The sequence below is a fragment of the Lampetra fluviatilis genome, chromosome 31, assembly GCF_964198595.1.
Source record: "Lampetra fluviatilis chromosome 31, kcLamFluv1.1, whole genome shotgun sequence".
Taxonomy (NCBI): Eukaryota; Metazoa; Chordata; class Hyperoartia; order Petromyzontiformes; family Petromyzontidae; genus Lampetra; species Lampetra fluviatilis.
The window spans coordinates 6,457,955-6,514,975 of record NC_136305.1 but is presented as its reverse complement, the minus strand read 5'-3'; the positions used below and the strand labels follow the sequence as shown (position 1 = coordinate 6,514,975).

At 48.7% G+C, this 57,021-nt stretch overlaps 1 protein-coding gene across 1 annotated transcript; it reads right to left on the bottom strand.

The window, feature by feature from the left end:
• Window positions 1-25,210: 25,210 nt before the first annotated feature.
• Window positions 25,211-46,654, bottom strand: LOC144943588 (semaphorin-5A-like). Its single transcript, XM_078871192.1, has 21 exons — window positions 46,495-46,654; window positions 45,643-45,742; window positions 45,288-45,333; window positions 43,771-43,833; window positions 42,862-42,960; window positions 42,448-42,661; window positions 41,768-42,128; window positions 41,120-41,255; window positions 40,054-40,366; window positions 38,441-38,753; window positions 37,485-37,602; window positions 36,133-36,317; window positions 34,864-35,007; window positions 32,453-32,600; window positions 31,951-32,221; window positions 30,731-30,940; window positions 29,533-29,682; window positions 28,601-28,762; window positions 27,448-27,492; window positions 26,113-26,384; window positions 25,211-25,336 (listed from the first exon to the last, which is right to left on the bottom strand). Exons 1-21 carry the CDS (start codon window positions 46,652-46,654, stop codon window positions 25,211-25,213), a joined length of 3,636 nt encoding a protein of 1,211 aa, XP_078727318.1.
• Between the last annotated feature and the right edge of the window lie 10,367 nt (window positions 46,655-57,021).

Below are 57,021 nucleotides of genomic sequence, written 5' to 3'. Positions count from 1 at the left end.
GAACCCGGCGACCCGAGTTCGATTCCCGCTCACGGCAACCAACACCAATGACTATTATCTGAACCGGTCCTGGGCCTCCCCTGGTCAACTCAGCCTCAATTGAGTACCTGGTGCGGTGTGTAAACATCGCCACTTTGGAGACAAAGGCGGCCGGGCGTGGTGCTGGCCACACACCCCCTCGTGTGCCGTGCCGGCCTTCATAGGTGCTCGCTTACAGCCCTTGCCCCAACAGTCTGCGAAGGCTATACCGGGGGCTTTTGTCTTTGTGAATATCTCACACCATGGACAACATAGTAACACTCCTGCGTGATTGACACTTCAACGGCAGCACTGCAGAAATTCATGAGGCTACTCCCTACTCACCAACCTCACCATACGAAAAGAGAGTCATCTATTTTGGTCTGAGGGTCTCTGTGCGAGTCCATGGTTCTCTTTGTAAGTCTTAGATTCTCTGTGTGAGTCTACGGGTCCCTCTAGATGTTTACGAGCCTCCAGTGAGTCTCTATAGGTCTCTATGTAAGTGTATGGGTCTGAATGTGAAGTCCCTGGGTCTCTATGCGAGTCTATAAATCTCTATGATATACACTAGGCTACTCCAGAAGCTGCCCAATGACTCACTCACCAACATCGACATGAATGGATAAGTGTTGCTGATGAACTCCACATCATACAAAATAAGTATAACAAGTAAATAATATGCAAAGTTTGTGGGGAATAATAGCCATTTTCTATACTTTTGAGGCATAAGCAATTCTAAAATAACACTTACTACCCAGGAACAAAAATCGTGTTACATAGTGCGCGTGACGGGGACGTCCGTGCCACCGCTAGCTTGTGGCCGCGTCGCAGCGTCGATCGCCGCTGCACCGGAGGAGGCATCGTGCCCAACGACTCATCCAGACACCTGCTCGTCGACTGCGACGAAGGAAGGATAGCGGACTGCTCTTAAAGTCCATTCATCAATTAGTATCACAATTACGTACTGCTGAACTTCTTTCGCACCGTACGTAGCCAACCGCGCTAATCGGAGGTGCCGGGGGAAGGACAACTTTGCGGTCTGTGGAATCGAGTCGTCGTTAATTTTGAGTTGTGTGTCGACATCGAGATACGTTTGATGTTGGATTGGTTTATGTTGATGGCTTTTTGCACACAGAGCATTGCCCGATTTGCTTGTTGGTTAACAACCAACACCCTGGCAACAGTATTATGAAGTTGTACCGAACACCGGTTGCATATTAATGACCGGTATTCTGGCTTTTAATAAATACATAAAACACTCGCTTGCATTAAAGTCCTGTTTCCGTGTGCGTGGTTTACCAGTGTGTTCAATCATTCCGTTAAATCTGGTTTCCAAAGGTTACTCTCAGTGTATTAAAAAAAAATAAGAATAGGTTTTACCCTTTCTGGCAATAAAACAGGAGTTGTGCTAAAATGTCTAAACACCAAATAGAAACCTTTCGCAAGGAATCAAGTCTGCATTAATCACACGCAGTCCTTGTGGTGGACATGCAAACAAACATGCTCTGATAAATAATGATGTTATAATATCTGCATTGTCTTTGAAACTGGTTGTTTGCATGATCACCACAGGTACGTGTAGTTAATGCAGACTTGATTCTTTGCAAAAGGTATCTTATTTGGTGTTTGAACATCTTAACACCTGTTTCGTTGGCAGAAAGGGTAAAACCTATTTTTATTTTTCATACTTTGATACTGGGAAAAAAAGGTCCCATGATATGATTAGTCATTATCCAACTATACCCTAGACAATGAGAACACTCCAATAATTTACAGATGCCAATCGGAGCGCGCCACGTGCCCTGATCAAGGCTAAAAAAAACCAAACCCCTGAGTTTTCTGAGTTGCGACGAGATCCCGGGTGCATTTCGGGTGATTTGCTCATATGCCCAGCGGTTGGACTGTAACCTAATTGCGAATGCACGAAGAGGGTTGTGCAAAAGCGTCAAGTAGAAAAGCCAGACGAAGTGTGGGGGGGGGAGAAGGGGGGTTAGGGGGTGCACCTCCATTTTGGAGTGAAGCCCACTTGGCAGGCGATGTATGTTACTATAGACCGGCTGGAAATTAAGCCACTTTTGAAAAAGGCTTCGCGGGAGATGAGTGAACATAATTACTGTGCCTCATGCGTATCGGGTGGTTGTGGGAAGCACCGATGCAGCGGGGTTTGCACGCTGAAATACAGCTGGCCTAGGTTCGATTCCAGGGCCCGCACATTCAATTAAATGCGATTTGTATTGTGCAGCAACTCAGTGCGTTTTTAAGCAGCGTCCGAGTGGCGCCGAGGTGTTGTGAGATGTTAACTCCCTCGCCTGGTGGGCAGAAAGTCGTGTGGGTTCGATCCCGTCTACTGAGCTATATTTTTCAGAAGCGACCTGGCCACAAATGATAGCTCAACGAAGTGGTGTATCATCACGTGGAAATGTATCGTCACTCATATGCCATCACCTCGGTGTCACGTGACATCGAGTGATGTCACTTTTGTGAGTTCGAGGACATACAATTACATAACATTATGTAAACGATGAGAACCTCCTCCCGCCCACGAAATAACAAATTAGCAATTTTTCTTAAAAGTATGAATACTTTTTTTTAAAATCTGAAACTTATCCCTAGCATAGTCGTTTAAAACATCCACAACCACCCATCGAGCCAAAAAACTGAACGTGGCGCAACAAGGCCGCATGGGGAAAGTTTAACCTTTCCAACCAGTAAACACTTGCAGCAGCAGAAAGCCGTTTCTCATAAATAAGTAAAAAAACCGGTCAAGTTTCTTATTGGAAGCTGAAAGCAGTGTGGGTTACATTGGCAGTTCTTTAACTGGAAATGTGTGTTTAATCGCCCAAGAGGGCCACAAAATTTGGCACAATAATGTATGAATCTGTAAAACCTGACTGAAAAATGAAATATGATTTTAATATGTTTTCTATATATATCTATAAACCCTGTGTGTATAGGTTTGTTCCGAAAGTTTGCCCAAACACATGGGTTTTTAGAGTCACAACTTTTGACTCGAAGAGTTAGAGTTAAAATCGTTTTTATACAGTTTGTAAATTACACACATTTTATATTTGTGAACCGCACTCTCAGAAAAAAATGGTTCAAGATCAAGAGTTCAGAAATGAAATACTATAGTTATAAAATGTTAAAAGAAAATTTAAACAAAGTCACAGATACATTTAACTCTCACTACCTTGACAGTTCTTTAATATGCCAATTTTCTTGTTATAATATGAGACAGATGCATGGTTCAATGGTGACGGTTCCCACCATTAAGACCATTTGCATGATGTTAACAGTTCAATTCCTGTAAGCACCCAGTAATTTCTCTTGTTACACATCAGCCTATGCATTGCCAACTGCCGTGAAAGTGGAGGTGAAGGATTATGGGCGTCGTGACGCAACACCCTCGTCATTCAGGGTTGCGATCTGACTCAAGAATGAAATAGGTTCTCAACATCGTGGTGGTAAATGCAGCGGCTGCTAGTGGCCTACAGCAGGGCCGAATTATCTAATAGGCGCAATGGGCATTGTGCCTAAGGCCGACGAAAACTAAAGGGCCCTAAAAAAAGAAAATGTTTACCATTTTTTGTTTGTATGATTAACAATTTTTTTTAACCAAGATATCTTCTTGAACGAATATATTTATATAGCAAGGGATAGGCACATAGTTTTTCAAAGAGGCAAAGACATGTCAACGTTGTCTGCGGGTACACGGCGTGCTCCCATCGAATTCGGGCACAGACTAATTAATGAACGTATCAATGACGACATCTGTGACAGCGGCTCGACGAAGTACCGCGTGAAACAAGCGGAGTGACAGCGGCGGAAGTAGCGACATGGGGCAGCAGTAGCAGCAACTGTAGAAAGTTATCACTGAAGGCCAACGATACAGAAGTGCCAAGGGCCTACAAGAAGAACCTTAATCCGGCCCTGGGCTGGAGGGGCTAGGTCAACCCGTTACGTACAATGTATACGAATACAAAATATATTCTTACACTGCTCATTTGTCGAAATCGATCAATGAGTCGATGTATCATAAACACCCATATTAAAGATTCTACAACTTCAGCATTTACTGGAATATAATACAGATTTCGCACTCGTGTCATCGCCCACGTTGTACAGGTGTACTATATTTGAACATTTAAAAACGTACCCGCAGTTGTAAAGCATCCGCAGCCGGCCTAGTTATCCTCATGTTGCTCAGAAATTCCCCACAAAGGAGCTAATGAATCACATCGCGTGCTTCGCGAGAGTCCAGTTTAACTTGAGAGAATGCATTTCATTCCGCAGTAGTTCTATACTTTAATGGTGACGATTACATGAAGCCATCGAATTTCAAGACTTATCCTTTGGAGGGTCCTGCATTTTGGATATTTGGCCAAGTCCATTCATGGCTGTTTGGCACGTTGGAGGGAGCCACAAATATACTCAAGAGAAGACCCACCGCGTATGTAAAGTGGCGACGCTCAGCACTACCATAGCCTGGTTACACCTCGCAGTTACTCACATATAACACCTGGCAAGCCCTGCTTGGTGGTCCACCATTGAAATACTAACCAGGCTCATGGCTGCGAAGCTTCAAGATCTGTGACAAGATTGGGCAACGTTTGCGGTTATTTACTTTGCTTTGCAGACACAGCTCCGGAGAGACGGGCCCGGTGCGATTTTGTCAATCGTGCCAAAAAGAGTTAAACGTTTCAAAAATACACAACAGTTCCATTAATGGGTTGCTGTTTGCCACGAGCGAGCGCGGTGTTTATAGCGATGAGGCCACAGCATCCAGCGGGGCCGCGACCAGAGCGGCTTTAGTAAACAAAAGCCCACCTCTGTTTTGCTTATGCCGACAGGGCAGCTGCTGATGTCAAGGAAAAATGAAACCATGAAGAGAAAGGGTAAACCAATCTCCAGACCCCTTATAAGGTCAAGGGTTGTCCCTTGGGTGCACAGCTGACTACATGAAGGTGGAACAGACTTTTTTTGTGCTTCAGAAATTTGGGATTTTTGTAAGCAATTATGTTTTTCTACTCGGTCTGTTGTGGTATCTGACAAAATAATTGAACAGTTTATACATGTATGTATGTTAACACGAGGTGGTCCATACTCCACTAAATTAACACATTGTTTGGTGATGCTGCTGCTGGCAGTGGTGTACAAGCACAATTTAAATTAACAACAATAAATAAACTCAACACAACAATGTCTTGAGAAAACATAAAAGGCCCTGGTTCATGGGTGCCATGAAGGAGGGCTATGAATTATCATTATCCTAAACGTCGCAAATGTTTTTTTATTTCTTTTAAAATAGTTTTATTGACAATTGTGTTGAGTTTTTTGTTCACTAAAATATTAGAGAAGAATTATGGAGAAAATGTCATTTTTATTTAAAGCCTCTACGTTGTCCCCGCTAATCTCAATATGTTCACATTTGTACTATAAATAAGGGCTATTGCCCAAAACGTCACCTATTATAGTTTGTATTTTAAGGCCAGAGAGTTATTGAGGAATGTGTTGAGGTTCTCAATGTTCATGAACACGTTTACCAGTCTCCTGATACACGTTGTACAACTAAGCCGGTCTATGTTGGACAAAGTGTTGATAAGAGAGTTCAGGCTGAAGGCTCAGGCTCCTCCTGAATGGCAGTCACATTGAGGAGTGACCTAAATTAGACACTTCCGGCTACATAAGTCTGATGTCCTTTAAAGGCCGATCTTACACACCACCACTAGACTCTGCTAACTAACATCAGGTGTGTTTTTGAGTAAGAAGTTCGCTGTTCTTATCGTCTGCACGGGCACACCTCAATCAAACATATCTAACCACTGTCTTAATTAGAACTTCTTTAACCATTCCAATGAATATGGGTTCGATTTTAAACTGCATCTGGTCACCTACAAATATTATTGAGGAAGGCAAGGGCAGGCCACTTCGACTGTCCTTCCATAGTTGTGACTTGAAACAGGCATCTTCTTGGTTCTTTCGATAAAGTCACGTAGAAGGGAAAAAATAAAATTATTAAAATAAAACATAATAAAATAATAATATAACATAATAATATATTATTTTATTATTTCCCTTCTACGTGACTTTACCGAAAGAACCAAGAAGATGAATCCCTGCAGTCACGAAAGCTTTAAATCGAAATTGAAACAGGCGGTTTGCTGAAATAAAAATGGATAATGACCTACTACACGAGGACCACAATGCAGTTCTTCAGGAACTGCTGGTTGTTGTTTTTTTGCATCATATTCTCAATGGATGTGTGTGCTGGATACACATGTTTTGCTTCTTGCTTGAAACTCTAAACATTTTTCAAGTAAAATCTTTACTCGTAGGTAAAGCAAATGCTGTCACTGACAGACTAGTTGACAATGTAACGCTGATAATTACCATGTTATCACAATCTTCATCACCCTTGGGCTGATATAATTATCACCATCTGTTCATGTCATCATTCACAGCAGCAGTCGTACTGTAGTTTCATCGTCATGATCACTATAATCAACCAGCAGCATCGTCATCATGACATCATCGTCATCAGCAACGTACCGACATCGTTAATAACGCCAACATTAGCTCAATCATTGTCATCATCATCACAATCCTCAACAGCAGCATCATTTTGTAACATCAGTGCCATTGACACACCATTATCACCATCATCTCAATCTCCATCATAACCATGATCATCGGCATTATTAATATCACCATCATCGCCTTTCAATTAAACATCGTCCCTCCGAGGCTGGTAAAGCGAACACCTCCCCACCCCCCAGTCTCTTTGTTGGAAGTCAAGAGTCGAATGTTCAATTTGAGACACTGGATTTGGCTGCCGGTCTGTTCACGGAGTGACTGTCGCGTACAGTTGTGTTATTACTGCTGTTGCTTTCCCACTGAATAATGGATAAAGGCCAACACTGTGAACCTTTTTTAAGCTCGTGACTACAGCAAGCTGCTGTCTAAAAAAGCGTGCACTGTACACGACACACGTACACCACACGCCTGATCTCGCCTTATCTCAGAAAGTGAGCATGGGATGGGCCTGGATGTTGTTTGGACTGGTGACCGCCCCGTGCGTTAACCCTGGAACCGCAGGTTGCTGTGGAGCGACGTTGCACTCTCGTGCCGCTCTACGCTCCAAACACGAATGCTTCCCCACATTCACTAACCCCCACTGCAATCGTCATGGTGAAGTATGGCTTTAAAAAAAAAACAACCCCACGTGGTCCGCAAAGCGTGGGGAGGAACTCATCCAGCAGTGGCTCGACAGAAGCACTGTGCATTTCAGCGCAGTGTATGTGTGCGTTAATGTATGGTTCACATGGCATGCGTGTATGTATGTTGAACTTCTTTCGCACCGTACGTAACCAACCGTGCTAATCGGAGGTCCAGTGTTTGATCTGTGGGCAATGTTGAGTCTATGGGTAGTGTTAGTCTATGTGCAGTATACATGTTGAACTTCTTTCGCATCGTACTTGAGCCAACTGCGCTAATCGGGGGTGCATTGTGGCAGTGGGTGGAGTAGTGGAGTTGGCATGGGCCATGCTCCCTGTCTGTCTGCCCCCCCCTCCCCTCCTTCGTAGCCTGGCGCCTGTGACAGCCCCCCCCCCACCCCCTGGACTGTGGGCCCGCTGGGCAGTTGCACCGCCTGCGCACTCGAAAGCCGACGCGTTAGAGTGGTGGTGGGGAACGTCCGGCCCGCGGGCCGGACAAGGCCCGCGAAATCATTTGGTGTGGCCCTGCCAAGGCAACCGCAGGCGGGACTCGAAAATCAATAAATCTAGGAGCAAACCTGGAAAAGCAGTTGCGAGTAGCAACACCATCAATACGAGCTAACATCACACGCCTTGCCAAAGAGAAGCAGTTCCAGCCATCGCATTAGGGGCGAGTTAATTAAATGTTTGACCAAATATAACAGGCTAATTTTAAGTTGATAATTTTGTATTGCCCGCGAATGATGTTATAAATATCCAAATGGCCCTTGGCAGAAAACATATTCCTGCGGAGGGAGCTGGTAGGAACGTTGGGTTGCTCGGTCAAAGGCCAGGTTCAACGGCGGCGTGGTGTATTCCGCAAATATGCCCGACTGTGAGGGCGGGCACAAGCCGGCGTGAGTAGGTTAAACGTTGAGTTTTATAAGGGCACCACGGGGTGACCAGTCCCTTCCCACCCAGCCCCACCCCTCCCACCCCCCGCCCAGCCCCACCCTCCCCACCCAGCCCCTCCTCACCCAGCCCCTCCCCACCCTCCCCTCCCCACCCAGCCCCACCCTCCCCACCCAGCCCCTCCCCACCCAGCCCCTCCCCATCCTCCCCTCCCCACCCAGCCCCACCTTCCCCACCCAGCCCCTCCCCACCCTCCCCACCCAGCCCCTCCCCACCCTCCCCTCCCCACCCAGCCCCACCTTCCCCACCCAGCCCCTCCCCACCCTCCCCACCCAGCCCCTCCCCACCCTCCCCTCCCCACCCAGCCCCACCCTCCTCACCCAGCCCCTCCCCACCCAGCCCCTCCCCATCCTCCCCTCCCCACCCAGCCCCACCTTCCCCACCCAGCCCCTCCCCACCCTCCCCACCCAGCCCCTCCCCACCCTCCCCACTCCACCCACCCCTCCCATTTTTGGATTCACGACGGACGGACGGACACAATAATCCCCTGTGGGCTGGTGTAACCAAGAGGTTCCTACCAGTAAAAGGTTCCCCACCTACCTCTGCGTTAGTCTGCCACTCGACAGGGCCCGCCCAATTGCACGCCGCGTGAATTCCCACGATGTCAAACCGCCCGCAACTCTTATCGCCCCTGTCGAGGCTTTATCTGGCAAATTGTCCACGAGCCTCGTGAGCGAACATCTATTTCTAGATTTGAAGCTTTCGTGACTGCAAGGATTCATACTCTTAGTTTTTTCGGTAAAGTCACGTAGGTAAAAAAATGAAATTAAAATTAATAAAAAATAAAATAATAAAAATCACGACGTTTCGGATACAGCAAATCTGGCTGTGACGGTCCCACCTGATGACGGAGACTTGTGTTGCCTCCGAAACGTCGTGATTTTAATTATTTTATTTTTATTAATTTCATTTCATTTTTTTACCTACGTGACTTTACCGAAAAAACTAAGAGTAGCGAATATCTAGGAGAGTTCTGGGATGTCGACTGTGCCCCTCCCCCCTTGTGAACCGTGCGTCTAAAGGCTGTCAAACTGGGCCGTTAATTCCCCCATAAGAGGTTTTAGGGCCGGAGCGCACCGTTGGGGTTTTTTTTAAAGAGAATCACTCGCAGCGACAGCCTAAGTGGCCTCCGTCAACACGCCACGGACTCGCTCCCGCGAGAGTCGTGGCGATCGCTCGCGTGCCATGATTTCAATTGGAGCCGTTCAACTCGACAGTTTTCGAAGTTGTGTAAGTCCCGCGGGTGTGTTGTCGCGTGATCGCGTCGCATTTAAATACAACATTTAGTCTTTTTTTTGTGTGTGACACCATCATCGTGCTATCGGGGGACACACGCCCACGAAGACGAGGCGTCATCATTGCCTGCAAATGTCTCGGAACGGCGGTGCGACCCTCTGCGTGTTCGCGGAACACATTCCTGCCGAGGGAGCTGGTAGGAACGTTGGGTTGCTCGGTCAATGGCCAGGGTCAACGGCGGCGTGGTGTATACCGCAAATATGGCCGACTGTGAGGGTGGGCACAAGCCGGCGTGAGTAGGTTAAACGTTGAGTTTTATAAGGGCACCACGGGGTGACCAGCTCCTCCTCAACCCAGCCCCACCCCTCCCACCCCCCACCCAGCCCCACCCTCCCCACTCAGCCCCTCCCCACCCTCCCCTCCCCTCCCCACCCAGCCCCACCCCTCCCATTTTTGGATGCACGACGGACGGACGGACACAATAATCCCCTGTGGGCTGGTGGAACCAGGTGGTTACTACCAGTATAACGATCCACACAGAAGTGGATGTCGTCTAAACTACCCTCCTGGAATCCCACGGATTATTGCGGAGCAAAGCGGTGACATTGCGCGGCTTCGCGCAATTACCCGCACGGGGCTGTAACAGGCAAATCCACAACATTTAGATTGTAAATGTTGTGGATTTGGCATGTTTCTGTTGACGTGACAAACCTTACTAATTGGCTGTGTCGGGTGGTGGCAGGTTTAACGACACATTTACGTGATCTAACCCGCCCACCCCCCCAAAACAACTGTATTATGAACAGCCGAGAAGTGAAACTGAATTAGGCACGCAAACACACACCGACACAGGCAGAGTTTGACTTCTATATTTGAAGGGGGGGGGGCAGAGGTTCGCTTTGTCCCTTCACATTAGGAAAAGCGGGTGGATATAATTAATTAAATCATTTTTTGTAAACTACTGAAACAATTTAATGAAGGTGCCCAGTTTGGGGAGGGGGGGGTCAACTTCAGCTTTAACACAAAGACAAAGATCCCCCGTATAGCCTTAAGAGACTGTTGGGGCAAGTGCTGTTAGCGAGCACCTATGAAGGCCAAAATGGCACATGAGGGGGTGGGTGGGCCAGCACCACGCCCGGGCCGCCTTTGTCTTCCCCGTGGCAATGTTTACACACCGCACCAGGCTGAGTCAACCTAGGGGGAGGCCCAGGACTGGTTCAGATAATCGTCACCGGTGTTGGCCATGAGCGGGAATCGAACTCGGGTCGCCTGTTGCATCGGGCAGCGCGCTAGCCGCTACACTACCGCCCATGCACGCACAGGCACAAACAAATGCGCGTTGTGAAACGTACGATGCATCAACAAGGCGTTGCATGTGCGCTCAAGTAAAGAAGAATAAGAACAACAGCAACATTGTCACTGATGCTGAGCGAGTGTAACCACCGCCGCAGTGAAGTCATACAGTCACGTGGCGACACCGCAATCCCGGCCCCCCCTCTCTCTGTGCCTTTCAACATCTCCGTTGCCATTATTTGGGTGGTGGGGGCACAAAAGTTCGCCTTGTTCACAACGCTGATCCCTTCAACACTTCACAGATCCGTAAGGGCTCCAATTTAACTGTCAACAAAGGCGCCGTTGAGTTTTTTCCTCTCTCTCTCTTTCTCTCTCTCTCTTTCTCTCTCTCAGCCTCCTAAAAAAAAACTTGAAACAAACCGGGCTTTTTTTTGTTGGGTAAAACAAGCCAAGAAAACTGCCATACGACGCAAAAACACAATCAGATAGGGTGACTCACTCGGGGGGTACACCATGTGGATGTATGATCCCAGCGGCGGCCGGTTGGTGTATTATTATTATGATGATGACGTACCCATGTTGGAGAACCACGAATTCCCGCAGGAGTGTTTGGGGGGGGGAGGCGGGGAGTGTGGGTGGGTGTGTATCTGATTTAGTTAATTGTTAATGAAGTAATTGTTCCCAGCCACATGCCCAGCAAGGCACACAGCGGGCAAAGAGGGGCAGAGGGCTGCTGGTACAATGTAGCCCTTTATTGTCCAGAAGGAGAGCAACAACAACAACAACAATTAAAAGGACATGTAGGAGAGGTGACCGGCCTGGTGAATTCGAGGTCAGAGGTCAGAGCGCTGAGCTGGCAACGCTGAGACCCTGGGTTCTGATCCAGGCAGCCCGTGAGCGATTAAACCGGGTTCTCAAGTGCAGCGAGTTGATGGTCACCAATGACAGCACAACAACAACAACAGCAGCAGCAACAACAACAACAACAACAAAACCCCATCACTTGTTCTGCACTTCATTTTCGATGAATTCCTTCTCTGAGATGTTAAGCATCGCATTGACTGCCATGCGACAAACATTGCTATCACATGCAGAGTGGGTGCGAGAGTGCTGTTCCTCTGCTGCGTGGGTCAGAGGTCACTTGAAGGGATCTTGGAGGTAGATTGGCCGCGTCGCTTTTATTAAATAGCTATCTAGCTTTAATGGGAAAAACCTCTCCCAAAAATTGTTTAGTTTATCTCTGACATCTGCTTCTCTGAGCCGTTGTTCTCCAGCACGAAGAGTTGCCCACGAGTGCCAACATTTCTGGCGTTTCATGAGCAAATCTGTTTCAGATTTTCCCGGGGAAGATTGACGTCTGTGCAAGGGCAGCCCGCCTCAAAAGAGAGGCCGGGTCATGGGAGCGCCAAGAGAGGTGGCAACACCAGTGGCCTACCCGGGCGTGGCTACCTCTCTGTGCTGTGTGTGCGTGTCCGCTGTTTATTCAGTTGGTTGACCCTGCAGTCGTGCACGCGACACGAGGTGACGACGCCGTCAAGGCACACTCAGCCCAACGCACGCGTACACAACCGCCGTGAAACGTAACTCCCCCGACACGCCACACGCGCCGTCCCCTTTCCGCCCCCCGCAAACTCCCCCCCCCCTCCATGACAAACAGTCCAAAATACATGCGAACATTAGGTAACACGACGGCCGTACAGTGTTTGCATCCGGAACCGTGTTTACTTGCTGAAGCTGCAAGGAGAGATTTTCAGCAGGATCGGTACACGTGACTTCCAAACCGACTGGGCTGCGAGGTGGCCACGAGATGGCAGTACAGAACATGGGTTAGAATCCATGTGTGTGGAGCTTTCAGGGCAGGACACTGGCTGACAAAGAGTTTTAGGGCTCGGTGAAGATTTTTTGACTTAAAACTTTCGTGACTGCGGGAATTCATATTCTTTGGTTCTTTCGGTGAAGTCGCGTAGATAGCAAAAGAATAATAAAGTGAATAAAAATAAAAATAATATAAAATAAACTTTAAAACCACGACGTTTCGAGCGGTCGTCATCAGGAAAAAGGGGTTAGCCTCTAAAGGCAAACTGTTTATAAAGGTCGATTTAAAGCTTTCGTGACTGCAGGGATTCATCTTCTTGGTTCTTTCGGTAAAGTCACGTAGAATGGAAATAATAAAATAATAAAAATAAAACATAATAAAATGTTATTGTTTTATTTGTATTATTTTTATTATTATAAAATAAAACAATAAAATGTTATTATGTTTTATTTTTATTATTTTATTATTTCCATTCTACGTGACTTTACCGAAAGAACCAAGAAGATGTTTATAAAGGTTTAAAATGGGCGTAGCCCAAGTGTCAGCAGCATGGGCGAGGCAGCTAATGTTAATGTAAGTGATGGGCACCGACGGCGCTGGTGGTGGGTTTCCACCAATTAAAGGGCTGCCAGGTCTAAAATTGAAACATTACAGCCAGTTATGACTTGAACTGGTTTATAACGTCCTTCCAGTGATTGCTGAGTTTGTACCCATCTTCTCGGTGGAAATTGTGTCTATGTCTGTATATATGGATGGCTTCATGAACGAATCTTTGTTGATAGCCAGTGGGTTTGCAAAGTACCTTCGTCTTAGAGAAGCTTTCCTGGATACACAAGGGCATTACAATACTGCCAACACCCCTGGGCTGTAAGGTTGACGGTGAGCGATGAGGCGGGCAGTACAATAAGGTTACTGAATTTGCTGCACTTTTTATGTTTTGTTTTTGTCACTCTTGTGACCCAGTTCACTCTCAGAGAATGAGGCTATCCTGGGCTTCAGAGTGTTCACCTGGTTCAACAAAATAAACTTGACACTTGAATCTTTGAATGTGGGTTTCTTTCTCCAGCTACTTTAGATTCCTCCCACAAGCCAAACACTCAGTAATGGAATTCACAGAATGTCCCAATGCAGATACCCCCCCTCCCCCCCCCGCTTTAAATAGAGTCTTCAACCTCAGTGAGGTTTTCCTGCATGGGTGAATAAAGGGCATTACCAGACTAGGTCACAATAATGAGAACGGAGCTGTTAAATGAAATAGCAGTTTCCCACCTTTTTGCAAGTCAATTAATATTGGAGAGATTTAAATAGCTGACCCTTTAAAATTGTTCGTGCTAAGATTGTTATTTCATGGGAAGCATACATATACGTGATGCCACCTTTTAACAGCAGATACATTTGTGGAGTCTATAGACATGCAGATAAATTAATACCGTGACAAGCAAATAAACCAAGATGTACCCAATAACGTCAGAGCTTGAAAAATAAGCGGGTTTGAGCCTGGTGAGTTGTCATACCGCGAATAAGAACTAGTTAATTTGGTATTCAAACCATTCGTATAAGACGAATATAGTCTGCCAATCAGGGGCGAGTTTACAATTTGGTTTTTACCCAATCGACTAATTAGCTGATCATTTTTCAAATTTGGCCAAATTTGAAAAATGACATTGCCACACATGGCCTACTCGTTTTTGAATGACTTCGTGGGCCCTTTAACGTCCACGGTGGAAGAGACAGGGCTTGCTTTTTTTTGTGTTCACATATTCGTCAAACGTGGGTGACGTCGCCTCTTAGATGAGGCTAAAATACCCTCCAGAGTTCCCTCCAGCGGAGGCCCTTCCACCGGCGGTGGCATGAGAAAATAATTGCAGGGCTGCACCTTTACCTCTTACACCCACCGTATTAAAAACCCTTTCCCATTCCGATGACGTACGTGTACACATGCGTACGTCATCTAAACTGAATCGCGAGTAAAAGGCCATGCGGGAGGGCCTGTGGCACAGTTTGGTGCCAGCTGTTATAGAGCGCAGTCGTGTTGCTACAGTTCTCTGCGGCGAGTGCAATGCCTTAAAAAAAACAGTGGCGCTATGCCTCTAAATAATATTAACGCTAACCGCTTGCACGTTCCGAAAATCAGCGGTGAACAAGACCCCCACACTGCAACTTGCAGACATCTCGAAAGGGGAAAGGGTTAACCAGGGTGGGCCTCTGGGCTCGAACCACAATCTTCTGCAACGAGCGGCAAACGTGCTCACGCTCGGGGCACGTCACCGCTCATTTGAATGGGTGACCCGCCAACTCTTTGCCAGGGTTTTGTTTGCTGGCATTGGGCTGTAAGGTGGCCAGGGAGATCTCAGCGCCACGTGGAGCCGTGGAATAAAGGCTCGCTGCGGCACAGAAGCACACGTCCGGATGCAAGTACCGAGGTGGTGGGTTGTGCCCTAATGTTCGGACACCACGAGAGCACGAGGTGAGCGCTGATGGATGGGAGACGCAACAGATGGAAGGCGACCCAAGGCTACAGCTGTTAAACACAGCTCATTTTCACTCTCACCCTGCTCACATGAATGAGGAACACAAAAAAAATGGCTAGGGCTCATCCCATGCAGAAAATATGCGATCGTGTTGGATGCAATGGAAATATAACTGTTCGTGTTGTCCGTTATCGGTTTTGGGTGAGTTTATCCCAAAAGGCAATTAATCAAAGCTTATTTAAGCAGGTAAATGCCTAATGAAATGCATTAACTCATTTGCATAATTGACCTGGAAAAGGGCACCGCCGCATTGCATTTGCAAAGTGCAATTAAAATATTTGGCAACCTTGGCTAATACTGCATTTCAAATGAGCAATTTGGACTATGACCACTTGTGACAGAGTGTATTACACTTTGGAATTATTAATTATTATTGTTATGCACACAGTGTCTACAAGATATCGTGCACACTTTACAAAATATGGTGTGGGAATTATAAGATAATAATGATACATACTGTATCGTAAAAATGATTATTTGTTTACTCCCTTGTTAATCCAGTGCTGGATTAAGGCTTGGTTATGCCATGTCTGTCATAGGGACAGTTTGACCATACTTCACCACGCTGGTCAGTACCGGTTAACGAAATAGTGTACTGTACGTGCCCAGGATAAGTTCAGATATCACTTGCCACAGATGTTCGCCATGGTCGAGAATAAAACTCACGATGGCACAGTGTACCAGAGGTGTGGACTCGAGTCATGTGACTTGGACTCGAGTCAGACTCGAGTCATGAATTTGATGACTTGCGACTCGACTTGGACTTGCATAACAATGACTTTGTCCCACCTATGAGATGTGGACTCGAGTCATGTGACTTGGACTCGAGTCAGACTCGAGTCATGAATTTGATGACTTGCGACTCGACTTGGACTTGCATAACAATGACTTTGTCCCACCTCTGCAGTGTACTAACAACTGTATGTGGCTGTGCTGCAATTAATTTTTTGTTAAATGTTACTATCCCCCCCCCCCCGATAGTTCTAAGATTCTGCCATCGGTGTCATTTGCCATGAGGCAAAGCATCCGTTTCGAACTCTCGCAGAGTGGTGCATCAGCCCTTTGTTTGAGAAGGGACCGCAGAAGGAGGTAACACAGAACTATGTCTGAGATCCCTTCCTGTGGTGAACTCGTATCCACACTCGGGCTACTGAACTTTCCCACGTGACCTGCTTACAGAGATGTTACTCAAATGTAAAGCAAACTAGCAGTTTCCAACGTAAGCAAAACAAAACCATTAGTTGCTTTTTTTGCGTGTGCAATTAATGATGACCAATAACCCACTACATTAGAATACCTTGTTTAATCATGGTCGGTTGCTCATAATTTAATTCAAAAGCAGGATCTTCAGCAGGGCTGCCACTTAGCTCAGACCGCTTTAGGCACCTGGCCGCCACTTGTGGTTGTGATGTAAACATTAACTCTGTTCATACTGGCTCGAGTCGCATGAAAACTAACTACAACGCCGTTCAGTTCACCGAGCAATTATGTATCAACAATGGCTCATTAAAATATTGGAAGCACTGTCATAATAATAAAATTACACAAAATTTACGCGAGTGCTGAGTTGAGAAATAAAAACTTCACGCGTGATTTACTGTTTAATGGTTTGTAAGTGCGTTTATTGGCCTTTGGACAATTCATGTTTACAAGTTACACATTTTTAAACACGTTTTAAATATGGATTCAGGAGGTCAAATCACTCAAGGTGCTACGTTGTGTTGCAGCTGACAATGCAGTGCACAGATAATGAAATGTGTTGAACTTACAAGCTTCGTGTTTATGCAAAACACCGTAACCCTGGGAGCAAAGGTCAGACTTTAAAAAGCGTGTGTAGAATACTCTTTAAAATTAGCTTTTTTTTACTCAAACCTTCTGAAAGCTTTTTATAATATAAATTAGCCGAATCGGGTAGTGCCCCAGAGGATGTTTTTTTCGTTTTCATTGAGCGTATGCCTGTCAAAGGTCATCATGGGCTGAACAGAATGGCGAGTGTGATGTCCCACATTTGCCTGAGAAACATACGCGGGCAGAAAACGGGCAAGTTCGGGCACGTTTAAAGTTGCCCAAAATAGCCTCTTTCATTCCTAGAGGCAGTCCCATTCTCAATTCTGCTGCTAAAGACTAAGGGAATTGGTGTACAATATTACGCGACAACTTGGCACCGAATGCCTTGATTAGATTGGAATTTCAAGATAGGAGTTTCGTTCTACAGAGTACACGTATTCGCTTGCCAAACTCATCTTCGCATTACGTTATGAAAAAAAAACATTTGGAAAGTTTCGAGTCAAAACTGAAAGCTTTCTGGCTGTGTTTTCGGTGTAATTGTAGGAATTGATTCTACCAGTTTCTGAGGCCGAAAACATTTTTAATAAATGTGCTTACTCCGCTACACATTCGCCTGTGGTTTGTTCCATAAATAACAGTAGTGTTGGTGTTTGGTGAGCAGACAAAGACCCCCTCTACACAGCCTTTAAAAGACTGTTGGGGCAAGTCCTGTATGTGAGCACCGATGAAGGACGAGTGCTGATGTTTTACATGCTGCACCAGGTACTCATTTAAGGTTGAGTCGATATCCGTCGACAATGTTGACCGGGCGTGGGAATTGAACTCGGGCCACGTACGTGCATACACTTTCAAGCAGGCACCCACAAAGAGACCCACGCAAACACACGAAGGGAAACGTTCCCTCGTTTAGTCACACAGGGGCAGGCGCTGTTAGCGAGCACCTGTGAAGGTCGGCAGAATACACGCCTTGTGGCCAGCATCGTGCCCATTGGGATCGGTGGGGTCTTGCATTGTTTTGTTGTCGTTGTTGTTTTGCGGCCTTGAACAAACTTGCGTTCGGTCTTGATAAATCCGCAAGGAATTCATGTAGGAGGACAATGTGTACATCGATGCTTTATTTGTGTATTTGTTTTCAATGACTTGCTTAACTTTTCTCTATATTATTATTGTGCACTATCCATGATTGTATTTTCTGTTGATGTAACTTGCTGACCCGCCCCCCTCCTTGATATCTGTGATAAAGACCTTCAAAGCTTATAAGATTCCTCCAGGATAAAAAAACCGATTCTGATTCCGGTACTGTTGGGTGGATTTTTTCGGGAGGTAGTTAATAAACTTGCTCCATTGTTTCAACCGCCGACTACCCTGCGAGAGTGAACCAACTTGTAACCCGTGACCTCTGGGTTGCAAGTGCGGTGCGCTAAAAAAAGCCGTGAGTTAATATGTATAGACAAGAAACAATGATTGCCATGGTTGAAGGCTGGCGCCCACCACAGCAATATGGAATTTCTAACAGTGGCTCAAAGGTCTCTCCAGAAGGGATGTACACCACCCACTCAATTCAACGTGACCAAGGAAAGAGGGCACTGCACCACAGGTAACCTGCCGATCGCACCGGAATTCATCTCACATAACGTCGTTGCCCACACACCACAATCACAACGTTTCGAACAGGACAGGCGGAAAAACCCCGCTTGGAATCTACTGTCCTTGAGCTTCAATCAATCAACCTGTCCCTCACAACCTCCAGCTCATCTCTTCAAACTCACTCGTCCTCTCTTGTCCACCCTTCCTGCTACCCTCGCTGTCCTCCCACTCGTACTCACGCCGCCTTCCCTGTCCCCATCTCACCCATGGTCACCCATCATCAATCCACTCATCTCATTTCAATTCTCGTGTATTCTACGCATCGTCACCACCCACCACATTTTACATAAATCCCCATCCGCTCATCTCGTTTCACCTCGCCAACCATATTGAACCACAGTTCACTGTGCAGCGCCTTGCTTAAGGCGCTATATGAATGTGTGAGATGATAAGATGAGACAAAAGCTCCACTGGACTCACGGAGAACCAAAGGCTTAAAGGGGAACCTCACGGCCACGTTACATCATCCGCGATTCATTTACAACTGGTGGCCCCTACACGTGATCTCACGTGACCTGACAAGACCATTCACGGCATTCATGTCACACACCCGGTCATAGTCGGAAAACTATCCCAGTGCATCAATGGATCTAGCTGGACTGCCCCTTTGTTGACAAAAATAGGCCAGCAGCCAGCCTACGACGTCCCGTTGCTACATGCACGTTGGTTCTACCCCTTTTCCCCTAAATACTCTCCGGGCTCAATCCCTTGGCTTAGCGTCTGAGATCTGACAATATCTGGCACATCCCGGGATGCTTTGCTCCGTCGGTCTTGTGTTCAAGTTTCAAGTTTTCAAGTTTCATTTATTAGGTTTAGCCCTGTGAGCCATTCGGCTCTTGAATCGGGTGCAACCGCAACAAACAGAAAACAAAAACATGAACAAGGAAACATCTTAAAGTGACTATGTGCAAACAGAAAATCCAAGAACAGACAGTAAAATATTGCAGAAAAAGCACCGTACACCAACACTGTGTGCAAAAATCCCAGTGGGATGCAAGTCAAACAACAACAACAACCACAAGACAACTTAGATTAAGGCCATCAGTCTAACTCTGTACTACAACAAACAAACATGGCCAAACTAAAAAACTTTTCGAAAATCACCTAAATAAAGCCATAAAAGCAATGCAACAGTGATCATAGGAACTGTGACCGAATTTTCACAATAAACGGCGTAAACAACATGTACTACCAAACTCTGCAGCCATAGCTGGCTGCATGAGTGGGAATACCTTCCCCGGATTGTGCAGGGAACGACCAATGTGTCTGCGCCACGGTCGTGGGATTTCCCTTCCCGTTGGAAATTCGTTCATCTGATAATTTTGTATATTTTTAAGTCTCGTTCTTTAAACAGCAACATCTTACTAAGTCAGCTACTCTCTCTTTCCATCTCCTTATTCTTACAAGGCGCCTTGAGACATTCGTTTGAAGGTGCCGTACAAAGAAATGTCATATATTATTTGACATGTTATTGACATATTATTATTAAATGTTTCTACCTACGTGACTTTACCGAAAGAACCAAAGGGTAAAGAAATGTAAATTATTATTTTATTTACTGGTTGTCGATCGCTTTCGTGCCCTCGCCCCCTGGTGGTCATATTCTAGATTTGAAGCTTTTGTGACTGCAAGGATTCATATTCATGGGTTTTTTCGGTAAAGTCACGTAGGTAAAAAAATTAAAATTAATAAAAGTTAAATAAAAATAAAATAAAAATTAATAAAAACGTCGTGATTTTTATTTTATAAAAATGTTTTACCTACGTGGCTTTACCGACAAAACCCAAGAATATGGTGGCCACATCTCTCACTACACACACTCGGCAGGGTGGCATTGTGGTTGACAGATGGAATATACGCAAATTAAGTTTTTGGGTTAAATCCCGTAAATATATAAATGTGTCGTTAAACCCATAGTCATTTATACCCCCCTCTCCCACATCGTGCAAGAAAGAGCGCACGAGAGTTGCCACCACATCTACGTCTCTATTCAAGGAACGAAACAGAAACAGGTGGACTTCTCCACAAATCTGTCTGTCGCCTGATGAAGCTAGTTGTACTTACTGGCGAAACGTCGTACTCAGATTGTAAATGCTGTGGCTTGGCTCTCCAACACACCGGTTAGTGCTGTACTAGTATACTACACTATACACTACATTATACACTAAACACTACACTTTACACTACTAGTGCTGTCCTAGTGACGAATTGGCACGTTCTGTTTACGTGACAACCCTTACTAGTTGGCTGTGTCGAATGGTGGCGGGTTTAACGACACATTTATATATTTACGCGGTCTAACAAAAAACGTATATTGTAGATTTAATATAGCAGCAGCAACAACAAAAAGGCATGGAGAGATGTGAACGTGGTATTACATTGACGTACGCTAAGAGGAGCCTACGGAATAGAGAACGCACTGCGGATTAAAGAAATACAATATTGTCAACGTAAAGCCACGTCGGTTATGAAAAGCAAGGGGCTATAGATATGGGGGAACGGGGGCTAGCTGCCCCAAAGCAGACGGGGTCCCAGGTCCCACCGAAAGGGAAAAAGGGGAAATTATTTTGTTTAAGTAAGGGATGGCAGGATGGGGGGAGAAGGTATATAATTGAAACACACCTGACATAAAGAAAATAAAAACACCCCTCGGAATCCGGCTGCCATCCAATTTGCAGTGGTATATGCCTCTCATCTTCGGTCCCTAAATACATCTTTTTTTTTACTTCTAAGAAAAATACATGGCCTTGGAGTAGGACATGCCACTAAAATCAATTGTGGCCGATAGTCAGTCAAGCTCTGACGTTATTGGGTGCATTGAGGTTCATTTGATTGTCACGGTATTAATTAATCTGCATGTCTATAGCGAATATCGGTGGAATGGAAGCCAATGGAGGAGACGCACCAGAGAGGGCATTCCCCCTGGAGATGGAACAATACAAGTCAGCACGTGTTCGGTGCCAGGTGTGTTGTTGTTGTTGTCACATCGGCGAATCGGCGAGCGATGGTAACAACAGCTCGGGGAGAGAGAGGCCTCCATTCAGCGGTGAATCGATCATGGGTGACGATGACAGATATATATTTACCATATTCATTGGGGTAGGTCAGCAGGTATCGGTTTAAAAATACTCTTGCCAGCTGTCAGCTGCTCTCAAATCCTCTTGCACTCTGCCCTCAGCCCGGTGCTTACAATGGCACACCGTGGCAGTCTGCACTCCGCAGCTCGATCATGATAACTTTGCCCTCTGCTAACGACACTATCCTGCATTCTGTTGTGTTTAATTACGTGCTGTTGTTCTTCAATATTGCCCACTGCATTTGCTGATTTAAAATGTATTTGTTAATTTCGTTGCTTCCTTATACGTTTTCTCAATGGGCTTCAGCGGTGTGCGCTCGATTACATCGCTTTAAATTATTATATGCAGTCATTATCGATTACCTCGTTCCTCGATATCTCTTCTCCTTACATAAGCCCGTGATAGAATGGAAAGCATTCTTCGCAATGATGCTTTGGCCGCGGCTTTAACCAGTACAACCCGCACTGACGAAATGCACCGACTTGATCAACCAACACGAGCGTGAGCTCCCCTTGCGAGTCCATGAGACTCTCAGCCTTCTGCCTAATTTGTTTGGGGACTCTACGTTGGCAGCGGTGCGCAAGCACAGCTAACAAACATTTACACCATTGGAACCTAATTTGTCAGTAACAAAATATGATAATTGGTTTTTTACCCTTTTATCTGGCAACAAAACTGACACCTTTTTTTTAGAGACTAGGCTCTAAAGAAAGCTGTCTCGGGTGTGGACCAATCAATTTCAAGGACAGTGCATACATTATCAGAGTTATGTTTTTTGTTTGCATTCCGACTGCAGGTATTGTGGTCAATGCAAACATGACTCCTTGTAAAACACGGTGTCAGTTTTGTTGCCAGATAAAAGGGTAAAAAACCAATTATCAACTAACAAACATTCACATGTGGACTTAAAAGTAAAACAAATATATAGAATCTTCTTCTTCGTGTCTCTCGTTCAACCTATTCAGTCTCTTACCAATATTCTACACAGGCGACCGCTTCTGGTGTTGGCATTGCCAGGTCGTGAGGAGTGCACTGTGGTGCCGCTGGGCATCTCAGGAGATGATCCGTGGTTTGCTTCGCCTGACGAGCACATTGTTCGGGTGCGCAGAAGCCCCAATGATTTCACGAGAGAGTTGCATCAATATATAGAATGGGCGACCTTTTGGGGCAAAGGTCCTTCTTCATAACACGTAATTTATTAAGAAAAAAAAACACTTTATAGCGCCATTTTTTGTATGTATTTTACATGCTATATAATTGATGAATGTGCCACGTTTTATCGACTACGCACAGCACTGTGGCCGAGCGTAGTGGCCGAAGCTTTGATCCAAAACATTGGAGGGAAGGGTTGGTGGGTCCATGTAGATTTGTGAAACTGGCAAGTCCGCTGGACAGTGAGGTGCCCAGGGTATGGCAGTACATCAAGTGGATCATGAGCCCATCTGTGCGAACCTGTGAGTGTTTTCGCGTCGTATGTGTGGATCTTCTCCAGGAACTCTGGGGTTCCTTCTACGTGTAAAATACTCCTTTAAAGAGGTGTCGGACAAACATCCAGTTTGCAAGACCCTCCTGTAAAAAAACTGAGCAATACTTTCTTGGATAAATTATATTATGGTTTCACTCGTAATTATCCTAAGTACGTTGTTGTTGTTATTGAAAGGAACCAACTGAACATCCCATCAGGGTATTGTAATTTGTTTTGGTGTTAAATATTAATTGAAACCTTTTATAGGAATGTGGAATTAACACCATTGTGTGTGTGCAAACAAAGTGTGTTAAGAGCTTGAGACGCACAGTCGAATTGAAGCCCTGATGACAAAATAACAGACGTTGTACAATAATGCACCGGACACTTTAATGATGCATTCTTTACACAGAAAACACAAAAACGAATCGTACTTGTAAAAACGTGATCGACAATAACAGCGGATATTTTTTACTGCCTTGTTATAACCTTGCACGGAAAATGCAACGATTTAATGTAAATGATCGGTAAACAAATGTCGACAATAAAAAAATACACAATTATATTATATACAGTGAATCATCGCTGCGGTGTTGTACTCTGACAGGTTTCATCATTTCACACACAACATTTGAAACTTTCATTATGCACGGCCTAGACGCGAGGAGTGGAATGATGATGAATCGACTGATTTGATTCTTAAGCTCACGAAGCGTCCATTGAATCACACGAACAAAATATTTAAAGAAAATCGATTCGTATCTATTTATTGCACTGTGAATCCAACAACCAGAGTTTGGTTCCCGCCCACGGCTAACATCAGATATATCAACGCAATAATGACCAGAGGTGGGACAAAGTCATTGTTATGCAAGTCCAAGTCGAGTCGCAAGTCATCAAATTCATGACTCGAGTCTGACTCGAGTCCAAGTCACATGACTCGAGTCCACACCTCTGATAATGACTCTCCCACCTGCACCAACTCAGCGTGGTAAAGTTTGGCCAAACAACCGCCATGACCAACACGGCATTGGAAGGCCTTCATCCAGCACCTGGTGCCACGGTAGCGAGCTGTTAACTACCTCACCAGGTTTACAGGAGGTCGTCGGTTCGATCCCAACCCCGACGCATGTATATTTGGAGTTTGCATTGTGGTCGTGTGGATTTTCATCCGGGTCCTCCGGTTTTTCCCATTTAGAATCAACACGCGTTTAGATTATTTGGCTGCTATAACTTTGCATGTGATAAGCCACTTCGTTGAGCTATAATTTGTGGCCAGGTCGCTACTGAAAAATAGCTACATAGCTCAGTGGGGCTTACATTGTAAAATAAAAAATAGTTTAAATAACAAAAAATTGTATTGACATAGGGCTTTAAATTATATATATTTTTTACATATTATGTATTCATGTCTCCCAACATTCACCACAGTGTAATAAAAAAACAATAGTATTTTGAGTTTAAAGCAAATTCATAAAATCGCCAGGGTTGGGGGTGGGATGGGGTGGCAGTGAATCTTTTCCCCTCCAACAGTTGTGTAAAAAAAAAACACAAACACGAAAATGCCACAATTTGTAAGTTTTCCTATTTACAAAAAAAAAGGTAAAAGAGAAGATAGATTATTTACAATATTTTTTAATATATATACATTTTTTATGACCACAATTCCAGTAGTGAGGTTTAAGAAAGAAAAACAAAGTCCCTCTGGAGCTCCGATCGTCAGAAAAAAAAACCTCATGCCAGGCAACGTCCATGGGGGGAGGGGCCTACTTTTAAATAGTGACATTTCATCGACGCGCTTCCGTCAGTTTGATTTCCCAGGAGGAACAAGTGTACACGTTATTAGCTGCCTTTTTTGTTTCCACATTCAGAACTGCTTGCCTCTCAGTCATAGCAGGTGACTAGGATCCAGACACCCGTCTAGATATCAAACATAACCAGCGCGAATACACCGCTTTATGGACTGTTTTTTTTTCTTCCTCCCAAATTGGCCATTGACACAGGCTAATCACAGTGGCAACTGGGGATCTGCCCCTACTGCCAGTTATCCAAATAGCCAGCCAGTCATCCATATAGGACGTCAGCCTGTCAACTATCCATCACGCAAGCCAGCCACTCGTCTAGACTGGACAGGCAGTCAGCAAGTCTGTTGTTGATACAGTTGGTGTATTGCTTCAGCTTTGCTGGTAGAGGCTCGTGCAGGAGTGGTAGTCGTCTGTGAAGGCTTGCATGGTGTGATGACGCTCCACGTATGATGCTCTCTCCTTCTCGTCCGCTTCCGCGTTTAACTTGTTGAGAGCCTGAGTGCAAACGGTCACAAAGATTCCTCCTTATAGCCATACGGAGAGCTGGAGCAAGTGCCGTTCGAGAGATGGAGTGGCTCGTACCGTGCCCGGCCGCCTTTGTGTTTGCGGTGCTGATGTTTGCAAACTGCACTCGGTACTCACATTTGGCCGAGTTAATTTACGAGAAGCTTTGAACAAGTTCTGATACCACCCGCCGCCGACATTATCAGTAGGGTTCGTAGCGCAGTGCACAAAGCACCGTGACCACTAACCTTGAATGCGCATTCATATACAACAACTTGCACATTTACGCACTGACGAAGACACACACGTGCACACACGTTCACGTGAGAACACCAGCACACATGCATGCGCACAATGATTTCCTGTTTAATTTTATTCCCGTGAACTTCTTTAAGCCAGTTTTAAAAATTCGTTTATTTTGGGTTAGATCGTTGTGTAGGTATAATGTTGAAACGCTGAAAGTCAAGTTTATTCCACAATTTTCCGCGATATTTCGCTGGAGACTACAACCAGGCGTTAACAAAGCTCACTTCTCGCGAGTTTGATCAGATTGTTCTCTGTCGGGTGGTAGAGGTTTACAGCTAAGAATTGTCATTATATCTACACGATCTAGCACGCCTGGGCACCACGCTCAAAACCAACTCGCGTCAAGCACGGCTTTGAGCCGGCTCGCTTAGAGCCGGAGCCAAGCCTGAGCCGAGCCGTAGCTAAGAACAGGGGCCTAAGCCTCACGTCGCCCACAGCGATCGCCGCGCGACCCCACGCACCTTGAGCACTTCGGCCGAGCGGCAGGAGGTGGACGACGTGGACGACGAGGAGGAGGGCGACGCTGTGGAGGAGCCCCGCGCCGTCCTGCCCCCGCGCGACATCGTCCGCATCAGCGCCGGGTTCTTCTGTGGGTGCGCGCCCGCCGGCTCGGAGCGGCCGCCCCGGCACCCCGGGCGGAGAGCGGACCAGACGGCGTGAGCCGCGAGCGTGAGCAGCGCCGAGGCCAAGCCGCAGCCGGCGCCGACGGCGAGCAGCTCCACGGTGCCGAAGCCTGCCGCAGCGGTGGCACGGAGCGCACCGGGCACGCGACGTGAAACAACGGCGCGTGCGAGCCTCTCCGGGTTGTCAACGCTGTGTGTGGGTTTTCCCTCCTGCACACCGGTCAGCTGATGCAGGAACTAATCGGCACCTGTTGGTTTACGTGACGAACTCTTGCTGCTTGCGTTGTGGCCGAAACGTCGATGAGAATAATTTTATGATGTTTTATTTTATCATTTTATTATTTCCATTCTACGTGACTTTAACGAATAAACCAAAAAGATGAATCCCTGCAGTCACGAAAGCTTTAAATCGAAATTTAAACTCTTGCTAATCGGCTGTGTTGGGCTAGTGGCGGATTTATCGACACACTTTTGTATTTACGCGATCTGACCCAAAGCGAAACTTTTCATTATGGAAATGTTGGAAAACATTACTCAATTGGGATCACACGTTAACAACTTCGGCCCCACTCCTGCGAAAAATTGGTTGGACCCTCTGGGAAAAAAAGAGCCTTAAGACTCCTTGGGTAAACAAGTGTAATGTTCATCCACAAATGTATGCTGATGTTACGTTTAGGCTAGTAGAGCGAACAAAGCTGTATAAACGAGACAGCAAACGACGAACAATACAAACGAGACACGGCAAAAATAAGACAAGGAATTCTCTTCTTGAATCGAATTGTGGCACTGAAATGCACGAATGCATTGAACCGTCACACACAAACAAACACTGCATTTTGCATCAATGCCGATGCAGTCCCCAGCTATTTAATTACACTGCAGCGCAGAGTTTCCCTGTAGGACAAAAAAAAAATATCCAAATGCGTCTGAGAGGTTATCCTTGAAAACGTTGAGAGCCTACGTAAGTATACGTTAATATAACCCCCTGCTAGCTTCACAGGAACAATCTACAATAGATGGCTGCACGATGAACGTAACGACGAGCTTTTCTCATGCATCTTAATCCACCTTGGTCTCAACGACGGACCTCGTTTGTGGACAGCGAGCTTTTGTGGGGTTGCCAACGTTTTTTTCCACAGCGATTCCGCTCATTTTGCGGGACTGTTCTCTTACCTCCGCCACACTGGGCATCATTCACCGCTGCGTCAAATTCTGTGGCTGAAAAACAACAGCAACAAGAATAATACAAATGAATGACACGCCAGAGAGGGCTGATGGGGACAGATGGGGGGGGGGCTTATGTTCATGGCATGGTCCAATTTTGAAAACAATTATCGTTTATCGCCTAACTGGAGTGGGTGGGTGGGTGTGCTGTTGTTGTGACGCGCAGTGCGGCGATGGATGAACTCAGTGTGGGTGAGACGCAACAGTCAGTGCGGCGGATCGAGTCTTCAGCATCGGTGGAGACGTGAATGGGTGAAGTTCATGGGAAGAGTGACTACGGCAGTAGCGGTAGAAGAGTGACTACGGCAGTAGAAGGGTGACTACGGCAGTAGAAGGGTGACTACGGCAGTAGAAGGGTGACTACGGCAGTAGAAGGGTGACTACGGCAGTAGAAGGGTGACTACGGCAGTAGCGGTAGAAGGGTGACTACGGCAGTAGAAGGGTGACTACGGCAGTAGAAGGGTGACTATGGTGGTAGCGGTAGAAGGGTGACTACGGTAGTAGAAGAGTGACTACGGCAGTAGAAGGGTGACTACGGCAGTAGCAGTAGAAGGGTGACTACGGCAGTAAAACGGTGACTACGGCAGTAGAAGGGTGACTATGGCAGTAGCAGGGTGACTACGGCAGTAGAAGGGTGACTATGGTGGTAGTGGTAGAAGGGTGACTACGGCAGTAGAAGAGTGACTACGGCAGTAGAAGGGTGACTACGGCAGTAGCAGTAGAAGGGTGACTACGGCAGTAGCAGTAGAACGGTGACTACGGAAGTAAAAGGGTGACTATGGCAGTAGAAGGGTGACTACGGCAGTAGCAAGAGAAGAGGTGACAAGGAGGCGACTGAACCGCCAGTGAGCGAGTGATTGGAATGAATCTGTGAGTTGCTGGAACATCAATCAACGCGACTTGGAACTGGGTGCTGCACCTCGGATAGTGACAACCGGATCCCGACTCTGGCGGGATCCGTGCTCCGTATCGTACAGGTGACAATTACCGTTCGGGGCTGAACGTCAACGAAGGTCAACGAACGACTTTGGCACTGCAAAGAAACCCCATTACCGGCAAAAAAAAACAAAAATTGTGTCTGCGCCCAACGACGATGTCCCACCTGAAGGTGGGACAGCGGTGGCCCCACAGGCCCTCGTCTCGGTGGCGTTCCCCGCGCAGCGAGTCCCCGAAAGGCGCTCGCCCGGGCAGCTCCTCGCACGAGCCTGGCGGCGGCGCACCATGTCGCACGCTCCCCACGGGCCCCACTGAGACCAGCTCGCCTCTGGGAGCCCGCGAGCACGTCAAGTTCACCGGAGGAGGAGGAGAGGAGAGGAGGGGGACGGAACGGGGCCTTGAAAGAAAGTAACGTGGACTGGGCCCCTAGGTGCTGTGAGCAATGCTGACGGAAAATGGGAAGGGGGTTCCAGACAGCTGAGCGGCGCTCCTGGTTAGGATGAGCGTGACACGGCTGGGTTAAACGAAGCTAAACTATTTTTATGTTACCAGGTAAGGCCCAATGAGTGATGTAGCTCTTTATTAGAAGCGACCTGGCCACAAATGATAGCTCAATCGAAGTGGCTTATCACGTGGTTTGATGGTTTGGGCTTTGCCACAGTGGCAGTTTGGCGACTTTTGATTTTCCATTCATGGAACGTGTACGACGCGCACCTCCCGTCCTGCATCCGAGCGCGGTTCAGCGCGGTCCACAGCCGTCATGAGACAGAGAGAGAGAATTCCGGTAACTAACCACGGTCGGTCGGGTCCTCGATGATAATAATGATGATGATGTTTTTGTTCGTGGCTGCTCACCGTGGCCGGAATGCTTTAAAAATCAACAGAGGACATTGGGACCCCCCCCTGCTATGCGTGGTCCCCACTTGGTTAGGGCAGAGTCCAACTTCCCCCCCTCATATGTACGGTCCCGTCGCACTGAATTCCGGAGTTTCAGTTCCCCTCCAATGTCGAGCGGCGCATTGTGCTCGCGTTTTTGTCGCAACAAACGGAGGGCATTTGGCCGTGCAAGCCCCGAGAGGCCTTCTCACCTGAACTCACCTGGACAAGTGTGGTTGTTGCAATCCTCGCGCTGCACCCTCTCGCCAACGCAGTGGTCTCCCTCGCACGTCCGCGAGCGCTCGCGCCGGCCCGCTCCGCACGACGGCGAGCACGGAGACCACGGGCCCCATGAGCACCAGAAGCTGCGCCCTGGCAAGCCGAGGCGGCGAAAAACAGCGGAGACTTTCCACTCAGAGCCGGGACGACTCGTCCATCAGGGTACATGGGGTGCAGCCCTGCCATTGCTTGCTCACACCGCTGCTCTCGCAGATTGGCCTCCACTAGAGAAAACCCTCCCGAGGGTATTTGGCCTACTCTTCCATGCTGGCCAGGCATGTTGGAAGAGGTGGGAGCACCCACACTTTACCCAACCACACTGCCGATCGACTTAACTGTGGTGCGCCCATTTATACTGCTTAAGTTGAGCAGTGGCTAAATATTGCGATCGACGACTTTTTTAGTTATCGATCACTCGGGGCATCTTGCTTCCTTGAAGGCGGGCAACCCCCTACAAGCCACGCCCAGCGCGACACAGCTGCTGATGCCGATGACTTTACCCAGCCCCGCCCACGATCTTGCTCCTCCCTGGTTTTTCTGGTCCAACATTCAGAACCGAAAGCCAATGTATGCACGTATGTAGAACTTCTTTCGCGTTAATCCGAGTTGCTCTTATTAATGCCTGATACACTTTCCCCTTCAACCCGGCCGGAATCTCCCTGTCACACATCGCTCCATCACTCCACTCAATGCCCATCCGGCGATCCCATCAGCAAATATCTCCATCAGCATGATCAACTTTGCAAGCGATATTGAGCAATGACAATAACCTCAATAAATTCCCTGTGTCTACATAAATCTCAAGGTTATTTGCGTGTGTGAGTAGAGTGCGGGGAATGGTGGTTGTTAGCACGCTGCGCTGCGAACCTGGCGACCCGAGTTCGAATCCCGCTCACGATTATCTGAACCAGTCCTGGGCTTCCCCTAGGTCGACTCAGCATCAAATAAGTACCTGGCGCCATTGGTAAACATTACCAACCGGGGGGACAAAGGCGGCTGGGCGTGGTGCCGGCCACCCACCCCCACCTGTGCCTTGTTGCCCTTCATAGGTGCTGCTCGCTAGCAGCCCTTGCCCCACAAGCATGTGAAGGCTATACGTGGGGGAAGCTTTGTCTGTGAGCGCGCACGGTGCACCCCTCACCCTGGCACGGCTTCTCCTCGCACTCCTCGTACTCCTCCGGTGACCCCGCGCACGCCGCCTGACCCTTGACCCACGAGTCAGGCTGCAGGCAGGCGCGGCGGTGCACGCGGAAGCCCCGGCCGCACGACACGGAGCAGGGCGACCACGCGGCCCACGGGGCCCACGGGGCCGTGGCGGGGCCCTGGGGAGGGGACCTCGAGTCCGTGGCGCCTGCACGGGGACAACGATTCGGTTTTTGCGTGGGATGTGCGCGCGCGTGTGGGTTGAACTTCTTTCGCCTCGTACGTAGCCAACCGTGCTCATTCGGAGGTGTGGGAAGGAGTTAAGACAACAAATGAAACACTAAAAGCAGTTCTAAAGAAATTACTTTTGAATTTAGTATAGTAGTAAACAGCACAAAAACCACAATGGTCGTCCACATTGATCCAAAACCGCTCATCTCACGGCAGATCGGTCGGCGATGCGACCACATCAAGAGAGCGTGAATGAGAATAACGTCCCGGCGTGCGACTGTGGAACCGCCGACCGCGCCGCGGAACAGACGGAGAACCACTTGAAGCAATCCGCAGCACCATCGACTGGAGCAATTTCCTGGCTAAGTAATCTGGACAGAGACTCATAAGGCGGAAATTCATCCGGCCAGCCAGCCAGCCAGAGCGAGCGAGATAGAGAGAGAGCACAATTGGTATTCAAAACGTCAGCGCGAGCGATATTGAAAGTGACAGAGTATTTGTTCGTATAACAATTTGAGAACTAATCTCCATTGACGGTGCTCAGCCAATGATGTAAATTCAACACTCCAATGGCAATGAATGACGACTTTCTCCTTAGGACAATCACCGTTGTTGATGTCCCAAAAAAATGTGCCGCTAACAAGCCCCACAATGCAGCAGAGTTTAGATAAAGCAGGAAGAGCCCTTTGAATTGTAGACATAAATAACCATGAGAGACAATATAGTACCCGGCCGGGTACGGGTACGGGTAGCCGTTTGCGACCCTGGTGCGACCGGGTACGGGTACGGGTAGACCGTGAGTCACTGGTGAGTAACTGTTTGTCACTCATTTCGGGTAGGGTACGGGTACGGGTAGGGAACGGGTACCCGTACCCGGCCGGGTACGGGTACGGGTACCCGTTTGCGACCCTGGTGCGGCCGGGTACCGGTAAGGAATTAAAACCCGTTTGCGACCTCTGCTATGCCAGTTCTACCACTCGCCCTCACCGTGATCGGGCGGGCAGGCGTCGGGCAGCCCGGCGGGGCAGTAGCGCGTCTCGGAGCGCGCGTGCCCCACGTGGACACCGTCAGGCGTCGGCACCCCCCGCGCGCGGCACGTGAAGCGGAAGCGCCGCTCCCAGCGCGCTCCGACGGGGCCCACGCCGCCGCCGCCGCGGTCGCCGCCGCCATCGCCGCTCGCGTTGTAGGTGGCCCACGGCGTCCAGGGCGTGTGGGCGCGCGCCTCCCCGCACGGCTCCTCGTTGCACGCGCGGTGCGACTGGCGGCGACGGGGGTCGACGGGGTCGAAGCGACAAAAAAAGGTCGAGAGTCACACGTTCGTGCAATCCGTGTGCGGTTAAATGTTGAGTCATTCGGGGGGAGGCCCTGGGTGAACGGAGAGACGGAGAGTGCCTAGGTGGGTGGGGAGAAGTGGCAGGGAGTGCGCGGTTCGCTGCACGCGCAATGAGTGTGCTGTAGGAGCACGTGGGATTTTTCTGCCGGAGCGTACCACGTCACAGCCGGGGCAGTGGCTCCCGTGCAGGCAGATCCGACGTCGCACCTGGAACCCCCCATCGCACGGTTTGGTGCAGTCTGACCAGATCCCCCAGTGTGACCAGGAGACAACAGGTGGGCAAGGTGTCCTCTCATTACAAAGTCTGGAGCACACACAGACACACAAATATCTATGGACGCGCACGCATGCACGCACACAAATCTTCATTTTCATCATGTGGATGTTCAGTCCTTATGTCAATCCACTGCTAGATGATGGCCTCCCCATGCCGTGTGGGCAGGGCCGGATTAAGGCGCGGGGGCTTTAGAGGCTGCAGCCCAGGGGCCTCCGCCAGCTGGAGGGGCCTCCAGAGATGAAGTGAAAAGTTACTTAATTTGTGATTGCTGAATTTTATTTGTTGTTAATTTTGTAAAAATACATTTTCTTTTTCTTTTACTTTGTTTTCGTTTTGAAAATATTACTGGAGGTCCTACAGTACCTGGGGCGTGCAAAATCTAAATCGGGTCCTGCATGTGGGTCATAATTCACCACTCTGTTCAGAGCAGGTTCATCAAGGCAGGTAGCACAGCCTTCAGAGAATATAATCTCAGTACAATAATGCACGTGCATTTTGCCGTACTGCACCCTGCTACACACAACGTAGCACCACAGCCACCTACAATACCTATTTCATGGATCGTGGTCCACCAGTCCAAGCACTATCCCACGCAGCCTAGCTTTTGGGTTACAAACGAAAGCTATTTTTTTATTTTACCAGGTAAGGCCTACTGAGCTATATAGCTCTTTTTCAGAAGCGACCTGGTCACAAATGATAGCTCAACAAAGTGGCTTATCACGTGGAAAATTAAATCAGCTGAGAACTTTAAATGCGTCTTTCTAAATGTGGAGGGGAAAACTGGAGGGCCCGGAGAAAAATCCAAATATCCACGGGGAGGACATGCAAAAATCCTCAAACATAATCAGACATCAGGGTCGAAATCCAATCCGCGACCTCCTATATACCAGGCGAGATAGTTAACACCACGCCACCGTGACGAGATCGGGTGAATTCTGGAGATCAGGTGTGAGTTGGTCGTACGCATGACCTGTCGGAGCTTCCCAATACGAATTGCACAAACTGAACGAGTCTTCCATTTGTAAAAGATGCCCCCATCACACCGATCTCATCTGAGCTCCGCCTGTTCCAGCTTTCCCCACGATTCCATAAAGAGGCATGTCATAGGTCACAAGGCCGCAGGACCACAGTCGCATGCCATCCTCTGCAACGTTATTCCACGTTGTCGTTTTGAATTTGGCGGAAACGCGCGAGACGCGATGCACACATTTCAGCGCGGAAATTGTGTCGTTAGCAGATAAGGCGCACTGGCGCATTATTTCGGTAGATAAGTGGGGAAGAAAAAATAATAATCCGTGTGTATAACGATGTATTCCTGGCCACAAAGGGCTCGGGGATGTTGCTTGTGAGGGCTGATGAATTCAATGCATTTTAAATGAGATTCGTTTTGATCGGTGGATGCTTTGCGAAGGAGGGGGGGGGGGGAGCGGGAAGCTGTCATTCCGCGAGCGGGTCAGGTCCCATTGTGAGCACGTGCGTGTGTGTGCCCGTGTGTGTGCGTGTGTGTGTAGTGTAGCGGGTAGCGCGCTACACTGCGAACCCGGTAAACCCGGTTCAATTCCCGCTCACAGCCACAGCCAGTGACGATTATTTGAACCGGTCCTGGGCGTCACCTAGGTAAACTTCGCCACTTAGGATACAAAGACGGCGTTGGCCACCGCCCCCCTCATTTGCCGTGTTGGTCTTTTTAGGTGCTCGCAAACAGCACTTGCCCCAACAGTATGTTGAGGCTATACGGGTGATCTTTGTCTTTGTGTGTGCGGCAGTGTGGGAAGCGGTAGTGGAGTGGTAAAAGCAAGGTGCTACAAACTCGGTGAACCGAGTTACGTGCCCAGCTTTGCACAAATCATCGGCAATTGGTGTCTCAACACGGTCTATGCCCTCTCTAGGCTGACAAAGGAATATTGTATGCGAGTGTGCCTCTGTACGTGTGTTTGAGGGGAGCGTAGCGGTTAGCGCTGCTTCCCTCGGAGAACCCAACAACCTGAGTTAAATTCCCGCTCACGGCCGGCACCAGTGACGATTACCTGAACCGGTCCTGGGCCTCTCCTAGGTCGACTCAGCCTCAATATGTAACTTTCTGACCCGACCCTACTGGACATCTGTTAAAAAAAGAGCTTCATAGCTCATCGGATTCCTCCTGAGTTCTAAACAAAGATTCCGATTCGAGCGAGTACCCAGCGCGCTGTTTGTAAACATCGCTCGCCACTGGGGAGACAAAGGCGGCTGGCGCGTGATGCCCCAACAGTCTGTCGTTCGAGGCTATACGGGGGAGGGGGATCTTTGTGACCTCTCCTCGTAGCTCTGTCCCTCGCAGGCCCTGCCACCGTGTCGGGGAGTGGGGTTGCTGCAGGCGCGCGTTCGCCTCTGAGCGCCGCCCCCGCAGGTGGCGCTACACTCGGACCACGGTGCCCAGGGGCTCCAGCCTCCGCTCCTAGAGCAGACACACACACACGCACGCATCATCAGCCTCCGCTCCTAGAGCAGACACACACACGCATCATCACACGCATGCATCATCAGCCTCCGCTCCTAGAGCAGACACACACACGCATGCATCATCACACACGCACGCATCATCAGCCTCCGCTCCTAGAGCAGACACACACACACACGCATGCATCATCACACACGCATCATCAGCCTCCGCTCCTAGAGCAGACACACACACGCACGCATCATCACACACGCACGCATCATCAGCCTCCGCTCCTAGAGCAGACACACACACGCACGCATCATCACACACGCACGCATCATCAGCCTCCGCTCCTAGAGCAGACACACACACGCATGCATCATCACACACGCACGCATCATCACACACGCACGCATGATCACACACACACATACACATGCTTGCGCGCAAGCGTGCACAAACATCCAGGATCAAAGACAAAGATCCCCCGTGTAGCCTGAACAGACTGTTGGGGCAAGTGCTGTGAGCGAGCACCTATGAAGGCCGGCACGGCACACGAGGGGGTGGGTGGCCAGCACCACGCCCGGCCGCCTTTGTCTCCCCAGTGGTGATGTTTACACATCGCACCAGGTACTCATCTGAGGCTGAGTCGATCTAAGAGAGGCCCAGGACCGGTTCAAATAATCGTCACTGGTGTTGGCCGTGAGCGGGAATCGTAACTCGGGTCGCCGGGTTCGTAGCGCAGCTCGCTAACCGCTACACCACCGCCCACCACATAGACACACACACGCATGCACGCACAACAACAGCAACATCTGTCATTCGCCACTAAGTAGCGGTGACATCACCATGGCTCTTGTGCCAGACTATGTGCACTTTAAGGCACACACACACATGCATGAACACACACACACACGTGGTACAGGGGGTCAGAGCACTGAGCCAGAGATGCTGAAACCAATATCACCATCGCCATCAGCGTCGTCGTGAGGCACGATCAATCCACTGCCGGACGAAGGCTTCTCCACAAGCTGTCGCTTTGAGGGGTCGTGTCTTCGGAATAAAGTTGAGGAGCACGAAAAACGAAAAAAACAGATTTTTTTTTTTAAACAAAAAATCAAAACGCGTTGCCTCGCTCACCTGGAGCAGTTGGCCACCTGCGTGCGGGCGCCCTCGCACGCACGACCCCCGCAGCGCGGGGCCGGGCGGTCGCACGCCCGCGTCCGGCACGAGCAGTGGCCCCCCCCGCCCGATCCGTCGGCGTGCTCGCACCCCCGCCACGGCGTCCACGCCCCGAAGCCACCGTCCACGGTTTGATTCCGCGTCTGCGTCGCGCTCCCGACGGTCACCCGGTAAATGGGTGGCGATGGCCACAAACATCGTGGGCCTAGTTTGTACGTGCACGTGTGGAACTTCTTTCGCATTGAACGTAGCGGACCGTGAGTGGGTGAGTGAGTGAGTGGGTGAGTGAGCGGGTGAGTGTACGTGTGTTATGTAGAACTTCTTTCACACCGAACGTATCGGACTGTGAGGGGGTGAGTGAGTGAGTGAGTGGGTGAGCGGGTGAGTGTACGTGTGTTATGTAGAACTTCTTTCACACCGAACGTAGTGGACCATGAGTGGGTTAGTGAGTGAGTGGGTGAGCGGGTGAGTGTACGTGTGTTATGTAGAACTTCTTTCACACCGAACGTATCGGACTGTGAGGGGGTGAGTGAGTGGGTGAGTGAGCGGGTGAGTGTACATGTGTATGTAGAACTTCTTTCGCACCGTACGTAGCCAACCGTGCTATTTGAAATGGTGATACAGAAATACATTTCATAATTGGATCTTGGGCCAGATTGCCACGTGAGCAAAATGTGTCGTACACCCTCCGCCACCTGAGATTGCCAAGTAATAAAGTTGTCACGTGAACAAATGTATCAATTGGGGCGCCTCGGTGGCAAGATGTAAACTACCTCGCCTGGTATGCAGGAGGTCGTGAGTTCGATCCTGACCCTGACGCCTGCTGTATAATTTGGAGTTTGCATGTTCTCCCTGTGGTCGTGTGGATTTTTCTCCAGGTCCTCAGGTTTTTCGCTCCACATTTATAAACGTGTGTTTTAGAGTATTTGGCTGGTATGAATTTCCACGTGATAAGCCACTTCGTTGAGCTATCATTTGTGATAGCCAGGGCGCTTCTGAAAAAGAGCTGTATAGCTCAGTTGGGGCCTTACCCGCTAAATAAAACATTTAGGTTAGTTTTTAGTTGAACGCTCACGACCAAAAACAGCGGCGGAAATTTGAACCTGTCCTGAGCTTCCCCTAGGTTGACTCAGCCTTAAATGTGTGTAAACATGCCCACTCGGGAGAAAAAGACAGCCGGGCGTGGTGCTGACCACCCACCCTCCTCGTGCGCCATGCTGGCGAACAGCCGCTTGTCCCAACAGTTCTATGTGGGCTATACGGGGGACCTGTGCAAGTGCGTGCGTAAACGCGAGTGTGTGTGCACGCACGGGGCAGCGCGAGATGTCCTGCATCCACAGGCTCATGCTGATGCTGCGCTCGATGGTCGTGCAGCGCTGTTGCCGCACGTCCCAGCCGCAGTACGGGTCCCTCGCCGACACACACGCCCTGGGGGGGGGGGCGGGGGGGGCGGAGGGGGCGAGGGGGGGGCGAGGGGGGCATGGCAAGGGCAGGTATTATTACCTTCATGAGTCACGAGGACACCTTCAGTTCAAAAACAATACGTACAGCGCCGTTCGCGTGTGTCGAACCAGGATTTGGCCAAATCGCCTGGACTGTGCCCGGTCTCCTAATCAGATCTCCACTACTGGATGAGGGCCTCTCCATCCCCCATGCAGACCACGGGGGTTATTTAACCGTACTTCACCATGCTGGTCAGTGCCTGTTGGCGAAGGCAGGGAGCATAGACGTAGTACAATGAAAAGTAAAGGAGCAGCCCTGCAATTGCATGCTCATGCCACTGTTTGACGGAGGGTACCTCAACTCGCTTGGGAACTCCTGAGATCTTCTCTTGAGCACAATTTGGCCCTTTTCTTCCACGCTGGCCAGACGTCTGGGAAGAAGCGGCAGTACCCGCACTTTACCCCACCACACGTGACCTGCCCATCGACCAACTGTGGCACAGCCACTAATGCTGCCGGGCGGACACAGGGCGGTGCATTGAAGAAACGTGCAAAATTGTTTCAACCGTCGTGGTTGGATGAAATGCACCTCCAATCAGCACGGCTGGCTATGTACGGTGCGAAAGAAGTTCAACGTACATATATACATCATCATCATCACGGAAATGCTCGTGGGGGCTCCACTGATTCCCGACCGCCAACTCTCTCTCTACGTCTCCACCTCTGCCCTTCGCGGTCTCTCGAAGCGCTGACAAAAAAAAACCAAAAACCACACCGACAGAAGACCAGGGGGGCGGGTGGGGTGGGCGGTTGTCGCGACTAACCCCCGTGTGGCGTGCACATGGCATCTCTCGAGCGGGATGCGGAGGACGCGTGAGCGCAGGCCCACGTACAGCGCGCGCTCCTCCTGCACGATGAGGAGGCTGCGCACGAGCAGCTCCGGCCCGCCGTGCGGCCCGTCCGCCTCGTGCCCCCGGGGACCCTCGTCCCACGCGGCGTCCCAGCTCCCTCCACCGCCGCCGCCCCCGTCGTCGTCGCCGCCGCGAGCGTCCGACGACGACAGACGGAGCTCCTCGAGCACGCAGCCGCGTAGGTCGCCGTGGCCGGACGCCAGGACCTTGCGGATCGTGCCGGTGTCTGCGGGTTGGAGGGGGAAGGTTCGTTTTTTACAGAAGCGGGAGCAGCTCATCGCCTGATGAAGCTGGTTGTAGTCACCGGCGAAATCTCACGGAACTGGTTTAGTCCCCAACACACCATCGGTGTGCTGTGCTGTCACGTTTTGTTTACGGGACAAACCTTACTAATTGGCTGCGTCGGGTGGTGGCGGGTTTAACGACACATTTATATTTACGCGATCTAACCCAAACAAACCCCCTATTTATTATGGATAATATTGGTCGCGAAAGCCCACATGTCAAGCTGAGGTTGGGAGGTGGGAGTTAGAGAGACAGAATTGTCAATACAGCACGTCGACAAAATACGGAATTCATTGGTGGAATACCCAAAAGTTTCCATACAAAACAATTTTAGTCCATTCGGAGCTTGTAATTTAATTCACTGGCACTCAGCAATTCATATTATGTTAAACAACAAGTAGAATTTCACTCTAGGGTTTTTAAGTAACTCATAATACTCAGGTATAAAGAAAAATCACGTGGAAATGAGCAGAGAAAAACTCTCTCCAAAAGATGCTTCTTCTGAAAGGTTGCTATGCAATGGGATGAAACTAAATTTCTGCTGGTTATTGATCAGTGCTGGGCAATTCCTGCAGGGAATCGATTTGAATCTCACAATTCCATCGTGTGAGATTCCTGCGAGAATTGTGGCTCCACTTTCGGCAAATGCCCGTGTTAATTTCCCCATCCGGTTGAATGGGATTCTAACAGGGTTGGCGCGCCACCTCGTGGCGATCGTCGGAATTGACACTAGAACCTCCCACCCATTCATTTAAAATGGAAATCCTGGATCACAATTCGAATAAATGGGGAAGTTTAGGACAATGTGTAGGCTGTAAAAATAAATAAAAATTCGTTACATCGGTGATTCCTAGACTGCTACAATATCTGCCTCTATCCCTTCATCTCCATATAAACGAAAATAAATCTTCTAATAAATTCCTGCATTTATTCACGGAGTCAACCGTTTAGCGCGGTTGACTACGAACGGTGCCGATAGAAGTTTAACATATAGATATACGTACAGTGGAGATGCACGTGAGATGTATATGATATTGCACAGCGCCGTTATAAGTCATGCGGACGATTCCTGGGCCGTCGTAAATAAATACCAATTAATGTGAATTACGATTCCCGCATCCTCATTTAAATGAATTGGCATCTATTCTGTTCGTTTGAACGAAGATGCGCGATGGGGGGGGGGGGGAGGGGAGGGGGGCGCGGGTGCGTGCGCGCGCACACGGCACGCCAGAAAGACTCACCTGTGGCCAGGTACATGACGTGGTAGAGAGCCTCCTTGCCCTGCACGATGTCCACCGCGAGGTGGGAGAGGCGGCCGGGTCCGTGGGCGTACAGCGGCGTCCCCGTGGCCGATCGCACGACGCCCTGCATCAGCACCTGCTTGTGCCGGTCCTCCAGACTCACGCCCGTGCCCCGCCGGCCACCACCGCCGGCACCTCCGCCGGCACCGCCGCCAGGGTTTCCCACGCCCCCTGATGTCCACGCCGCACGGGCGCTCTTCTCCTCCGGCTCCTCCTCCTCCCCCTCCTCCTCCTCTCCGCTCGCTGTTCCGCACTGCACGCAAATATCCGGGCACACGAGGGATTAGAGGTCCACCAGTGGAAAGAGTTTTAGCCGTGGTGTGCGAACGTTTTGAACTTAACGAGGAGTCAATTCAATGTCTTAAACGGAACGCTGCCACGGTGGAATGGTTGGCAGTGGACTTGCAGAGGTCGCTAGTTTAATTTGAACTCCCCCGCCTCTGTCCACCCAGCAGTATAAATGGGTGCCACCACAGTTAGTTGATCGGCAGGTCGCATGCGGTGGGGTAAAGTGTGGGCACTCCCGCCTCTTCCAAGACGTCTCGCCAGTGTGGAAGAGTAGGCCAACAGACCCTCTTCTGGAGGAGCCCATTAGAGTGGAGGCCCTTCCCGCCAGCAGAGCAAGTTTTTGCAGGTCTGTGCCTCTAGCTTTACCGAATCAATTCGTTGACACACAACTCAACGCATATATCATGCGGCAAACATCTCTGACGAGCGATATCTTTAGATATTTCGATTTAATGCTTTCGTGACTGCAGGGATTCATCTTTTTGGTTCTTTTGGTAAAGTCACGTAGAATGGAAATAATAAAATAATAAAAATTTAACATAATAAAATAATTCTCACGACGTTTCGGCCACAACGCAAGCAGCCGTCCTCAGGTGACGAATGAAACACCACCAAGCTTGGAGCGTGTATTTAAGCTGGGATGGAGGGTGAAGAAGAGCGCCTTGACAAAGCTTGTGCCGATGTGGCAAACAGCCTCCGGAGCCGCCCGCTGCCTTGCCTGGAAGTTGGGGTCGGGGTTCGGGCGGTGGCTCCAAGGCCCGCGAGGGTGCTCCTGGTAGGCGAAGGGACCGCTGAAGGCCCGCTGGATCGCCGTCAGGTTAAACGAACACACCGCGGACACCTCGATGCTGCTCCTGTACGACCGCAGGCAAAACGGGACGGGGCAGAGATCGAAAGTTACCTTTTACAAAAAAGTCACTTGCACGGTTCATCGCGCAATGAGAGAGCCATTTTGTGGAGAGTCAATGGTGGTTGTCATATGGAGAGTTTCAGTTTCAGTTTAATTTATTTGGTATAGCCCTGTGAGCCATTCGGCTCTTGAATCGGGTGCAACCGCAACAAACAAAAAACAAAAACATGAACAAGATCAGAGGCATAGGATGAGTTTCGCCCCATGTATGTTCAAGCACAGTGACACTGTGGCCTAACATCTTACAAACATCTCCTCTGGATGACGACGACGACGATGATGATGATGTGAGCGTTATTTAACCATACTTCACCAAACCTGGTCATCAGTCGCAGATGCGCAAACACGGCAGCAGGGTAACAAAAATGTTTATTTGCTCCGCTGCAAACTCACGACGATACGGGGGGTTGAGGGGGAGTGGGGGCAGGAGGGGGGGGGGGGCGATCGCCGGCTCACACTCGCGTGGAGAGAACGGCGTAGACGAGGTCTTGCTCGGGCAGGTAGAACGTCGAGCGCAGATGCTCGTACGTCGTTGCCACGCCGCCACCGCCGCCACCGCCGCCACCGCCGACCGCCTCCCCGGGCGAGCTGCAGTCGAGCCGCGCCTTGCTGAACGTCGTCCACGTGCCCTCGAGGAGGTAGCGGCCGCCCTGGTCGTTCTTGCACACGCGGGCGACTCGCGACACCACGCCACCGCCCGCTCCGCCGATGCCGCCGCCAGCACCGTTGGGGCACTCGGTCGCCTCTCCCACGGCGCGCTCGCGGAAGAAGAAGTAGGCGAAGTGGCCGATGTCGTAGACCGACACGAAGCTGGGATCTGCTCGTCACGGTTGGGTCGCGGAGAGATGCGCGCGCGCGACGGCGGCGTTGGGGTTATACGCCACGGGTCCAGGGGGATGCCGATTCGTTTACGTGACTTTACATAATAAACACATTATGTTTTATTTTTATCATTTTATTATTTCCCTTCTACGTGACTTTACCAAAAGAACCAAGAAGGTGCGAAAAAAGTTTAACACACATACACACGTTAGTTCTGTGCCAAGATCAAGGTCGTGCTCTGCGGTCAATATCTCCGGCAGCGGCTGTGGCCGCAACGTGCCCCGCTGCACTGCCCGATGCGGTGCGAGCGGTACCGTGGAGCCAGCGTGAGTTGTACTGCGCCGTGCGGAGGGGGGGCAGGCCCCCCAGACTACGGTAGATGGCCGGGTCGCGCCCAGAGAAGTCCATGACGGTGGCGGCGTAGAGCTCCCCGCGCGGCGTTAGCAGCGCCGCCGAGTGGTGGCGCGGGTCGTAGGGGCAGCGCGCCACCCCGCTCACACGCTCGTGCGTCACCGACAGGTCCTCCGCCTGCAAAGGTCATTTTGACACTTAAGTAAAAACCCATTGGCGTCCATAATAGAAGTTTTTTTTGGGTTAGATCGCGTAAATGTAAAGGTGTCGTTAAACCCGTCACACACACGCAACACAGCAACACACACACACACACACGATCACCGATTCCATTATATATATTTTTTGTTCCAGAGTCGAGACGACGCTCGTCTCACCTGCCTGCGAGCGCACACGGGGCTGAAGGCGTTCGTGCCGCAAGCGAAGACGTGCTTGCCCCGAACGAGCAGCACCTTCGGGTAGTTCTGACACTCGTCCTGGGAGAGGGTGGATGGAGGTTCAGAGGACGACACGCTCGGAGAACTCCGAGGAACGTCGTTTCAAGTGTTGCACACGGCGGACGTGCAACGGACGGTGCATCGGTTAATACCGATTCGTAAACTCGCGGCACACGCATTGAATCGGGCGTGTAAAGATCCACGTTTTTTTGCTGTTGTTATTTCATTCGTACGTACGTTGCTTTGTGGACACACCACAGTTTATCGATCGGCAGGTTGCGGGGAGATGCGGTAAAGTGAGGGTACTCCCAGCGTGGAAGAGTAGGCCAACTACCTGCCCTCTGGAGGGGTTCTCAAGGGTTCCTTCACATGGAGGATCGTGCACCATCACGAAATTGCAATGTTGCACCGTTGCCTCTACAACCTGTGTACGTATAGTATATAAGTCTACTGAACCATTGTAGCCAACAGTGGTATTCACTACTATGTAAACAAATATACTCGATTACTCAATTGAATCATGAGCCTGAATTGATAGTGGATAGCGGTTTGTGTTTACTGTATTCGACAAGGCCTGTGAAATTTCACATTCTACCCACTCCAAAGAGTGCCGCATTGTAGGAAGTCAACCGTGGTTTTCATACGGAGATACTGGCCCCCATCACGGCAATGTGGAATTTCCACCACCTGGTACAGAGATATCAATAGAGATGATAGAAATCCCAGTTCTGACCCCTCGGAATGATAGAATTAGCAAAATGGCACGAATAAGAATAAGACAAAGTGGGAATTGGGACTCCCAAGTTATCCAGCGACATGAATGACACGGGAAAATGCGTGTGTTCTCACCACGGATCGGCCCTTGCTAATGCATGCCCTGATCGTCGCCTCGTCCGATCGCCACTCCACGGACTGTGAACAAAAGTACAAGGGCACGCATGAGCACACAGGCCAGGGACACGGGAATCAAGATCCCGAGTAGCTTCAGCATTTGGACGATCAGGGCTGATCAAGTCGGCAAATCAGTTCAATTCAGTTCATTTATTAGGTATAACCCTGTGAGCCATTCGGCTCTTGAATAGGGTGCAACCACGATAATAATTGTGACGAAATAATAGTGCACGCTGGCAACAAAAAAAATCAAAATTTGAGCACATGGGACCGAATTTATGTTGACGGGCACCCAGGACTCCAATTATCACGGTTGGCTATGTACGGTGCAAAAGAAGTTCAACATAGGGGACACCACAATGCAAATTCTTCAGCAACTGCTGATGGCTTTGGCATAATGCACAGAGGCTGCTATACATTTCCACATAATGAGCCACTTTGTTGAGCTATCATTTGTGGGCAGGTCACTTTTGAAAAAAATCTCTATATAGCTCAGTGGGCCTTACCTGGTCAAATAAAAAAATAGTTCATTTTTCTTTGTGATTTGTTTACTTTTCCTACACTTTGCACTCCTCTCGTGGTTCTGTATTGTTTGTTGTTGTTGTAACTTTCTGACCCCGTGCCCCGACTGGAGATCTGTGCAAAACAGCTTTATAGCTCAAAGCATTCCTCCAGTATAAATACATATTTATTTTCTAATTAAAATAAAACTACCCAATGCAGGACCCTCCTGGAAGAGAGTCGTACGCCTCAGTGTGGCGCTGCTGAATAAAGTATTAGTTATTATTACATTATTAAAATAAATACGTCTGTGTTGTCAGGCTTGTTTTGTTGGCTTGAAGGAGCATTAACACATGCGTTTCATATATATTTCATTACTCGTGAACACTTTTTTCTTTGACACGCGATCAGATGTCGTGTGTCCTGAGCGCAAGAATTGATTTTGACGGATGAATCGGTGGATAGTTACATGGCTCTCAGATACCAATCACCATTTGTGCTAAATGTGGCCTTGGAATTGAATTTCAGGTGACGGAGGACCATAACGCGGTGCACGAAAAATCCAGTCTCACTGCTTGCATCATGCGCACAAACAAAGATCCCCCATATAGCCCAAACAGACTGTTGGGGCAAGTGCTGTTCACGAGCACCTATTAAGGCCGGCAAGGCGCATGAGAGGTTGGTGTGGCTGGCACCATCTCCCGTCCACCTTCGTGTCACCAGTGCTAATGTTTTCACACTGCATCAGGTACTCGTTAAAGTCTGAGTCGACCTAAAAGAGGCCCAGGACAAGTTAAAATATAAGTTTTCCATTGATGTAGAATTTAACTCGATCAGGGTTCCCATGACAGCGTGCACACGCAACGCACACACGTGTATGCAGGCGTGCACACAGAACGCACACAAGGCGGCGAATACACACTTCCTGGGCCATGTCACTGATTTACACTGTGCTATCAATGAATTCAGCGTACCTGAACCACAGCCAGGCTGCTGAGGTTTAATCGGAAGAGGTGGTTCCTGCAAGAGAATTCGACGGCAGCGGATTACGAGGCATCGCACCCAACCGACAAGAGTGACTCTTCGGCATTGCTCATTCCTTCAACCGCCGCCGTGTGTACCGTGCAAACGTCCACGTCGACCTCGATAAACATCACACGCACGCGCAGCCGTTTGCACAGATGCACACACACGCGCGCGCTCGCTCGCTCGCTCGCTCACAGACTGTTGGTGCGAGACAATCTTGCGGGAAACCGGGAAGCTGCCCCCCTGACCAATGCCGAGGGGCATTCGGCGGCTTCACGCCGTGACGTCTCCGGTTCGCTTTACCTGGCTCCGACGAGCAGCTGCGCCCGCGGGGGGTACAGCGACAGCTGTGAGTAGCCCTCAGCTCCTGGGAAGGAGAAACTTGACAGCCAAGGCTCCACGTCTTTGAAGGGGGACACACAAGACGGAGCCTTTGGTAAATGTATGCAGGTACGTTGAGCTTCTTTCGCACCCTGTACGTAGCCAACCGTGCTAATCGCAGGCGCGTGGGGAAAGTGCAACGAAACTTAACACAAAAGGCAGTTGTAAGGAAATGAGTTGTCAATCTAGATTTTGAAAGTGCATAGCTCCCGGTGGCTTCCTAGTATCGGAAGGAAGAGCGTTCCAGACGGCCGCAGAAGCGCATCTGAAAGCGCGCAATGCAGTGCCCATCTTTGTTCGATGACCAGTCAAGAAAAAACCTAACAATTATTAAGATATTAATTTACTCTTTTGTACCACCTTTCACTCGGAGGTCACGAGGTGCTCTCCAAAAAAATCCAAAGTGGTATCGGTGGACACCTATTATAGAAGGACACACCGGTTGCTGAGAACAGGCTTAGAGGCCTAAGACGGCGTGCGAGCAACAGCAAGCAGCACACGTGTACGTATCTATGGGACATTTTTGCCAGTAATCAAAATGGTGAGTAAATAAGAATAGGCTTTAGCCTTGCTGGCAATAAAACAGGAGGTGTTAAGATGTTCAAACACCAAACAGATGCCTATTGCAAGGCATCAAGTCTGCATTGACCGCACACACTTGTGGTGGCAAAAAAAACATGCAAACGAACACGCTGTGACAATTGCCTTTGAAACCGACTGGCCTACAGGTGTACGTGCGCGCGTGAGCAAGCGTGCGCGCGTGTGGGCCGTCACCTTCGTACTGCGTGAGCGGGGGCTCGACACGTCGGCACCGTCCATCTTCCTTCCGGGAAAGATCCACCCCGTGAGTCCGAGCAGGTACCCCGGACAACACTCCCAGCAGCAGCAGCAGCAAGATCAGGCGGCCAGACGGGAGAGTCCTTGACCTGTGCATGACGTCGCTTGCAAACTCCATTGTCTTCTGGCTCAATCCGAACGCACGGCGGCTTAACCGCAGCGATCTACCTTCAGGCAAATCCGAGGCGAACCCACCGAGAAAACCCGTCGAAGCGACACCACCTCGATGTCCAGCCTATCGATCGAGCCATTAATCACGAACGTGCGCTAATCGTGCGCCCCGCGGGTCATTCCTGCGCGGCTCGCACGGTGGAGGTGGCGTGCCGCTCGCGAAGGTCGCGTGCCTCCCCCTCCCGTCACGTCTTCCGTCTCTCCGCGTGGCCTGAGAGAAGCACGTGTGCACACGTGTGAGGCGCTCTGCAATAGTGAGGCGCAGTTAAACATTCAGTCGACGTCGTCATCACCATCTTTTAAAATCCTTTATATTAAGTTCACTTGCTTGCTTGCGCGCTTACGACCGTGCAAATCTTTCGGTCGTTTTTTAACCCACTTCCCGTGATCCAATCGAGTTGACATTTTGCACACAGACTCGTTGTGCGTGACAATTTATTTTCGTGAAAAAATGTTTCCATAACTTTACACTTTTTAGGATTTTTTTTATATTTAATTACCAATTGCTTAATGGTGGCAGGCAATCATCTGACCCATAGGTGGCAGCCATCTCAAGCCAGAGGACGAGAGGACTCTAGCCGCCACGCATATAAAGGATTTATAGTGAAAAACTTTGTTTTTACGGGTTATTTTTTTCATGAGGTCGCACTCCTTTATATCGTCGCGCTCGTTGCACACAAAGTGCTCGACACAAGTGAACCACAATGCTTCGCTGGTCTTGTCAAGGAGCATAACCCGTCACGCAAACTCTGGTCATCCTCGCAGCAGCAGCGGCATTTGGCTGACCACCGAACAAAGACGGTCATCGCATCGCGCGCTTTCAGATGCGCTTTTGCGGCCGTCTGGAATGCTCTTCCTTCCGATATTAGGAAGCCACTGGAGCTATGCACTTTTAAACCTCGACTTTTCGACCCCAGAAGGATGATAGGCTGAGTCAACTCGCGACCACGAGTTGAACTCGCTCGATCGATCGATCAGTCGCTGAGTCACCTTGCCGATTAATTCACTCCATCCCAAATGTAATTCATGCAACGAATGAAAAAGAACGCATGTGTGTTTAAACCGTCGGCAAGAGGGAAAAATTATTTAGAAGGGCTCTCACATTTTTTTTTATTGTCCTACCGGATGTCCAATGATAATTGAACTTGTAACGCACCGACGCCACCGCCGCACAGCATCCGCTCGCTCTCGGAGGGAGAGAAGAACGACTCAGAGGCGCGAGGAACCACAGACGAGCGGGAAGGCGGTCAGGCTGTGAGCTGGCGCCAACAATTTGTCCAAGCTCTGCGGTCCTCTATACATGAATAATTATTTTCAGCAAATTAACGAGTGCTTACACGTGGGAGGAAACCCGGAGCACCTGGGGGGAACCCCACGTATGCACGGGGGGGAAACAAATCGATGCCATACAGATGGAACAAATGGGACCTTCTCCTGGCAAGCCAGCGCATGGCGCGTTGACGCCTTACGGGAAGGGAGTTTCACAACATCTGTGTGTGATTCACCAACAGTGCTGGAGTACAGGCCACGTGCACAGCCACCACCGCCTGGCTCACATCAAGTATTTGAACATGAACCTGAATTAAACACCCATCGCATGTTGACCGAGGCAAGACCCCATTATCGCCATCAGTTGTATGAGTCAACAGCTATACCGCTGAACCGCCTCATACTACCCACGTCACCGTCAACACCCTGACATACCGAGTGCCTCTCCTTGTGAAGCATTACAAAAAAAACGAACCTGCCATGTCTAAAGTTCGTGTGTAACAAAAAAAAAACCGTTGCTATATAACTTATATATATATCGCCGTTAACATTCATTCGCGTCTGCTTTGGCAATAAATAGTTTGCCGTCACGGCGAGCACATTTAAATACCCGTGGCAATCCCGTGCGCTCTCGGCAAGGACGAGGAGTGGCACGTGGACCTTGGCCGCGGGTCCCGGTTCACGGCAGCGACTCGGAGCCGCCACCTTTATTGCCCGCCAGACGAGCGCTTATCGCCGTTCCAAGAAGCGACGACGTGGATGCCTTGGCGCCGGCTGGTCCGCTGGCCCGTGACCTTTATTGGGCACCGGGCGGAGAAGTGGCGGCGGCTCTTCCAACCTGGCCTCGCACTCACCTCAGTGGGCGAACTCGCCGGGCGTGGCACACCGGGGGATGCAGGGGGGTCAGGAGACGGCGGTGCAATGATGGATTATTTTTGTTTGTTTGTTTGTTATTTCTTGAAAGGATCACTTGATGCCACAATTAATGACACCCTTGATTTAAATGACACCGAAATCCTGCTTTACTTGGGGGTGCCACGGTGGCGAGATGTTAACTACCTCGCCTGGTACGCAGAAAGGTCGTGGGTTCGATCCCGGACCCTGACGCCTGTATATTTGGAGTTTAAATGTTATCCCTGTGTTTGCGTGGACGTATCTCCGGGTCCTCCGGGTTTCCCTTCCACATTTAGAATCAACGTGCGTTTGGAGTATTTGGCTGCTGTGAATTTCCACGCGATGAGCCACTTTGTTGAGTTACCATTTGTGATGGGCGGGTCGCTTCTGAAAAGAAAATTGCTATGTAGCTCAGCGGGGCCTTACCTGCTAAAATGAAACTAGTTTAGTTTTACCCAGCCGCGTCACGCAATTCCAAACCATGAGAGAGTGCCACTTTCAATCTCGTGCTGCCGTGGCGAGGATGGAGCGGTCAGGTCAATAATTGATTCTCATTTTGTTTGTCTCTTGAAATGACCATTTGATGCCACAATTAATGACCCCCTTCATTAAATGGCGCAGAGGCCCTGTGTTTACACAGGAGATTTGGGTGGGGATATACTTGCAGGGTCGTACAAGAGGGAAAACTATGTAAGATTTAATTAAGAATGGGGAAAGCAACGAGGGTGCCATAATTCCGTCCCATATCAAGGCCAACTCACAACTGCAGAGGACACCAATGCAGCCTTAAGTAACAAGAATATATTTTTAAATCTATCCGTGTAAAACTTTGAGTGTTATCCCCCCATGTGCATTGGATTCCTCCAGTTTTCTTCCGTATACAACACGCGTATTAATGGCAATTGGCCAAGCATCCCAACGTAGGATCCTTCTGAAAAAGTTCTGAATATCATTGAGGCTTTCCTGGGTACTAAACAACAAAATTATTATTATTGATGTTTGTCCAATTATCACAAGAAGTAAATGATGTTTCAAATTGATTTAATCAATAGCCAAGCCGTACGTTGTTAGCATATACGGGATTGATTGATTAAAAACCATGTCATATCTCTGTGTCTCTGCGGAGGACATGGGGAAGAATTTGGGAACACGCAACAACAACTCATCTCCTGGAATGTTGACGTCCTGGCGAAAACGGGGCTCAGAGGGGAGGGATAAGCTGGGAGACCCTGGGATGCAGGGGTATGAGGGTGAAAGTAGAGAGTAAGGAAATGAATAAGTGAACGACTAAGGGTATGCATGTGGGAATGGATAAGGGATTGAATAAGGGGAGGCTTTCCTCCAACAGTGGGCGGAAAATGGTTCATGATAATGACGTATATCTGGATGGTAGCGGCAATCAAACCATCAAATCCTGCAAACTTAACTGGACCAACAGACAAGGTGTGAACCACTCGGCTCCCCATATACTGTTGTCCTTATTGCTGTATTATTATTACTGTATTATTGCAATATCGGAAGATCGTAGGAGATGATAGTGTCTTTGGGAGGCCTTCACCCAGCAGTGGCTTGACTATGGCTGTTCATGATGATGATGAACTGCATTGCACGAACAATATCTTGGAGGAATCGTAACCCAGAAATGTTAAAACAATAAACAGAACATGCTCTCGTATATAATTTGGGTTTGCACTTTAATTGTGTCAACTGCAGCTGTGCTGGGGTTTTTGGCTGACGAGCATGGGGTAAACCACAGCTGAAGACATTTCAATCTGAAAGTTTATGGGAAGACCGTCAAAAAATGTCAATTGCCTGTGATCTCATCTTGGCTCGATCCACGAAGTAGCTTTTATCTCTGCTTCAAACTCTGACTAAGCTGACATCATCGTCTAGTAATAAAGAAGAAGACAACTAGACGTTGCCTGTTATGTCAATATAGTTGTTAAACTATGGCCCAATTGCATCATCGACGCAAGATAAAATGTGTGAACCTCCACCACATGTGATGTGTATGCCAATTAATGGTATTTTCTGGCCTATTAGAATGTGTCACACATCAGCACTCGGGCATTAAACTCCGGTTTACATTCATACAGGCAACATAGAGCCATCCATAGCGCAGTGGTTTGTGCACTGTGATACAAACCCAGCATCCAGCATTTAATTCCTGGCCATAACATACATCAAGGGTCTCACGGTGGCGAGAAGTTAACTACCTTGCCTGGTATACAGGAGGTCGTGGGTTCCATGCCGACCCTGACACCTGCTGTATATTTAAAGTTTGCATAGTCTCACCGTGGTCACGTAGATGTTAAACATTATAAGCCACTTCACTGAGCTGTCCTATGTGGCCAGATGGCTTCTGAAAAATAGCGATATAGCTAATTGAGCCTTACTTGGTAAAAACATTTTTATTGTTTAGTTTAAAGTGATATCTGAACCGGTCCTGGGCCTCCCCACTTCAATAAACGCACACTGACCAGCGTGGTGAAGTATATGGTTAAACAACCTCTCATGATTCATATGGTGTGGGGAGGCATTCATTCAGCAGTGGGTTGATAAAGGGCTATAAACTAATTGCTAATAGGAACCCTTAGGGTGTGACTCATGTGACGCACAATGTTTCTTTTGATTGGGTTTCTGGCATAAATGAGAGCCAGCAATGGGACAAATCGCCAAGGTGGTGTGTTATGGCAAATTGGGCTGTACATTATTATTGTTGTTTGCATATTATTGTCGAAATGTACGACTGACGAGATGATTGCTTTACTGACATATAGATACATGGATAAGCTGAGTGATGAGCTGGCTGATCGACTGCCCAAAATGACAAACATATCCATGAGGCACAATGTTAGGGAAACTCCTCACGTCAGCCTGAGAATTTGGCACCAACGTGAGACTCATTGAACCACTGAAACCCATCGCTCAAACCCGGCCCTCGTCACACAGTCAAACGTGCCTCTGTTGAACCAAGTGAGGGCCCATCGAGCATCGTTAATTTGCAAGAGCAACCCGGATAAGTGAGTGTGCGTCCGAAATATGATACACGCGGTATAACGTCGCATGGACGTCCATCATATATATTCGCGCAAATGTATTTATCGCCCACGAATCCAGTTCCGCATTTGTCCACTGCGCACCCGTTCTTGTGTTCTATAGATGTTCGCAAATATTATATTTTCGATGAAAAAAATATAAGAATAGGCTTCACCCTTTCTGGCAATAAAAACAGGTGTTAAGATGTTCAAACGCTAAATAGATACCTATTGCAAAGCATCAAATTCCGCATTAGCCACACATACTTGTGGCAAAACGTGCAAACAAACACGCTCTGATAATGATATACACATGAACTGGTCACAAGGTAATTGTATTATTAATCGCGCGTACACTTTTCCAATAACGTGAAGCACATTGCCGTGTTTAAATTGGTCTTCGATTTATATTTCTCCTGCGACTTATCACGTCTGTGCTTAGTGGAAATGTCTCTCCCCATAGACGTTCACGTATCTGATCATTCCGTTTATCCGCTGATCACCTCGCCCCCCCCCCTCGACGAGTTGGCGACACGTGACGGGGCCGATGGTACCGGTCACCTAGCCCTGCCCACCCATGACCTCCCGTCCAGTGGCACACACGGTGACAGAGGCGAGACTTATTTCCAACTATTCTTTTTATTCTTCGATTAGTCGAGTCATCTCGAACTGTAACTGATACGAGTAACTGATTATTCAAATAACACTACGTACACGATTTTTGTCCCTGGGTAATAAGTGTTATTTTGTTATTTGCTTATGCCTAAAAAGTATAGAAAGTGGCTATTATTCCCCACAAACTTTGCTTTTGTGACCAGGACTTTATGTAAAGGAATGACACAAATGCACACCACGTTTCCTCAATGAAAATAGGTAAATTTCTAAATATCACTGTTCTGGTCACAAAAGCAAAGTTTGTGGGGAATAATAGCCATTATCTGTACTTTTGAGGCATAAAAAATTAGGAAATAACTCTTACTACCCAGGAACACATTTTTTTGTTACACTGTGCAATCAGATGGCCCAGCTCTACTTACAACTGGTTAAAGAACAACTACATTAGAATTCCTCATATCCGTAAACGATGTTGTTCGTGACCTGCGGTCCAACTGAAGAACAACCAATACAGTATCTCGATTTGGCCGTTCAATCATGGACTGTCTCTTTCTGTTACTCGCGGATTGTAGGTACTCTCGGTCTCTGACAGCACAGCCACTCACCTTCCTGTGTTCTCACCCCGGTGGTAATAGCGATGGATACAGGTGCTAAAGCAGACCGACCGTTGGTGACCAGTGAGCGGAACATATAAAACCATTCGAGCGACCTCCCTGGACCCCGCTGATGAGACACCGTGCGGTCAAACCGGTCCAGAGTTTGCTTTGTCTGTTAACAAACGCTACTGAAATTGCCCACTCCCAAAAGGTCGCGAGACTAATGGCTTGTGCAAGAAATACACTTTTTTCTCAAGGAGCCGTGTTGTCTGCTTAAGTGATGTTGCCCTTTATATCGTCCGCAACGACGTCGCTGATTATTTCGAGATATAAATCCAGCGATGTCACGCGCGTCCGCTGACAGCCGACCAAAGAGAGCCGTTCTTGAGCACCGTATCGTTCTATGGGACGGATGAGAAGATACACCTTCTTTCACTTGCGTAATTAACCCGATTGAGTCGTTGGGCTAATAACTAAGTTATTCGATTAATCGAAAATACCCACGCGGGTGTAGCTACCAACATGCGGCGTCCCATCGACTGTCTGACTCACCAGGTGCTGGCTCCCGTGTCCCGAGCACACGGAAACCTGAGTTGGGCTTTTCTCTCTCTCTGTGTTTGTTTTGCGAGTTGCTATGATGTTTGCGTGAAGGTGAAAGGGCCCTTTCGGCTCATACACAACACGGCACGACGTCACCTCACACTGCTGCACGCCACGCACAACACGACAAACAAACAGAAGAAGAAGTCTGCCCCCTTTCAGCCGCCTCGTAGCGCGGACGTCATGACGATGCCACTTTTTTACCAATCCCTGGCTAAGGCTCCGCAATCCCCTCTTGAAGCCGGGTCCTGCATTTGGGATGTTTGTCCGATGCCACACGCGAGGGAATAGCAATGCTCCGCAAAGTTGGAATTTAAACCACGCATCCTGAACAATTTAATCTACGCTTGGTTTGCGCTATATCTCTGTTCCGCCATCTCTCGACTATGTATGTTGATTAATTTTAATTTCATTTTTTACCTACGTGACTTTACCGAAAGAACTAAGAGTATGAATCCTTGCAGTCACGAAAGCTTCAAATCTAGAATGTATGTTGAACTTCTTTCGCACCGTACGTAGACAACCATGCTAATTGGAGGTGCGTGTGAACGACAACAAACTTAACACAAAAAGCAGACCACATCTGGCCAGCCTGATGCCTATAACATCTGCCACGCACTGCTTGGCGGTCGCCCATCGAAGTGCTCACGATGTTTCAGCCCTTCTTATCTTCTGGTTATTGGCCAAATGTGCTAAATACCGTGCAAGCAGCAAGCACTCCCCCAATGGTGACACAAACCTTGCCGACCTTTGGGGCCGTCCATAAATGACGTCACGCACCTAGGGGGGGGGGGGGGGTCAGACATTTGTGACGATGTGTGACGAGGGGGGGTGTTGAGAAATGTGACGTCACATCAAAATGCGCAACTTTAAATAAATATAGACAACACGTTCTACTTAATTAAATAGACTTTTTGATAAATGTTTTCTCCTACAACATCAGAGTGCAGCGGCACATTAAATACGCCCGACAATAACAATAGATTGAAGCGATTTGAAGCATGTTTTATTTGGGGGGGGGGGGAGCAGAGCTTTGTGACGTCATATTTGAGGGGTCGGGGGGTCTGACTTTTTGTGACGCTGCGTGACAAGGGGGGGGGGGGGGGGTCTAAAATCGTCCAAAATCGCGTGACGTCATTTATGGACGGCCCCTTTCGGAACAAAAGATGATGTACTCTGGCACCTGCTCAGACAAATCATTGTCTCCGGATTGCTCTGGTTTCCTCTGATATGTAACCACTCACTGATTTTCTTAAAACATCTTAATATATAGGGACCCCAGAGCTTAGGTAATTATCCGCACCAGGTAACCGCCTATCTGCCTTTTCCCGCTTGTCTGTGGTTCCTAATCGCGGCTCCGAGCCATTCTCTCTCTTTCCAGAGTGAGCGAATACTGTGCGGACCATTACAAGTTGAAATTATTATCGCTCTATGCAGGGTGCTTCAAGAAAATGTTAACGCTTACATGAGACTATCGTTTTGAATAGGAAAAGAACGGATAATACACTGTCACATGATAACAAGTGTATGTTAATGGCTTCAAAAAGTCAAATAGTCTCCACTTGTTCGCCATCATTGTCAACGCGTGCCTGGAATCTTCTCCAGGTGGTCTCCACATTTCTTGTGGTATTGTTGCAAATTCTCAGAAGTGTTAAACAAATGTTTAAAGCACCCTTTATATAATTCACGAGCATCCGTCCGTCACGCTCTGTATCTCCCACAATGATACGTACGTCAGAGGACAAAATGAATGAAAACCAAAAATGTTTCTCTTCCCGAGGGCATTCTTAGAAATTAGTCAGCTTCCTCAAATCCCAAAATTTTTATCTTAGAATTTGAGTAAAAAAAAATTACATATAACACCTCGAAACATTAAATGACCCGCCAGTTGTAAACGATGATGTCATGGGAAGGTGCCTCGCACTTGGTTGCTCAAACAGGATGCGATGATGAATGGCTGCTTGAACAGAGGTAGGGGTCATCGAGGACGATTTGCCAACAAATAATATCACCTATCTGAAAGTCTCGTAAGTTTCTCAAAAGCAGCACGCAGGTATTTGGACAATAATGATCGAGAGAAATCGCAGTGAGTCCCTACAAAATCCACGTTGCTTGCATTCCACTTCGGTTAAATTACGAACAAGTGAGACGGTTGTGGCTGGGATTCACGCTCACATTACCAGGTTCATAACGTAGTGCGCCATCCACCCCCGCGAAATAAAAATAGATTTTTATTCAGAGAGTATTCATCCTAAAAGATACTTCCCATCATCGATAGAGACAAGAGAGACACCGCACGCCTCCATAAACGATTCCGTTGAATAAAATACATTTTATGACCACAGTGCACACAGAGGTGTAACATAACCACAATCACTGTTGCTGCGGTTGAACAGTTACATATATTATCAGCTGCTGAACAGCAACGCAGTTGCCCCAGCCGTAACGCAGCACTGGTGCCAAGCCCCCAACATAAGCAGGCAAGCGCGACAGCACAGACGGAGGAGGGGGGGGGCGACGGTTTAAAGGGTACGCAACTCACGTGGGAGTGCTAGAGTGTGGGCCTTGTCACGATTAAAGTGTTACGATTATATAGCAAATCTTCAACCCCAGCCTTCAGCAATGTCGACTTAATGACTGTTTTTGTTTTGCGTGTGCGAGAAAACTCGCAGAAACCAACACGGTTGAGGAGCATTCGAATCAGACAAGGCAGTAGGCAACTTGATCCGTTGGCAGCTCCTGGCTACCCAGCAAGCCCAGCAGGGCGAGTGCCATGGCCCACGCTGACCTCACAGCACGAGCCACCAAGCCCCACCTGCAAAGCACCGTGTTGCACCTCGGTCCACTGCTGGATGAGGGCCTGCCCATAACCCTCACGCCACGTGTGCCGTGAGGGTTATGTGACCATACTTCACCACGTTCGTCAGTGCAGGTTGGCGAAGGCAGGGAGCATAGATGCGGGGGACAGTACAATACAACGGTCGATGCTGCTACAACACCTGCTATCCAGGCTTAATCCTTCTTAGCTTCTGAAGCCTGTTAAAGTACTATAACGGCATGGTAGTCAAGAGGTGTCCGCTAACAGCTAAGTCACTGATTATCGACAGTAATACACTGCAAGAAAAAGCATAATTGTTATTATCAGCCCTTGGTCAAGCCTCTGCCGAAGGCCACCCCATGCTGTTCCCGTCGTGGGAGTTGTTTGGTCATACTTCACCATGCTGGTTCGCGAAACATTGCTGAGGCAGAGGCCCCGGAGCAGTCCAGATAGCACGTGCTAC

Coding starts and splice junctions, on each gene's coding strand:
- LOC144943588 (XM_078871192.1), bottom strand. CDS start 46,654: ATGCACAGGTCAAGGACTCTCCCGTCTGGCCGCCTGATCTTGCTGCTG. Junction 37,603..38,440: donor CATGTGCACGCCACACGGGG/GTTAGTCGCGAC, acceptor CCCCCCCCCCAG/GGCGTGTGTGTCGGCGAGGG. Junction 32,222..32,452: donor ACTGCCCCGGCTGTGACGTG/GTACGCTCCGGC, acceptor CGTCGCCGCCAG/TCGCACCGCGCGTGCAACGA.